Below are 69098 nucleotides of genomic sequence, written 5' to 3'. Positions count from 1 at the left end.
GGTCACTTTTGGTTTTGTACACAACTTTTGCAATTCACAATGTCCTAATCACACTACAAATGCATGGTTATTGGTTATCCACAATAGCACTTGAGGATAAATATATAAAGAAAATGTAACCAAGTCTAACACTAGAGCACGATCTATGTAATTTATAAGTCTTAGAGCTAGTAAGTAAGTCTTAAGGATTGTAATATGCTAGAGAATAGTTTGGAATGCCATCTTGCTGTTTACTTTAACATCATCGTTAGAGATATGGGAGAAGGAGGGTTCGACTGCGGAAATCGTTTCCTAAGCCTTTTCCTATATTCTTCTTTTTATAGAAGTGAATTTGGGTTTAGACTCAGTGATTTATTGGCAGTTTCGTGGGACATGTTTTCTTAGACGCGAGACGGAACCTTCGGGGATTGCAACTGAGATCGTAATCTTGTCTGGTTTCTGATCGGCACGAGAATTTGTGGGAAGCTTTGTGACGTCTAGGGATAGCTTTTCACTAGAGGGATTTGATAGTTAGCGGTTGGTTTTTATTTTAGGGTTTCTTCTTTGAGACTGTTTTTTTATGATGTTTTTGTCCAGTTTGCTTCAAGAATGTTTTTGGCTGTGTGTCTTGTTCTAAGTCGTTGTAGTGACCCTCACTAAGGGCAGAAATCTCAAAAATAAAAGTCGAAGAAACGACTCGGAATGAACTTAGAAAGGAAGGGGAAGAAAAATAAAGAAGAAGGACCGAAGGAAGTCCGAGGAAAAATTCGTGAGTCGGAAAATGGCCGAGCCAAGACCAAAGTGACCGGATGTGCGATCAAGACCTTAAGACTGATCGGGAGTTGGCAGTTTACGCGGAAACTGCGTATGCGGGTAGGACCGAGAAATGCCGAGAAGGACGGTACGGTCCAAGAGTTGCCGAGACATCCGAGGGATGTCCGAGTGTTGCCGATGATGTCCGAAGGAGTGCCGAGTGTTGCCGAAGGATGTCCGAGTGTTGCCGAGAGATGACCGACGACCGACCGAGGGACGCCGGCCGATCCGACAAAATTCCAAAAAATCAAGGAAATTTTGTTTTATCAAAATTGGCCAATGAGGATGCATGCAAGTAGTGGAAGGCAACAATATTATTCTTTTATAACAAGGCCAAAAGTGGGAAACAAAGTCATTCCACTTTCTAAAATGTGACCAATCACATTTCATGTAAAGAGGAAGTGGAGAATAAAGAATTTTTGATGGCCAAGTGTTGATTTCAATTTTCCCAAGTGTTGCTTATGTAAATTCTCACCAAACCTCACACTTCCACTATAAATAGACCCCCTTAGGAGCCTTGTGAAGCCATTTTTGTTTTTCATCTCTCTCCTTAAGAAAATAAGAAAGTTAGAGAGAGTTAGAGAGTTAGAGAGAAGTTAGAGCTAGGGAGAAAGTGTTCTTCCTTAGAAGCTTTTCTCTTCCGCGTCTCAAGCTAGGAATAGAAGCTGTTAGATCAATTCTTTCAAGCCAAGTCCAGGTGAGTTTCGATGCATGTGATGTGGCACATGATAGGTGGGGTTTTGTTGGTTTTTGCTTAGAACTTATGAGTTAAATCTTTGCATTATTGTTGGGTTTTGGGGTAGATTCGTTTCTTTTCTTCTAGATTAATTTCTAGGAAGTTAAGTCTCGTTTTCTTTGCTTCCTTGCATGTTGGTGTGAGGTTGTGTCTAGCACTTAGTCTCTAGAATTTTCATTCTAGTTTCTTCGTTGCTTGTTTGTTTGTGCATGTTGCTTTATTGCATTGCATGTTAGTTGTTGCATGTTTAGCTCTTAGTCTCTAGATATTTCTCTAGATTCTTAGACTTGCATGTTTTTGGTTGGTGTTGCATGTTGCTTGTATGCCTTGCATGTTATTGATTTGCGCTTAGTTTCTAGATGACCTCTAGATTCTCATGTTGCATGTTAGTGTTGTTGTGTGAGTTCATGCTCGTTTCACCGGACTAGATGGGGAATTAAAGACATTCGTCTAGTGCACGGTTTGCATGAGCTTATAGTTGCTTTTACTTGAATTGCTTGTTTGTGTGGCATGACTGCTTTGTGCTTTGCATGTTAGGGTTGTTTGTATGCTTAGCTTAGTCTCTAGATTTCAATCTAGTTTCTGAAGTTGCATGTAGCATAGTTGCATTTTACTTGATTTTCTTCTTTGAATTTCTTGTTTAATTGCACTTGCTAAGAGGTTAGTCTCGGTACTAGACCGTGTGCAAGGTGAAATGCCCGTACACAGGATTCTAGTGCCGGAGAGCTTGAATTTGTTAAGGATACTTGTAAATTTATGAGCTTAAAAACCATAAGAACTCAAGGTATCAAAATTGTTATAGGTATTAATGCGTTTAGTCCGCGAGAAATTCCGGCTAGCATAGTAAGACTTGGTATGTGTTAGGTTTGACCCTAACCAAAGTAACCAGAAGGTAGGATTAAGAAGAAGAGATTAGAAGAGAGAGAAAGAGAGAGGCAGGAGAGGATAATGTTGATGATTAATTTCCTTGATACCATAACCCTAAATGGGAACCAAAGTTAAATACAAGAGTACTGTTATTAAAACGACAACGCATTGAACAAACACACACAATGCTCTTCTTTTATTCTCAAACCTTCTCCTTCAACCCGAGGCCTTCTTCCCCTTAGCCACTTTTAACTTCATTCTTCTTCTCCCATTGCCTTGCTCGTCTACCCTTGGTTCTCAGTTTCTTCCTCATAAATGCCACCGGTATCCGTAGTCTATCAATACTCCCCCGCAGAAAAGTGACCTTGTCCTCAAGGTCAAAGTCCGGAAACTGCTCCATGAGATTCGTTAAGGGTTCCCAGGTCGATTCCAAGGCAGGTAACCCTTTCCATTGGACTAAGACCTCAGCTGTAGCTCCATCATTTGACCTGCGAATGTCTAGCAAGGATTCTGGCTCTGTCGCCCATTCTAGATTGTGAGTGAGGATGGGAGGCAAGGCTTGTGTAACGCATGAGCTGGGCAGTGTCAACTTGAGTTGGGAGACATGAAAGACTGGATGGATATTGCTGTGGGAAGGCAAGTCCAATTTGTACGCCACTCTACCAATCTTCTCCACGATCTGATAGGGACCAAAATACCTTTGTGCTAGTTTCTCATTCCTCCTCTGCACCAGAGAACTTTGACGATAGGGTCTCAGTTTAAGGTAAACCCAATCTCCCACACTCAGCTCAAATGTAGCTCCATCATTTGACCTGCGAATGTCTAGCAAGGATTCTGGCTCTGTCGCCCATTCTAGATTGTGAGTGAGGATGGGAGGCAAGGCTTGTGTAACGCATGAGCTGGGCAGTGTCAACTTGAGTTGGGAGACATGAAAGACTGGATGGATATTGCTGTGGGAAGGCAAGTCCAATTTGTACGCCACTCTACCAATCTTCTCCACGATCTGATAGGGACCAAAATACCTTTGTGCTAGTTTCTCATTCCTCCTCTGCACCAGAGAACTTTGACGATAGGGTCTCAGTTTAAGGTAAACCCAATCTCCCACACTCAGCTCAACGTTGCGACGATGCTTATTGGCTTCTTTCTGCATTCGCAACTGTGCCAACTCCATGTTTTCACGCAGCTCAACCAATAAACTATTTCTGTCCTTCAGCAACTCATCTACCATGGCGTTTGCGGCAGGAGTGTCCCCATATCGCAAGAGTTTTGGAGGCTCTCTTCCGTAGACAGCAAAGAAGGGAGTCATCTTGATGGTTGAGTGATACGACGTGTTATACCAATATTCGGCCCAAGGAAGCCATTGTGCCCAGGATGATGGTCGCCGACTAGCAAAACACCGCAGATATGTTTCGAGGCAACGGTTTACCACCTCCGTTTGGCCATCAGTTTGGGGGTGGTAAGCAGTGCTTCTTTTCAACTGTGTGCCCTGCAACTTGAACAATTCAGACCAGAAGTTACTTAAGAAAATACGGTCCCGGTCAGACACCATCGATTGAGGGAACCCGTGCAACTTCACCACTTCTCGAATAAAAGCTTCTGCCACTGTTTTAGCTGTATAGGGATGTTTTAATCCGATGAAATGGCTGTACTTGGTTAGCCGGTCGACCACTACTAGCACAGAGTTGAAACCCTTGGAGTTGGGTAATCCTTCCACAAAGTCAAGGCTAATATCCGACCAAGTTTGTTGAGGAATGGGTAAGGGTGCGAGCAGACCAGCAGGCGAAAGTGTGGAATACTTGTTTTCCTGACATGTCTGACAATTGGATATAAACTGCAACACGTCCTTGCGCATACCTCTCCAAGTGACTTCGGAAGCTAACCGTTTAAAAGTTTTTAGAGCTCCTTCATGCCCTCCTATCTCGCTTGCATGAAATTGCTCCAAAATTTTTGGAATGAAGGGAGATCCTCTCGGTATAACCAGGCTGCCTTGGCGTAAGAGCATCCCTTTTTCCAAGCTGTAACCCGGAACTGTCGTACCCTGCTCCAAACTGGTAACCACTGGACCCAATTCTGCATCAGCTTTAATTTGGACCATGAGTTCTGCTTTATCCAAATTCAGAGGGGCTGTGAGTGTTATCTGCATTAACTCCTCAATTACAGGGCGACGAGACAGAGCATCAGCCACCTTGTTCTCAACTCCAGGCTTGTACTCGATACGATAATTTAATCCTATCAGCTTTGATGCCCATCTCTGTTGCACCGTGGAGACGGCCTTCTGTTCTAATAAGTGCCGCAGACTACTCTGATCCGTCTTTATCACAAACTCAGCTCCCACCAAATAATGTTTCCATTTAGTCACCGCTTTCACGATAGCAAGCAACTCCCTCTCGTAGACAGACTTGGTGCGACCTGAAGAGGAGAATGCTTGACTGAGAAACGCAATGGGTCTCTTGTTCTGTGACAATACTGCTCCAATACCCAGACCCGATGCATCAGTCTCTACCGTGAACTCCCTCTTGAAATCAGGCAAGGCTAAGACCGGTAGGGTGGTGACTGCCTGCTTAAGCTCCTGGAAGGCAGCAGTAGCCATAGCTGACCATGAGAATCCCTCCTTCTTCAATAACTCGGTTAAAGGTCGTGCAATGAGGCCATAGTTTTTCACGAATCGCCTGTAGTAGCCCGTAAGTTCCAAGAAACCTCGCAACTCTGTGACATTTTTGGGTAAGGGCTAGGACAACATCGCTTGTATTTTCTCAGGATCAGCCGCTACGCCTTCAGCTGATATTATATGTCCCAAATAAGCAACCTCCGTGTTGCCAAACGAACATTTCTTGGCATTGGCAAAGAACTTGTGTTGAGCCATCAATTGTAAGACCAACTCCAAGTGCTTCAAGTGCTCCTCCAGGTTTGGACTGTATATTAGGATGTCATCAAAAAATACCAGTACAAACTTCCTGAGATAGGGGCGAAATAGGTCGTTCATAATGCACTGGAAAGTCGATGGAGCATTAGTTAGGCCGAAAGGCATAACTAAAAACTCATAGTGGCCCTGATGAGTGCGGAAAGCCGTCTTCTCGATATCAGAACTCTTCATCCTGATCTGATGATAGCCAGATTTGAGGTCCAATTTTGAGAACAATGCAGCTCCTTGCAGCTCATCGAGAAGTTCTTCTATCACCGGAATGGGATATCTATCGGGAATGGTGGCGTTATTGAGTGCCCGATAATCCACACAAAACCGCCAGCCTCCATCACGCTTCTTAACCAACAACACAGGACTCGAATATGGACTCACACTAGGCCTGATGATTTGAGCCTCAAGCATCTCCTTGACTAACTTTTCAATCTCATTTTTCTGGGCAAAGGAGTATCTGTACGGTCTCATATTGACAGGAGAGGTACCTGCTTTGAGTATGATGGCATGTTCTCAGCTCCGGGTAGGAGGTAGCTGAGCTGGCATCGCAAACACTTCTCCAAAACGACCTACCACCTTGTCAACAGCCTCTATTTGATCCGTCTTCTTCTCTGCAGGATCCTCATTTTCAAACAAGGTAGTCAACTCTAGGAGATATGCTTCTCCTTTTCTCCTAAGTATTCTCTCCATCGAGTTTATTGAGACTTGTCCTTTGCTAAGCGCAGGGTCCCCTTTTATAGTCACCCACTGAACGCCAATCTTCCAACTAAGCGTCCTATTCAACCAGTTTATCCTGGTATCTCCCAGGGTATCCAACCATGAGTACCCCAAAATAACATCCGTAGTTCCCAGATCAAACACCCTGAACTCCCCCACGATCTGAATTCCTTGGATATCCAGAAACTGTCCAGCACACTTGCCCTGTCCCTTTAATATCTGACCTCCAGCCACTCGTACGCCAAACTTCTTGTTACTCGTAACGGGTAGCTGCAACTCTTTCACCACCCTATCCGAGATAAAGTTACTAGTAGCCCCCGAGTCAATGAAAACCACCACAAGGTTATTCCCAATCTTACCCATCATTTTCATGGAGTTTTCATCAGACTGGCCGGACATTGCTCCCAATGATAATGTCACTACCTCTTGAAGTTCTTCCTGATCCTCCCCCAGATCCTCAACTTCAAAGAACTCCTCTTCCTCCACTTCCAGGCTCTTAAGCTTTTGTTGTTTACATCTATGGCCAGGAACCCACCTATCACCACAGTTTCGACAAGGGTTGGTGTTCCGCGGCTCGCTTGAACCACTCACCTTCCGTGTGTCCCTGCTGTAGTCATTCGTTCTCTTGTGTCCCGAAGATTCATGACCATATTGCCCACTAAATGAATGGCATTGAGCTAGTTTAGCTTGATAACTGGCCTTTTCATTTTCCTGTGTTTCAATCAAACGAGCACTATCCACCAGCTCCGTCATATCTAAGGGACGCATACGGACCACCTGATCCCTTATGCTACGTTTCAGCCCTTTTAAGAATGCTGATTCCAAGACATCATCTGAAACATGGGGTAGCTCGACTGCTAACTCCTTAAATCGCTCTCTGTATTCAGCTACACTCCCTTGTTGTGTTATAGACAAAAGATAGTCCAGAGTCGACTGACCTCTACCAGCACCAAATCGACTTTTGAAACGCTCACAAAAATCCTTCCATGTGCGGATGCGCGCTCTACCATGGATCAATCTCCACCAAGTTATAGCACACCCGGTCATGTGCGAAACCGCTTGGTCTATCCACTCTGTCTCCAGCGTGTTGTTCCGCTCAAAACACTTCTCCACTCGAAACAACCAGTCATCCGGGTTAAGCCCTTCGTAGTATGGTAACTCCACTGCTTTGTTGTACTCCGAATAGGCTCTAGTGTAAGACCCGCGTGGATCCGTCGGTGGTGTGTGGTACATAAGCTCTGTCGGACGCATCTGGGTATCTCGCGGTGGTAAGGGCAAGATCCCATCGCGATTGACACTCGCCGAACCAACAGCTGGTGACGGCGTGACTTGTTGTTGTACCCCCGGCGATGGACTCGAAAACCCTGGGTTCGCCGAGTCAAGAGGAACCCCATAGACCTGGTTCCGGAGGATCTTCTCTACTGACACCTTGAGAAACTCAAGAATCTTGTCATGGTGATCCACCCGTTGTTCTAGCGAGAGCGGCTGAACCGTAGTCGTTGTAGCCTCCGATTCGGGTTCAGATTCGATAGCTGGTCGTTGCGGAGCCATTCACTCACTCAAACAATGAAAGCACCAAATGTTAGGTTTGACCCTAACCAAAGTAACCAGAAGGTAGGATTAAGAAGAAGAGATTAGAAGAGAGAGAAAGAGAGAGGCAGGAGAGGATAATGTTGATGATTAATTTCCTTGATACCATAACCCTAAATGGGAACCAAAGTTAAATACAAGAGTACTGTTATTAAAACGACAACGCATTGAACAAACACACACAATGCTCTTCTTTTATTCTCAAACCTTCTCCTTCAACCCGAGGCCTTCTTCCCCGTAGCCACTTTTAACTTCATTCTTCTTCTCCCATTGCCTTGCTCGTCTACCCTTGGTTCTCAGTTTCTTCCTCATAAATGCCACCGGTATCCGTAGTCTATCAGTATGGCTGTCCTCATGATTTCGTACCACATACAGCCGCGTTCATGTAACCCATGTTCGTGAGTTGTAGGGTTGGTTACGAAGAGCTTGGAAGTTACTGAGGTAGCTACCCTGGCCGCAGCTGTCTACACGACGGTGTATCTTGAGTGATTTTCCGGTTGCGTGCCTTTGTGGCTACAGCGCGGGTGTTCACAAGGGTCTTGAGGAGAGGAAGCATACCGGGCCCATAACTAAAACTTGTTTAAAAGATTAATTTAATTTTCTCTTTTGATAGCTTAGTCTTGCATATTGATTTCTTAGACTTGTTTGTTGTTAGCTTAGTCTTGCATGTTGTAAGCTTAGGCTTTCATGTAATTCTTTAGCTTGCTTGTTGTGTGTTGCTTGCGGGGGTTGGGTTTGGGTTTTGGATTCTTGTTAGTTTCCCGAACTCACTGAGTGTTAGCAGTCAAGACTCCATATTTGTGTTGCAGGTAACCTTAGTGGGAAAAAGCCTTAGAGGGGAGCACAGGACGTTAGGCCAGCCGGTGTAGAGTTGCATTGCCTTTGCAAGTCGTTTTTGTAATAATTTAAGTTAATCGTATTTTGGGCTTAGGCCTGGCGCCATCTTCGTATTAATGTTTTATGAATTTATTTTATGAAGTAAATAAAGTTAAAAATCATTTTTATTTAAGATGTGTGGTTTTCAAATGGTTCCAGCCTTGTCCGGGCCAACACAACGCACCAGGCCGCGAGGGTTGCAAAGCCTAAGTAACCTCGGTTGCGGGAGGAATTGTGCTAGGGAGGACCGGTCGGGAAGTCTGCAGCTTCCGTCCCTCGACTTGACCACCTCGGTGCAGTTCCCATAGTGGCGTCCCGTGGCTGTCCGTTGACCTGCGTGGTCATAGGACTGTTCGGGGGCGTTATAACAGTGGTATCAGAGCATGGTTATGATGCTCATGGAACACACATTTTCAAATGTTTTATCGAGTAAATGAGTCGCAAAGGCAATTTTAAGAAACTGGTACGTCCTTGTGCATTTTAGGTAAAGGGGATTAGGACTTACCCTTGGATGCTGGTGCAGATGTCAGATCAGGGAAGTCAAGAGGGATGGTCGTGGGGTGATTCAAGAGCTGATGGAGAAGAATGTCAAGAACCGTTTGAGGATGATCAATATGATGTCAAAGACTCATTGGAGGGTGATCAATATGATGCCGAGGACCCAAGGCAAGAACCAATGGAGAAAGATCAGTTTGATGATGGAGAACAAAGGGAAGGTGACCCACATGATGTCGAGAGAAAGACAAAACCAAGACAGAATGACGATCGAGCGATAGGAAGGTTGAGTTCCAAACAAAGTAAGTCGCAAGAATCCTTATACCGATCCAGTTTCGGAGCAAGATCAAGATACATGAGAGAAAAGAAGTTTGGTTCTCTCAATGAAGGAGATTGGTGTTATCCGCGGGATAATAATCTTATTCGACAGCCATCAAGTTTTGGTTAAACACCAACTGGAGTGCGATCTATAAATCATGAACCATTTAAGTCAAGGAGTATGCCGCCAAAACAAAGGAGAGTACGTGAAGAGCCAAGACGTCAAGAGAGTGGCGCAAGAGACCCTGTGGTAGCGGTGTTCCAGGAGATACTAGTGCTTATGCGACAGCAAGTGTCACAGCCAAGAGAATCAGAAGTCCCGAGCTTCCTGAAGATTGTGGTGATTATGAAAATTTGGGAACCGAGTATTTTAGAAGAGGATCAAACACGTTTGAAGCAGATCAATGATTGCAGAACAGGGAGAAGAATTTCGATGCAACTTGATGCCCAGAAGACTAGAAGAAAGATGTTGCAGTCTACTACTTGAAGGACGATGCAAGTGATTGGTGGACCATTGTGAAGAGACATTATGGTCGAAGGAATCCAACATGGACAGATTTTCAAAGAGAGTTCAAACAGAGATATTTCTATCGGAGGCCGGAGATAAATTGGAGACTGAGTTCATGAACTTAGAAGAAGGCCAGAGGAGCGTTCGAGAGTTGGAGTCAATTTTTACTCGACTCCGAAGGTATGTGTACCAAGGAGGACAAGATTAAGTAGCTATGGTTCATCACCATATGCAACCAATGCTAGAAGACATCCGGAGGAGACTAAGGTCTGTAACTTACCAGCGAACCAACGAGTTGGTTGAAAGAGCTGTGAACGTGTAGGAAAGATTGGAAAGGGAAAAGAGAGCCATGCGAAAAAACCATGGGAAGAACAAGGCAAAGATAATGCCAAGTGTTGGCACAAATCGAAAGAGGAGTCGATCAAACCAAGAAGGGCGTAGCCCAACATCAAAGAAAAGAGGAGGAGTTGTATGTTACTCATGTGGAGAGCGAGGACATTATTTTCGTGAGTGTAAGAGAACAGGGAAGAGTCGTCTGCCAGTTCCATCTTACATCATATGTTTCAACTGTGGCAAGAGTGGCCATTGCATGGCAGCCTGCCCATTGATCAACGTCATAGAAGTAGTACAAGAAGCAAGAGATCCCCCACTGACCAGTCCTAAAGGAGAGCAACCGTTGAAGCAGCAAGTAGGAAGGGATCGTGTGTATTCTTTCTATTAGGTAGTTAACCCTTAGACATTTAGAACCGTGCGGTGATCGGCAAGGTAAGTATGGGCGCTAACTCCCTCTTTGCGTGTTTGTGTGTTTGTTTGCTTGCTGTGTTTGTTGCGTGTCTAGGCTTGTTTTAGCATTTTGTTAGTGCTAGTCCAAGTTCTAGGTGTTGTGTGCAGGAAGCCTTCTAGCTAAGCGTTTTAAAGAACCCTTAGTGTTAGGCCGTGTAGGGGAAACCTTAGTGTTCTAGGTTGAACCTTTTCCGAGCCGTATAGTGGAACCTGTGAGTGTTGAGTTTGGTGGAGCAAGTTGGAGTGGTGGCTACAAACCAGATCGTGTTCGAGAGAATTGGCCAAGTTGAAGCGTGAAGAAGAAGAAGAGAAAATGAATGGCAAAGAAAATCAAAGAAGGAAATCAAGGAGAAAACCAACTAAACATGAGCAAGAGGGTACAAGAAAATAATGGATGGCGAAGAAGGTGAAGCAAATTTTATGCTCGATGGAAAAACCAGTGCGGGTCTATCGAACCAAATTTGGAAAAACAACAAAGAAGGTAACAAAGTGTGGAGGAAAAACCAAGGAGTTTGGAGATGGAGACAAACGATGAAGATGAAGAAGTTGTTGGTAGGGAGCAAGATCATTTGATCAAGTCCAATGATCAAAATAAATCAAGTATATGGAAGTTCCAATATATGGAGATGAGACCAAGTAGGTCGGAGAAGGCATTACATCGAACCATTTGCGTGGAGACTAAAAGAACCAGAGAAGAGTTTTAATCGGACCAAGGCGTGGAGATTAAAGGAACTGGAGCAGATATTTTATCGGACCAAGGTGTGGAGACCAAGAGAACCGATGGAGTAAAGTTATATGGAGTGCGAAACCAATGAAGGTGGAGAAGTCGTTAGCTTCTATCAAGATCATTTGATCAAGTCTAATGTTTAAATCAATCAAGGACATGGAGGTTATGAGATAAGAAGACGGAAACCAAGAAAGACCGGAGGAGAAGCTATCTGAAATGCGAAGTTAAAAGAGTTAGGAGAAGTTAAAGTCTTGTGGAGTATGAAGCTAAAGGAGCCGAAGAAGTTAAAATCCTAAGGAGGGTGAAGCTAAAGGAATCGGAGAAGTAAAAAGGAGTGTGAGGTTAAAGGAGCCGGAGAAGCCGGAGAAGCAAAATTTTGTTGTCAATGTGGCCAACAGATGAGAGAATACGAAGTCGTATGATGAGCATATCAAGATGGTGGAGTGAACCAGGCTATAATTGTAACATCCGTGAACCGGAATCCCGGTTTGGGATGTGCATCGATCGATGCAGTAGGAGCATCGACCGATGCTCGCTCAATTCTGTGCGTTTTGACTTAAGTCAAACGCTGCGTTTTGGGTTAAGGAAAACCCTTAGATGCGAATTTTGTCTCATTTGTGGTTGTGTGGCCGTTTTTGAGAAAAGAGAAAAAGAGAAAAACTGTTCTTGAGTGTTCTTGAGAATTCTGGGAGATTGGAGGCGTTCCTGTAGAGATCTGTAGCTGAGATCGTTGTAGGAGCTTCTTGGGAGCGTGTTCTTGGTTGTTTGAGGTTTAGTTTCTTCTGTGGCAAAGGTAAGTGCATGACCATGGCTTATCTAAGCTATAGGACTCTTTAATCTGTTTGTTGTGTGACGTTAGACTTGTTAGATCGTGACTATGGACGTTAGGAAGCTTTCTTGTGGCTTGGGATCGAGTTTTGTGGTTGTAGGAACAAAGATCCGGCGAGAAGCTTCGGGGATATCACGGTGCTCGATGTTGCGTTGATCGATGCATATCTTGCATCGGTCGATGCAAGTGCGAGGACGGCGCATAAACTCTAGGGTTTTCGTGTTACGTCGAGCATGCGTCGGTCGATGCAGATTGGGTATCGGTCGATGCAAGTTACACTTGCATCGGTCGATGCAGCTTCTGTGTCGATCGATGCTTCCCCATTTGGCATCGGTCGATGCATGTGTGGCGTCGGTCGATGCTGAGTCCTGGTTTGTTATTTATCGTTTGTTGATTGTTGTGTGTTGGTTATTGATACTCTATTGCTTGTGTGTATAGACCAGTAGATGGGAGGATTGCCTTACTGAGTGTTTATAAAATACTCATGCATTGCAATATGTGTTTGTGGTGCAGGTAAAGGCAAAGTGTGATCGTGGAATCCAGGCAATGAAGAGGAGGATGTTCTAGGGACTCGGTTTTATGTTGTCTGGCATTGCTAGGTTGCTAGAGTTGGGTCATTAGAACATTGATAGGTTGCTGGTTCTATGATTTCTGTTATTTGGTTATTGGATGTTGTTGATGTTATGGATATTGGTTATTTATATTTATTGGATTATTATTTATTGGATGTTGGTATTGTTATTCCGCTGTTGGTTGTGATTGTGGTTAGGTGGCTAGTGGGTATGGGACCAGTAGTTGTAGTTTATATATTATGTTATATTTATTATTTATTATTTAAAAGAAAAAAAAAGGTCGGTCGTTTCAATAATTCGGAGGAAAAGAGAAGAGTCAAGAAAAAACTGAAGAAAGAGAAGCATTGAGCTAAGGAGTCTAAAGGAGTAGACATGTCGTGGTACATCAAGGAAGCAACCTTAGTACCAGAAGAAGTTAAAGTGTGGAGAACTAGACGGATGCTGGAGATGAAGAAGCTTTCCGATAGGCCGGCCGATGGCGCGAATGAAGCAAGTGTTTAAAGAAATAGACCTTGTCAACAAGAGAGCCGAGGAGCGAAGGAGGAAGGTTAAGTAATGGTGTGAAGAACGACCAAGATTGAAACAAGTCAAGAAGGACTCGTAAAGACCAAGGAAAGGAGAGGAAGTTCAATCTTCCAGAAACATTACGACGGAGGTATTAATGTAATGGTGATCACGGTGATAGTAGGATGGAGAAGTAGATGTCAAGAAGCGTCGGCATCCCAAGAAAAGGAGGAGAAGACCCTAGAATTCGAGGACGAGTTCTTATAAGGGAGGGGGGGAGAATGTAGTGACCCTCACTAAGGGCAGAAATCCCAAAAATAAAAGTCGAAGAAACGACTCGGAAAGAACTTAGAAAGGAAGGGGAAGAAAAATAAAGAAGAAGGGCCAAAGGAAGACCGAGGAAAAGTTCGTGATTCGGGAGATGGCCGAGCCAAGACCGAAGTGACCGGATGTGTGATCGAGACCTTAAGACCGATCAGGAGTTGGCAGTTTACACGGAAACTGCGTATGCTCCAGTGGCCGGTGATGCTAGGGTCCCGGGTGTGGGAGTCCTAGCGGGTGGAGTCCCTGGTACTGACTTTGCGGCTATGCTAGCAGAGGTGTTGGCGCGGTTACCACCAGTGTTACCGGCGCAGGATCAGGTAGTGCCACCAGTGGTGGCGGAGGAGCGGCAGCCAGTGGCTGCGGATGTGGGTGTCAATTCTCATTATCTCAGCATGCTGACAGAGATGGGCCGTATTCGTACTGAGCAGCTTTCAGGAGGTGTAGATCCTACTGCAGCGGATGCATGGAGGGCGAGTGTGGAACGTAACTTCCATACTCTGAGATGCCCTGTGGAGTTTTGGGTGGACATAGGGGTCCATCATTTGGTTGGTGATGCTCAGATCTGGTGGAGATTAGTAGTTGCTAGGAGGGTGCAGAGGGAGATGACTTGGGCTGACTTCGTCTTGGAGTTCAACCGCAAGTATTTTACTAGAGAGGCATTGGACCGGTTGGAGGTGCAGTTCCTTCAGTTATCTCAGGGGACGCGGTCAGTGCGGGAGCTGGACTTGGAGTTCAGTCGACTTCTTTGTTATGGGGGTCGGGCTATGGAGCCTGAGGAGGCTCAGATCAGGAGGTTCTTGAGGGGACTACATGATGACTTGAGAGTTCACTGTAGAGGGAGGAGTTATGCTACGCATGCAGAGCTGGTTGAGACTGCAGCAGAGATTGAGGAGGATATCCGGGCACAGTCAGTAGCGGTAGCTCCAGCAGTTCAGCCTGGTAAGGCTCAGCAGCAGTGTGGTTCTAGCAGGGGCGGTAGGCATGCACAGGGAACCAAGAGGAAGTGGGAGGCTACACAGAAGCCGAGTGGTGCGAGTTGCTTCTGTTTTGGGAGCAAGGATCACAGGGTTGCTAGTTTTCCCAAGATGAGTGTTCCGACGACGGGGCCTCGGGTATGTTATCATTGTAGAGATACAGGGCACATCAGGCCTTTTTGTCCCAAGTTGCAGCCGGCAGCAGTGGCAGCGTTGCAGCAGGTGCAGCCTGGAGGTCAGTAGGTGGCACGGATTGAGCAGACGCCATGTGCTTACACGACAGTAGAGACTGGTGGAACCAGTGCCGGGGCGATCACAAGTATAATTTCTGGTACTTAATCTTTGTGAATTTTAGTAGGGTCAGATTTTATGTTTTCCTGTGATAAAGTGTTAGGTTCTCAACACATGAGGTTTGTGTAGGGACCTTGTTGGTGGACGGGTTTAAGTCCCACGTTATGTTTGATTCTGGAGCTTCTCATAGCTTCATTACTCCGGAGTGTGCAGAGTGTGCAGGGATCAGCGGGGATCCTGGAGAGCGTGCAGGAGTTGTTAGGGTTGCGGGAGGTGAGTTCCTGAGAGTGATTGGACGAGCTAGAGGAATTGATATTCAGATCGCAGGGGAGTCGTGGCCAGCGGATTTGCTTATCAGTCCAGTGGAGCTTTATGATGTTATTCTCGGGATGGATTGGTTGCATCGGCATAGGGTGCATTTTGATTGCCATGGGGGTAGAGTGGAGTTTGTGCGTTCAGGAGGGAAGTGTGTTTTTTAGGGTATTAGACCAACTTCGGGGAGTCTCGTGATCTCAGCCATTCAGGCTGGGAAGATGATCGAGAAGGGCCGTGAGGCTTATCTGGTTACTATATCTATGCCAGAGTCAGTGGGAAAGGCTACGGTTAGCGGTATTCCAGTAGTGGAGGAGTTAGAGGATGTGTTTCAGTCTTTTCAGGGATTACCACCATCTCGGTCGGATCTTTTTACCATTGAACTGGAACCGGGGACGACACCGTTATCCAAGGCTCCTTACAGAATGGCTCCAGCAGAGATGGCAAAGCTGAAGAAGCAGCTAGAGGATTTTCTAAGTAAGGGATTCATCCGTCCTAGTGTATCACCGTGGGGAGCGCCGGTGTTGTTTGTGAAGAAGAAGGATGGGAGTTTCAGGTTGTGCATTGATTATCGAGGTTTGAACCGGGTCACTGTGAAGAACAAGTATCCTCTTCCTAGGATCGATGAGTTGTTGGATCAGTTGAGGGGTGCTACTTGGTTCTCTAAGATAGATCTGGCGTCGGGTTATCATCAGATACCGATAGATGAGGCAGATGTGGGGAAGACTGCTTTCAGGACGAGGTATGGGCACTATGAGTTTGTGGTGATGCCTTTCGGGTTGACTAACGCGCCAGCAGCGTTTATGAGATTGATGAACAGTGTGTTTTAGGAGTTTCTGGATGTGTCTGTCATGATTTTCATCGACGATATCCTGGTTTATTCTAAGAGTCCTGAAGAGCATGCAGTGCATTTGAGGGCAGTTATGGAGAAGCTGCGGGAGCAGAGATTGTTTGCTAAGTTGAGCAAGTGCAGTTTTTGGCAGCGTGAGATGGGCTTTCTAGGTCACATTGTTTCTGCAGATGGGGTTTCTGTGGATCCAGAGAAGATTCAGGCTATCAGAGATTGGCCTAGACCGCAGAATGCCACAGAGATCAGGAGTTTCCTTGGATTGGCAGGTTACTATAGAAGATTTGTGCAGGGGTTTGCAAGCAGAGCACGTCCTATGACTAAGTTGACAGGGAAGGATGTTCCTTTTGTCTTGTCAGAAGAGTGTGAGGAAGGCTTTGCAAGCCTGAAGGAGATGTTGACTACTGCGCCAGTATTGGCTTTGCCTGAGCAGGGAGAACCCTATGTGGTTTATACAGATGCATCTAGAGTTGGTTTGGGGTGTGTTCTGATGCAGCATGGGAAGGTGATTGCCTATGCTTCGCGGCAGTTACGGGTGCATGAAGGCAACTATCCTACTCATGATTTGGAGATGGGTGCTATGGTTTTTGCCCTGAAGATTTGGAGATCTTATCTTTATGGTGCAAAGTTACAGGTGTTTACAGATCATAAGAGCCTAAAGTATATATTCACTCAGCCTGAGCTGAATTTGAGACAGAGGCGGTGGATGGAGCTTGTGGCGGATTATGATTTGGAGATAGCCTATCATCCTGGTATGGCTAACACGGTTGCAGATGCTCTGAGTCGGAAGAGGGTAGCTTCGGCTCAGGAGCAGGAGATGGAGTCTCTGGTAGGGGAGATCAGTGCTTTGAGCTTATGTGTTGTTTCACAGGAACCGTTGGGTTTGGAAGTAGTAGATAGAGCAGATCTTCTGAGTAGGGTGCAGATGGCTCAGGAGAAGGATTTGGGGCTGGTGAATGCCTCTAAGGATGTGGATTCAGAGTATCAGGTCTCAGATAATGGTACTATCTTGGTGCATGGTCAGGTTTGTGTGCCCAAGGATGAGGAGTTGAGACAAGAGATTTTGAGAGAGGCTCATGCGAGCAAGTTGTCCATTCATCCAGGAGCGATTAAGATGTACCGTGATCTCAAAAGGTACTATCATTGGGTCGGGATGAAGAAGGATGTAGCGGGTTGGGTTTCGAGGTGTGATGTGTGTCAGCTAGTGAAGGCTGAGCATCAGGTTCCTGGCGGGTTACTGAAGAGTCTACCCATTCCTGAGTGGAAGTGGGATATGATCACTATGGATTTTGTGGTAGGATTGCCAGTGTCACGGACCTTTGATGCTATTTGGGTCACTGTGGACCGGTTGACTAAGTCAGCACATTTTCTGGCCATTAAGAAGACTGATGGAGCAGCGGTCTTGGCTAAGAAGTACGTGAGAGAGATAGTCAGATTGCATGGGGTGCCAGCGAGCATTGTGTCTGATAGAGATTCTAAGTTCACTTCGGTGTTCTGGAAGGCATTTCAGGCAGAGATGGGCACTAAGGTGCATATGAGTACAGCTTATCATCCCCAGACAGATGAACAGTCTGAGAGGACGATCCAGACGCTGGAGGATTTACTGAGGATGTGTGTGTTGGATTGGGGTGGCCACTGGGCAGATCACCTGAACCTGGTAAAGTGTGCTTACAACAACAGTTATCAGGCGAGTATTAAGATGGCTCCTTATGAGGCTTTGTATGGGAGACCATGTCGTACACCACTATGCTAGACTCAGGTGGGGGAGAGGAGCATGTTTGGTGCTAGTTTTGTTCAGGAGACCTCAGAAAAGATTCGGGTTCTCAAGCTGAACATGAAGGAGGCTCAGGATAGGCAGAGGAGTTATGCTGATAGGAGGAGGAGAGATCTTGAGTTTCAGGTAGGAGACAGAGTGTACCTCAAGATGGCCATGTTGCAAGGTCCGAACAGGTCATTGTCAGAGACTAAGTTGAGTCCGAGGTATATGGGTCCATTCAGAGTGATTGAGCGGGTTGGACCAGTGGCATATATATTGGAGTTACCTGAGGTGATGCGTGCATTCCATAAGGTTTTCCATGTGTCTGTGTTGCGGAAGTGTCTCCGTGAGGGTGAGCAGGTGTTGGCTAGGATTCCTGAGGATCTTCAGCCTAACATGACATTGGAGGCGAGACCAGTTAGGGTTCTCGAGAGGAGGATCAAGGAACTTTGGAAGAAGAAGATTTCTTTGATGAGAGTCCTGTGGGACTGTGATGGTGTTGAGGAGCAGACTTGGGAGCCTGAGGCAAAGATGAAGGCAAGGTTCAAGAAGTGGTATGAGAAGCAAGCCGCGACTTGAGCTTGTTTAGCCGGTCCCATCTGTAATCCGTGGCTGGAGCGGGAATGGAGTATTCTAGCGCATCTCTCTTGTTACTCGGTCGCTTGGGGTGGTTGGTTGTGCGACTCAGTAACAAGATGAGGTGGTGTTCGGGGTACAAAGTTTCCGTGAGGCGGGGTTTTGGAGGAAAGTTTCCCGAAATAGAAGTTTCCAAAAATAGAAAGTCCTAAATATGGAAAGTTTTACGGGAGTTAGAATTTGTCCATTTTAGCGGTGGAGAGCCTTGGAGGGGCTTGTGTGTGGCCTTAGTGGCGGACTTTTGAGTCAGTGTGCCCGTGTGTGGCAGTCTTTTTAGACATTGTGTGGTCTTTGTGACAGGCTTTTTAGCCAGAGTGTCTTTGTGACGGTCCTCTTTAGGAAATTTGTTTGGCCTTGGTGGCGGTCCTCTTTAGGACATTTGATTGGCCTTTGTGGCGGGCTGTTTAGCCAGAGTGTCTTTGTGACGGTCCTTTGGGACAGATGGTCTTTGTGACGGTCCTTCGGGACAGATGGTCTTTGTGACGGGCTTTTTAGCCAGAGTGTCTTTGTGACGGTCCTCTTTAGGACATTTGTTTGGCCTTGGTGGCGGTCCTCTTTAGGACATTTGTTTGGCATTGGTGGCGGTCCTCTTTAGGACATTATGTTTGGCCTTGGTGGCGGTCCTCTTTAGAACATTTTGTTTGGCCTTAGTGGCGGCCCTTGTGGCATGTATATGATCCTTGTGTGGTCATGAGGTATTCCAGTGAGAAGATATGTGGTTGGTAGGACATTGAGAAGCTTCGGGGAAATCACGGTGCTCGACGTTGCATCGATCGATGCATATCTTGCGTCGGTCGATGCAAGTGCGAGGACGGCGCGTAAACTCTAGGGTTTTCGTGTTACGTCGAGCATGCGTCGGTCGATGCAGATTGGGTATCGGTCGATGCAAGTTACACTTGCATCGGTCGATGCAGCTTCTGTGTCGATCGATGCTTCCCCATTTGGCATCGGTCGATGCATGTGTGGCGTCGGTCGATGCTGAGTCCTGGTTTGTTAATTGTCGTTTGTTGATTGTTGTGTGTTGGTTATTGATACTCTATTGCTTGTGTGTATAGCCCAGTAGATGGGAGGATTGCCTTACTGAGTGTTTATAAAATACTCATGCATTGCAATATGTGTTTGTGGTGTAGGTAAAGGCAAAGTGTGATCGTGGAATCCAGGCAATGAAGAGGAGGATGTTCTAGGGACTCGGTTTTATGTTGTCTGGCATTGCTAGGTTGCTAGAGTTGGGTCATTAGAACATTGCTAGGTTGCTGGTTCTATGATTTCTGTTATTTGGTTATTGGATGTTGCTGATGTTATGGATATTTGTTATTTATATTTATTGGATTATTATTTATTCGATGTTGGTATTGTTATTCCGCTGTTGGTTGTGATTGTGGTTAGGTGGCTAGTGGGTATGGGACCACTAGTTGTAGTTTATTTATTATGTTATATTTATTATTTATTATTTAAAAGAAAATAAAAAGGTCGGTCGTTTCAATAATTCGGAGGAAAAGAGAAGAGTCAAGAAAAAACTGAAGAAAGAGAAGCATTGAGCTAAGGAGTCTAAAGGAGTAGACATGTCGTGGTACATCAAGGAAGCAACCTTAGTACCAGAAGAAGTTAAAGTGTGGAGAACTAGACGGATGCTGGAGATGAAGAAACTTTCCGATAGGCCGGCCAATGGCGCGAATGTAGCAAGTGTTTAAAGAAATAGACCTTGTCAACAAGAGAGCCGAGGAGCGAAGGAGGAAGGTTAAGTAATGGTGTGAAGAACGACCAAGATTGAAACAAGTCAAGAAGGACTCGTAAAGACCAAGGAAAGGAGAGGAAGTTCAATCTTCCATAAACATTACGACGGAGGTATTAATGTAATGGTGATCACGGTGATAGCAGGATGGAGAAGTAGATGTCAAGAAGCGTTGGCATCCCAAGAAATAGAGGAGAAGACCCTAGAATTCGAGGACGAGTTCTTATAAGGAGGGGGGGAGAATGTAGTGACCCTCACTAAGGGCAGAAATCCCAAAAATAAATGTCGAAGAAACGACTCGGAAAGAACTTAGAATGGAAGGGGAAGAAAAATAAAGAAGAAGGACCGAAGGAAGTCCGAGGAAAAATTTGTGAGTCGGAAGATGGCCGAGCCAAGACCGAAGTGACCGGATGTGTGATCGAGACCTTAAGACCGATCAAGAGTTGGCAGTTTACGCGGAAACTGCGTATGCGGGAAGGACCGAGAAATGCCGAGAAGGACGGTATGGTCCGAGAGTTGCCGAGACATCCGAGGGATGTCCGAGTGTTGCCGATGATGTCCGAAGGAGTGCTGAGTGTTGCCGAAGGATGTCCGAGTGTTGCCGAGAGATGACCGATGACCGACCGAGGGACGCCGGCCCATCCGACAAAATTCCAAAAAATCAAGGAAATTTTGTTTTATCAAAATTGGCCAATGAGGATGCATGCAAGTAGTGGAAGGCAAAAATATTATTCTTTTAGAAGAAGGCCAAAAGTGGGAAACAAAGTCATTCCACTTTCTAAAATGTGACCAATCACATTTCATGCAAAGAGGAAGTGGAGAATAAAGAATTTTTGGTGGCCAAGTGTTGATTTCGATTTTGCCAAGTGTTGCTCATGTAAATTCTCACTAAACCTCACACTTCCACTATAAATATATCCCCTTAGGAGCCTTGTGAAGCCATTTTCGTTTTTCATCTCTCTCCTTAAGAAAATAAGAAAGTTAGAGAGAGTTAGAGAGTTAGAGAGAAGTTAGAGCTAGGGAGAAAGTGTTCTTCCTTAGAAGCTTTTCTCTTCCGCGTCTCAAGCTAGGACTAGAAGCTGTTAGATCAATTCTTTCAAGCCAAGTCCAGGTGAGTTTTGATGCATGTGATGTGGCACATGATAGATGGGGTTTTGTTGGTTTTGCTTAGAATTTATGAGTTAAATCTTTGCATTATTGTTGGGTTTTGGGGTAGATTCGTTTCTTTTCTTCTAGATTAATTTCTAGGAAGTTAAGTCTCGTTTTCTTTGCTTCCTTGCATGTTGGTGTGAGGTTGTGTCTAGCACTTAGTCTCTAGAATTTTCATTCTAGTTTCTTCGTTGCTTGTTTGTTTGTGCATGTTGCTTGATTGCATTGCATGTTAGTTGTTGCAGGTTTAGCTCTTAGTCTCTAGATATTTCTCTAGATTCTTAGACTTGCATGTTGTTGGTTGGTGTTGCATGTTGCTTGTATGTGTTGCATGTTATTGATTTGCGCTTAGTTTCTAGATGACCTCTAGATTCTCAGGTTGCATGTTATTGTTGTTGTGTGAGTTCATGCTCATTTCACCGGACTAGATGGGGAATTAAAGACATCTATCTAGTGCACGGTTTGCATGGGCTTATAGTTGCTTTTACTTGAATTTCTTGTTTAAATGCATGTGCTTTAAAGCCATAAGAACTTAAGTAGTCTCTAGATATTTCTCTAGATTCGTATGCTTGCATGTTGCTTGTTTGTATGCTTAGCTTAGTCTCTAGATTTCAATCTAGTTTCTGAAGTTGCATGTGGCATAGTTGCATTTTACTTGATTTTCTTGTTTGAATTTCTTGTTTAATTGCACTTGCTAAGAGGTTAGTCTCGGTACTAGACCGTGTGCGAGGTGAAATGCCCGTACACAGGATCTAGTGCCGGAGAGCTTGAATTTGGTAAGGATACTTGTAAATTTATGAGCTTAAAAACCATAAGAACTCAAGGTATCAAAATTGTTATAGGTCTCAATGCGTTTAGTCCGCGAGAAATTCCGGCTAGCGTAGTAAGACTTGGTATGGCTGTCCTCATGATTCCGTACCACATACAGCCGCGTTCATGTAACCCATGTTCGTGAGTTGTAGGGTTGGTTACGAAGAGCTTGGAGGTTACTGGGCTCGCTACCCTGGCCGCAGCTGTCTACACGACGGTGTAGCTTGAGTGATGTTCCGTTTGTGTGCCTTTGTGGCTGCAGCGCGGGTGTTCACAAGGGTCTTGAGGAGAGGAAGCATACCGGGCCCATAACTAAAACTTGTTTAAAAGATTTAGATTAGTTTGCTTAGCTCACTATCTTCCGCATTGCTATCTCTGATTGTGTGATTGCTGTTGCTTAGGCTTGCATGTTGATAGCTTTGTCTTGCATGTTGATAGCTTAGTCTTGCATATTGATTTCTTAGACTTGTTTGTTGTTAGCTTAGTCTTGCATGTTGTAAGCTTAGGCTTTCATGTAATTCTTTAGCTTGCTTGCTGTGTGTTGCTTGCTGGGGTTGGGGTTGGATTTTGGATTCTTGTTAGTTTTCCGAAGTCACTGAGTGTTAGCACTCAAGACTCCATATTTGTGTTGCAGGTAACCTTAGTGGGGAAAAGCCTTAGAGGGGAGCACACGACGTTAGGACAGCCGGTGTAGAGTTGCATTGCCTTTGCAAGTCGTTTTTGTAATAATTTAAGTTAATCGTATTTTGGGCTTAGGCCTGGCGCCATCTTCGTATTAATGTTTTATGAATTTATTTTATGAAGTAAATAAAGTTAAAAATCATTTTTATTTAAGATGTGTGGTTTTCAAATGGTTCCAGCCTTGTCCGGGCCAACACAACGCACCAGGCCGCGAGGGTTGCAAAGCCTAAGTAACCTCGGTTGCGGGAGGAATTGTGCTAGGGAAGACCAGTCGGGAAGTCTGCAGCTTCCGTCCCTCGACTGAACCACCTCGGTGCAGTTCCCATAGTGGTGTCCCGTGGCTTTCTGTTGGCCTGCGTAGTCATAGGATGGTTCGGGGGCGTTACAGTCGTGGCTAGACTGATGCAATGAGAGTCTCTCGTGGTTGTATTTGTTGTTAGAATCAGCTTTTTAAGGTGAGTGCGGGACCATGAGCTTATCTAAGCAATTGGGTTGTAAGACTTGTTTTGTGTGATGATGTGTAGGTGTGGTGAATGTATTATTGGGTGTTCTATTTAATGACTGGTTTGTTATGTTTTATTTGTGGTTCTACTCTTGATGTGCTTGTGTGTATAGCTCGTAGATGGGAGGATTGCGTCACTGGATATTTTCGGTAATACTCACGCATCTCATTGTGTTTGTGGTGCAGGTAATGCATGTATAGCGTGGAATCTTGGCGATGAGGAGGAGGATGATCTAGGGTCTCTGTTTTATGATGTTGGTTTTAGTAATATGTTAGGTTGTTGGTTATGTTTTACGTTCCGATGTGCATATTGTTGCTTTGGTATTTGTCGGTCTATGTTGTTATCTAGAATTGGTTGGTCGGATTGTATCGTTTGGTATGCTTGGGTTGTAATTAATTATTATGGGGTATTTAATATTAAAAAAACGGGTCGGATTGTTTCAGTCTTACATTCGTTCTCCTCAGCTTTGCAAAAAAAAAATAGTCTATCATCCGCAAACAACAGATGGGAAATAGTAGGGCAATCACAAGCTAACTTAATACCCATTATTTTTTCCTCTCTTCAGCCTTTTTAATGTTTGCAATCAATACCTCAGCACAAAGGATAAACAAATACGGAGACAAATGATCTCCTTGACGTAAACCCCGCTGAGGAAGAATGGAACCCCTAGGTTGACCTTTGAGAAGGACTTGGTAAGAAACCGAACGAACACACCACATAATCCATGTAATCCACTTACTGTCAAAACCCATTCGGCTTAACACTGCTTCAAGAAAATCCCATTAAACTTGGTCATAAGCTTTGCTCATATCGCTCATGTTTTTAACTGCTAAATTAGTCATTCCAAATATTGAATAACAATAAAATCCACAATTGTCTGCTTCAGCAAATTCCACAGCTGCAACTACACCCGGTGCTTTTAAACTAGGCCAGGCCCTTAAGTGGTTTTACAAGATTCTAGGCGGATCAACAAACTCTAACTTAACACCGTTCGAACAGATGTTAAAATTGACAATATTTCATATAATTCAGTGAACAAATTTCAATTTTAATACGGTTCAGATTGTTATTTGCATGATATTAAAGTCTATGTATGAAAACGCGTTTGGCAAATAGTTGGAGTTGATTTTCGCCATTTTCCCATGTCTTTTGAGTAATATTCATACTTGCAAATCCATATTGAATGCTAGACATGGCTCTGTTCACTAATGTTTTACAATTTTGTGTTAAAAGGTAATTCGAGTGACAATCAATACTATTTAGTTATTTTTATCAATCAAGTGTTAGGTACAAGTACAACCGTACATGCAAACTTTTGATAACAATCAATCATCCCGAATCCAGTAGTGAGTGACAAATTGAATCCTAACTTAAACAAGAAGTTGAAATTTTATTAGAGATAGACAAGAAAAAAACCAAAAAAAAAACAAAAAAATAAAGAGATAAAGAGAGTTGAATAATTCTAACAATAAAAATTAAAGAAGAGTGTTCAATGATTCATTTCCGCGTTAAGATACGAATACGATACGCAGCACTGGCCACGGCAACCAATTCTATACTGTTGTTTTTATCAATGTATCCAAATCGTCGAATTGAACGGAACATTTGGGATTTTCAGTTGACTAATGATTTAATTTGGGATTGTTTTCTAGCTAAAGCCACGTTCGTATCCAATTTTAAATGTCCCAAATCCGAATCAAAATTCAATTTTCTTTTTTTTAGGTAGATTAATTAACACATAACACAAGTTACACACATCCTTTCACAAAGATATGTTTTACACTTTTTTATACAAAATAATTTGTTTACCATGTTTAACGCACCATCTAACAATAAAAAGGTTAGTAAACAGAAGGTGCCTATGGTGTTTTTCACCCTTAAACTTTTTTTAATATACAACTAAATTATATTTTATGTCGAAATCTTCAGTTATTCTGAAAAAAAATTGCCTATATAATAGAACTCTGAACTCGGTCCCAGGCATTGACTTATAGGATGAGTCTTTTATCAATTTCAACAAATTAAACCTTTTGATCATACTTTCGATTTAATTATGTAATTTGGACAAATTAAAAATTGTATTTTTGTTAGGTAGGTCATTTTCAAAAAATGTCTCATTCAACTGTCTATTATCAAAAATACTTTTTTAGATTTGAAAACTATAATATTTATATAAGATGGTTATTAGTTGGAGAACTTGATCCAAGTATTTATAGAGTTTTAAGGTATTTTATCAGATATTTATAAAGTTTATAATGTACTTATAAAGTATTTCTAAGGTACTTATAATATTTTACACGCGTATAAAGATAATTTCTGGATGTTTTATATAATTATGCACATATTTAAATAAACCTCAGATTTTTATAGGCAAATTTAATAAAATTTTAGGGAATGGATATATTTATAAAAAAATATAGTGAAAATGAGCATTTTTAAAATTTTCTTTAAAATATATACAAAATGTATAATTTTCATTAGATAAAACTTTTATTTGGACATCTATAATTTTAAAAGAAAAAGTTAGAGGATCGGACGGATATAATAGTGGACCTATCCAAAATTTTACTACAAGAAGTCTGTATCACCAAGTCAACAAAAAACCATGTTCCACTCGTATATCTTCAACACGTTATTATTTTCCCCTTTCTCAAAATTGACCTTAAACTATAATCTCTCTACCTACTTAAAACCATTTCATGTTCCAAAACCGAACCCATCATCATCATTATTATTACATCAAAACAAAACACAAGAACAAAAATGGGAAAGAGTGGAAAAAAACAGAACAGGTTTTTAAGAATCGTCACCATGCCTCTAAAAGTTCTAAGCAAGGCTCGTGATCTCTACATGAGAAGCATCACAGGCTGCGCAGCTCGCACGCACTACTCCTCCGCCGTAGACGCCGCCTCGGTTCCCTTTCCGAGAAGCCGGAGCACTTCCTCCGCCTTCTCCTCCTCTGCCTCTTCTCGGAGAAGATCTTTCGATTGTAACTTCGACGATGATTATAGCGAGCTGATTAGAGCTGCGTCGGCTAGGAGTTTGGGTCATAAGAATGAGATTGACATGATCATTCACCAACAGCTTCAGCAGCAACAGCAGCAGAGGCAGAGGCAGGAGATTCGCGTTGCGGCGGTTGCGGTTTCGGGAAAAAACGGTTTGCCGAAGAGCTCGAGCGTAGGGATGACAATGGCTAGGATTGATGAAGAAGATGAAGAAGAAGGATCTATAAAGAAGGGATCTGAATTGTTATATCCTCGTAGCAGATCACATGCTGTTACTATCAGAGGATCAAAATTTTAATTCACCAATTAATTGTCATTATTATTTTTCTTTCATCATAAAAAGTATAAGTTCTTGAAATTAAAAGGTAATTAAGAAGAAGAAACAAAAAAAAAATTACGATGTTATGTAGTTTTTAGTTATTTCGGTGGTTATGGAATTATTTTGATGTAGAGTTTTTGTAAACCAAAAAAAAAGTAATTACTGTCAAATATTTTTGAGAATCTAATAAGTTTCATTTTATATTTTTGGTAAAGGAATCTAGAATTGAGAATTGAAAATTGACCAATAAAGTAAAGTAAAAAAACATGCAGTGGAAATGGAAACAACATAAATAAAATGTTGAAAATAAAAAGTATAGTTATTTTCAGTTTCAGCTAATGAACTTTTTTCTTTGTAATGTATTTCAATTTACTTTTGTCTACTTTTCTAGACAAAAAAAAAAAAAAAATAAATGCAAATGACTCGGTCTTTTTTTACCGTGATCTATAAAATAATATAGTTCAATCTGTTGACCCAAAATATGTGATTTTTCTAGGAAACGGTGGACCAGAATGGGAATTCAGGTGGTACAAAAACGGTATTTACTCGCCAAGAATATTATTAGGCTATTGGTTTTGATTGGTAATCTCTTACCGTTTTGGTATGGATATACCACTATGATATTTATTAATCATTATATTGATATTAATTTTTTTATTAAAAGCGTTACTCTTAGCTGTTTTATACATCTTCTGTTTACTATTTTTTTTTTAACAATTTTTCAATATACGGTAAAAGTTTACTTCTTCAGCTTACCATTTTTTGTGCAGTTTTATTTACACCTATGGGACTTATTATGATTTTCATTCCAAAAAGAAAGAATATGGATAGCAAACAAACTAATTAAATTATATTAGAACATGTGGTGAAGAAGAGTTCTCGTCGGTTCTCTAATGAAAACATAGCACTAGGCTATAGATGTCACGGTTCTTATAATCAATTTCATGGCTTTAATTTGTATCACCAAATTATCTGTAGTGTAGTCTCTGGCTTAAGGCCTTAAGCAATTTAATTTTAGTATATATTCTTATGTTTTTTATTAATGATATACGAGTTCTATTATTAGAACCTATGATGATTGGTAAAGTTAGAAAAGCGACGTTGTAACGCCTCAACACGGAAAAATCAATTATTTATTAAATTCGTGTTTTGTAGTTGCACTCAATTCTCAATACTGCATTGTTTACACAATCACACACATGTATACTATATACTCCTGTCGACATGTGTAGTTGTACTTGCACTTAAATAAATATAACTTATATTTTATTTTATGGTACTTAATATAGCAGACCTAATAACTTGTGTGTGCATAATAATCAATTGTTCTCTTCCCAAATATTAATTTTGCTTTCTCTTTATTGTAGCTCAAGTCATATGTTCACCAAACTTTTTTGCCGCATTAACAAAATGAAACTACCAACTTATTATCAAAACTTCATTTACTGTCCACCAGCATAGATTTGTGATGGACTTACCGACTTGGTGGGAATTGTTAAATACAACATCCTTATTGATTACGTAGAGAAGGAACAAAAACACTAGTTTAATAGTTTATCTTCATTTTTACATTCAACTATCGAATTTTAGTTTTTAATGAATTTTTCTACAAAAATTACCCCAAAAAAAAAAACCTTAGGCCAACGTTTTCCAATGTTTTTATTGATGTTTTGAGTCTGATTGGTAACGTATATAAACTGTACAGAAAAGCTATAAGTTGTTATGGAATAATGCAAAGCTGTATGAAATATTTGTATATGAAAGTTGTACAAAAAAGTTGATAATAAAGCTTTTGGTAATACTTTTAGTAAAGTTTTTGTGATTGGTAAATTTTAAAACTGTATATTTGTAAAGCTTTGTAAAGCTGTTACCACTCAGACACATCATGTTTTTAATGTCTTTTATCCTTCATTTATACAGTATTTGTTTTGAGTCATTTATCGTATTTTTGTTCATTTTTGTGTCTTTTCGGTTTATTTTTTAGTGGTGATTAGGTGTGGAGATGATGTGTTGGATTTGGAGTATTTTTAGTTGGATTCAAACTTAACTGGAGTAAAGAAGCAGAAAGTGACTTTTAGACATCTCCATAGCTGAACTAAATCATGAATTTTGGACAAGTATGTTGAATTCTTAATAAGTCGGATGAAGTATGTGCACAAGTCTGCTAAAGTCTAGAAAAGTCTGGTGAAGTCTGGTGAAGTTTGCTATCTTTCTGCCTGCGATCTAGACACTTATTTCTTTTGTCTAAATTATTCTATTTTCATTTATATTTTATTTCTTTTATTTCAATAAGTGTATAAATACTCCAAAATCTATTTAGCAGAACACATTCTATTTTTTGTGAGACACATTTTGGGATTCTAGAGATCCATGCTCTTTGTCCTAAACCCTTTCCTTGTTTATTTAATTAATCTATTATGTCTTTTTATCTCTTTGTGTTGTTCAATTCAGTATGTGTGAGTAGTCTCATTATTGGGTTTTAGGGTATTTCAGAGATCAGTGATTAATGAGAAAATGAAATAAGGAATTCAATAGCTAAGAATCGTTCTAGAACATGAACAAGAAACTTGACTAACCATCTGATACTAAGATTTTTGTGTCTCCTAGTAGGTCTCAATTAACCTTATGCGTTGTAATACTTAAGGTGTCAATCCAAATGGGATGATGCTAGTCACTCAAGATGCAATCAAGCAATCACAAGTTAAGCCAATTCAAGAGAGTGTTTTTCTAACAATCCTATAATGGTCAAAATACAAAATGGAAATGAATTACAGAAACAGAAACGAAAATGTATGACAAGAAGCAAGCAAGAATGAGAGAAACTGAAAACGATTCTAAGCATGAACAAATGAAACAGTCTTGGGAATGTGATATCAATCAAAAAGATAAAAGTCCTAAGGATGGGGTAATTGATGTCGGTGGAGTATCCTAGTCTAAGGAGTGTTCAACATGCCAAAAGCAAAGTATCCCTAAACAATGAACATCACAACTTAGCTAATCCAATCTCTTGGCAAAAGCTACTCAGACTTAACCACTCCCATACCTAGCTCTCGCTAGAGAAACGTGGTTGAGCAGGCATGACAAACAAGTTCATTCACGTCAACAAACATCCTAGACAACTAATCTCTTAGGCTAGGAACGTAAGTCTCTGGCACTAGTTGGTCAGACATTTCATCAAACACCTTTTGGGTGCGGAAATGTCTCGAACCTAGTTCCAATTGATCAGAGAGAAACTAGTAATTCTAACTCTAGTCCAGAAGGGAATCATACAATCAAAGCTTAAACACTCTACATCCTAAGATCCTCCACCTAATCTATCCCATCCTCAAGAACTAACGCATTACTCAGATCCGAAATTCATCATCAACAACATAAACTCAGAAAACATTGAAACAAGCATTCTTAGATAAGTAAAAATGAGAGGAACAACTTTGTAGAAGAAATCCAATGCAAAAACTCAATAAAATCAAAGCTATCTGGATTACAAGATCGGAATACGTTTTTGGTGGCTAGGTCAACCTTAGAAAACAAAACGAGATAAAAACTTAGATGTCCAAAACAAGACTTAACAAAATGTATATATAGTAAAAACGCGTGAATCCCTAAAACTTAAAACGACAAGATAGAGCGTCGGTTTAGGAATCTCCTGAAACATGTCAGAGGGAGCGTCTTCCTCGCATACGCGATTTTGTCCGTGTGCGTCCAGTGACTCCATTGGTGAGTAGAAGTGGCTCGAGCTGGGTGTATACGCATCCACTAGAACCATGATAACTCTTGAACCACACCTCCGATTGGCTTGAAATAAACGGCATTGGAAAGATGACTCAATTCTCTACAACTTTCAGGAAGACGTCAAAAGCTGAATCCCTAGACCGGTGGCTCGCATGATGGCTCGATTGAGGGAGTGAGGAGGGCTCGGTTGAGGAAGTGAGGAGCGCTCGATTGTGGAAGTGAGGAGCGTGGCTCGACCCTCTGCGCTTCCAACATCTCCTACACACATGAAAAACTCCAAAATGCGCAATGTATGCAAGGAAATGCAGAAACTTCCTAAACATGCAAAATATACAAAAGAGGTTCTAAAATGATGCAAATCAACTAGTTGTCCTAGCTAAATGCATGACAAATACAAGCTAAGGAAATGCAAAATACAGACATATCAACTCCTCCAAACTTATTCTTTGCTTGCCCTCAAGCAAACTATCAAGAACAAAGTATGGAAGAGAGGTGTGAAGATGGGGTCTCAGAACCTAAAACATGCTGAATAGAGTAGTTAGAATCAAGGTCCTTGTTTTTAGTTCTATGATGCATGGTGAAGGAACTTTATTTCAAATCTACACATGCAATCCTATCAATCATCCCCTTTAACATTCATTAACAGAGAACCGTGAATCAAGCTAAGCAATGTCTTTGAACTCATTTGGCTAGGGTAAAGGTTCGAGACATAGATGGTCTCCTCATCAAGCGGTTTTATCAATACAGAACAAGGTTCTCTCACGAAAAGGAGCTGAGCTTAAGAGAAGGCTAAAGGTTGAAACCAACTGATACATACAAGAGCAGCGTCCTGTCTACCCAAAAAAAACACTCCAAACCGAAGTTGGTCCTATCTCTACCCTTCATCAGAAACTTCATCTCAAATTTTCTACACTTAATCTTAGGAGGAGTTCACTTCTTTTCATTCTAGCGGATTGGGAAATCTTTATTATCACTATGGTTCGTTTTTTTTTTCTTTTTTTTTTTTCTTTGTCTAATCTTTTTATTTTATGCCCAGAACCAATAACTCTTTTTACTTTGCTCAACCCAAATCCTTTACTAGACTTGCAAACTATGTAAACACATCCCCCTCCTAAAGACTTTCTACCTCTTTACTTTTCTGCACAAATCCATACCCAATACCCAAAATCAAGTTCTCACCTAGTCCTACTAGTCCGGATAACGCGAACTAGAACTACACAGGATCCTACTCTTGTCGGCTAGAACCTAACACTTTCTAACAAGCTCAACTCGGAAAAGGCCTGACACTCAAGAATACAATTGGCTTGAAAGAATGGTTGGTTAAGGGTGCGGAGAACTGTTCCAAAGATGGGAATCAGCTACTTGAATTGACAAGGGTGGTAAAAATGTGAAAGACAATCCAAGTATGTGTATGGTATCCATGAGTTCAACTTCAATGCATCACATGATAATTGCAGGTTAGGATTAGGTTCAGGTAGAGATAGGGAATGATATCAATTCAAAACATGCTTCAATCTTAAATTTTCAAGTTCAATCAACAAGCATCAAAGAACTAATAACAAGGGCCTTGACCCTATCCTATTGAATCCAACATGCTAACAAGGTTACAATCATCATCAACCCCTATGCTAAATGCAACAACCTTACATGCACAACACTAGACTCAATCCTAAAATGCGAATGCAAACTACATGAACACTCTGTTTTTGTGGAGATTTTCGATTTTATTTTATTATTTTATTATTTTTTTTTTGTGTACAATAGATATGATGCAAACTCAAATATGATATGATGCAAAAATTAAAATAAGAATCACAGAACACAACATCAGATACATCATCTCAAACCCTCCCCCAAACTTAAATTACACAGTCTCCTGTGTAAGGAAAATTTGCAGGAGGATTTAAGAATCACAACAAAAATAATGCATGAATGAATGGTATGTACAAAGGGAGGGTCGGAGTACCTCAGTAGTAGAAAAAGGAGTCTGAGCTCGCCCAAGGAGTTGGTGCGTGGTACTGGCTCTGTCCTTCACCGTGTTCGGGATCCGCAGTAGTGGTCTCACCTGGTTGGTCGACTTGATGCTCAACCGCTTGCGTGTTCTGATAAGTGTTTGGCTGCTCGTCGCACTGCATGTCGTCGACTCTGGATTCACCATGGTCCGAGACTAATACTACCACATCCGTAGGCGGATAATCACCTTGCTGCCCAACTTGTTGCTCAACCTCTTGCTCAGCTTGAGCTGCAGAACGACGCGCTGATCGACGACTTGAGGAGGCTCTTGAACCACGCGAACCGTGTCCTCTTCTCTCCCTAGATTCATGTGATGAGTGGCGTGAAGGGACGGGAGAAGGTTGGCACTGCTGTGGCACATATGAAGATTGACGTGCTGGGGATGGAATCGGAGAAGGTGTTCGCTCTAGAGTCGCGGAATGGCGTCCTGGCATTGGTCTGGTATCCTCGGGGATAGACCTAGGGACCGCGGTTGTGGAAGTGGAACAGCTAATCTTACGCATGAAGTTCATGACAGTCTTGGTGAAATGGCTCAACGTTTTGTCTCTGGCTTTCCCCCATTGTTGAAGCAGGTTGAGTCTATGATGAGCTGCTCTGACTCCCTTGGACATTCTCGGATCCGAGTACTCCTCGAAGTGGAACTGCTTTGGGCGGTACTCTACTGGGCGGTATTCCACTGTGTCCTCTTCCATCGGCTTGGCGCATGTTTCCGCAACGTCTACATGATCCCCTTCAGCTTCAGAATTGTATAAGAGATCCGTGGGAGGGATAAACTCGATATGCTCTCCCCCTAAGATTGAAGTCAACTCGACGCAAGGGAGAAGTAATCTCGAGGGACCGACTGCAGGGTGCACAAACTTGTAGATCAGCCGTCCTTGTCTCAGACCCCGCTCTAGAGTGCGCAATTGTCGCAGGTTGTTGATGTCAATCCAACGTGGTGGGTACGATTCAGAGGTTAGGGGAACACCAGCGGCCTCAAGGAACTAAGTCACTACGCCTCCCATGCACATCACTCCGGGAGTGTGGTTGATGCTAACTCGCGAGACCCAATTCTTGTATGTCATCACGTAGTTGATAAGGTAGAGGGAGATAGAAGTGTTGGATATGTCACCTTGCAGCGCGGTGCAATCCATGGCAGTGAAAGAGAGTCCCTTAAGCGCCAGATCGATCATCTCAAGTTCGCCATTCGTCATGTATCCCTTAATCTCTTTGGCATAAAATGCATTGGCGACCGCCTTCTGGAAGTAACGTAACATTGGGCTTCGCACGTTCAGCGCTTTTGTCTTTGATGAGGTGAATGAGGGAGTGCTCCCAATCGTTGCCCAGAGTGCGGACATCTCGTCCCGATCAAACTGTGGCGTAGTCCCCGTTCCGCTGGGAAATCCAAACATTTCTTCGACGGTTCTGAAGGTGAGAGTATAGAACTGTCCGTGAACGCGAAATGTAATGTAGCCTAGACCTCCATCAGACATCATTCCCGGCTCATCCGCATACAGGTGCGTCTCCAGAGTACAGAGGAACTGAATTGTCTCCTCCCTATATCCGTTTTTGGGTGTGTTCATGATTCTCTCCAGATGGCACCGCCTGAACAGATACTGAACATCCTCCAAAATCCCGAGTTGCTGCATAGTCTCAACATGGGGATATCTTGTTCCAGCGAACTCCAACTGCTGGAACAGCTCGTAGTATTCCTTGGGAGTTAGTTTCGTCTCAGCGCTTCTCCGTCTCACAGATTTCCTGGGAGCTTGGTCGGAGCGCAACTTAGGTTCCTCCTCCTCGTAGTCACTGCCCTCCTCTCTTGAGTTAGAAGCTTGCGCCGGTCTCTTTCTGCGACTCTTGCTTTTAGTAAGCGGATTTGCTGGTCTGCTTGACCCCGCTGCTTGGCCTGAACCCCCAACAACCTCGTCAACCATGTTCTTCATTTCCATGAAACGCCTCGCCATGGATTCGGGGGATGAACGTTCTCCAGCAACACAACCGTATGCTTCTCTCATCTCGTGTATAAGCTCTGTACTTTTTCTGTTTCTCTTAAACATGTAAACTCAAAATTAAGCGTTAATAGATTAGTGAGCCAATAACAAAACCAATTACCGAGTTGAAAATGAAGAGTGCTAAGAGAGAGATAACCGATCGATTCGTGCGCGGGTCGTGGCTCGATTGAGAGTTCGTCCGTGGCTCGACTGACAGAGTATGGGGACGGCTCGATTGAGGCAATGAGGGAGAGAGGTACACCGACTCGATTGAGTTAAGCGAGCGCGGCTCGATTGTGAGTTTGAGGGACTGCTTGAATCGTGCGTGGAGGAGAGAATCGAGCGTGGCTCGATTGAGGATGTTCGACCGTGGCTCGATTGATGGTATGAGGACGGCTCGATTGATATGTGCGAACGGTTCAGGCGTGTCGATGTGCGGTAGCTCGAGCAAGGGTGTGCAGTGAGAACGACGGGTCGAGCAGGATTCCGAGAGCGTTGTGCGGTGGTTGCTCGAGCGGAGTTGAACGGTGGATGGCGGACGCGGCTCGATTGACGCTCCCTAGACACGGCTCGATTGTGATGTGCAGCTTCGCCGGAGCGGGTGAAGACAACGGCTCGATTGGTGCTTCTCGGACACGGCTCGGTTGACGCTATGAGGACGTGACGTGCTGCTTCACCGGATGGCTGATCGAGCGGTGTTGAAGCTTGCTTGGGCGGATACAACGACACGACGGCTCGAATGGTTGGCAGAGGCGGTTCTAAAGTGCGAGATGAACGTCGTGGTTGGGACGTGATGCCTTTGCTTTTAGTGAAGGGAGCGTGAAAAGTAAACAAAGGGAGGGATGGTGAGAAGTGAAGGCGAGGTGAAGGTTTGGATTGGTTGGTGAGGGGTTAAATAATGAAAGAGGTGGTGAAGATGTCTTGCAAGTGGTTAAGAAAAGGAGTGTGCAAGTGGAGAGATGTGGGAAGATAGGACACAAAGGTGATGTGTCTGGTCAGAGGGAGCAAGGATGGGAGAAGGTGAGGTGATGGGGGAGATATCACGTGGGAGTGAGGTGAAAAAGAAAAAAAAAAAAAACAATAATGAAGAATCCCTCTCCTAAACTTTCTTCTGTTCCCACATAAAACCGACACTCTTGACTCTGCTCTCCCTTTCTCGTCTTTTTTTTTTTTTTTTTTTTGTTGCTTAGACTCTCTTCTGTAGATTCCTGAACACATGAAAACCAAAAACAAAAATTAAAAACACAAGAATCCTAAAAATATTTTACAGTGATACCTTTGGGACTTCCTCCCAAGTGAGCTTGTTTAAAGTCCCTAACTTGACTTTTCAGCTTTTTATGCTTTTTGGGGTTCATGGAGGAGTACAGAAAACCCCTCTGGGCGGACTTGATCAGCTAAATATTTTTTTACTCTTTGGCCGTTTACAGTGAATTCGCTGCCATCCTTGTTCAGAAGGGTGATAGCTCCAAATGGCAGAACGTCTTTGACTGTAAATGGTCCAGACCACCTAGACTTAAGCTTTCCAGGAAATAACTTAAGTCTGGAATTGAACAGCAAAACCTGATCTCCAGCTTTGAGCTCCTTGACAATAATCTTCTTGTCATGAAAATTCTTTGTCCTCTCCTTGTAAATCTTGGAACTCTCATAAGCATCAAGTCTTATTTCTTCCAACTCATGGATGTCAAGAGTTCTCTTAGCCTGAGCTGTGTCAATATCCAAGTTCAGCAGCTTGATTGCCCAAATTGCCTTGTACTCAACCTCCACAGGGAGATGACATGCTTTACCATATACCAACTGAAATGGTGTTCTGCCTATTGGCGTCTTGAACGCTGTTCTGTACGCCCAGAGAGTCTCGTCCAACTTGACAGACCAATCTTTCTTCGAGACTCCAACAATCCTTGACAAGATGCCCTTGATCTGTTTGTTCGAAACTTCAACCTGACCGCTGGTCTGAGGGTGATACGCAGTAGACACTTTGTGCTTGACCCCATACTTTCTCAGCATGCTCTCAAAAACTTTGTTGACGAAGTGAGTTCCACCATCACTGATCACCGCTCTAGGTATCCCATACCTTGGAAAGATTATACTTTTGAACAGCTTCAGAACAACCTTGTGATCATTGGTGGGGCTGGCTATTGCTTCGACCCACTTAGAAACGTAATCAACTGCCACCAAAATATAGACATTCCCATTAGATGGGGGGTTGAATGGTCCCATGAAGTCTATCCCCCAGACGTCAAATATCTCCACTTCCAAGATCGGATTTTGGGGCATATCGTTTCTCCTTGTGATGTTGCCCATCCTCTGACAAGCATCACACTTGGTGATGAAGTTGTGAGCGTCCTTGAACAAGGTTGGCCACCAGAGACCTGCTTGAAGAACTTTTTGAGCTGTCTTGAATGTGGCGAAGTGACCTACATAGGTGGAACCGTGACAGTGCTCAAGCACTCCCTGCACTTCCCCTTCTGCTATGCATCTTCTGAACAGACCGTCAGAACCTCTCTTGTACAGATAGGGTTCATCCCAGAAGTAGTGGTTGACCTCTCTGAAAAGCTTCTTCTTCCTGTATGGATCCATGTCATCAGGAACTTCTCCACATACCTTGTAATTCACAACATCTGCATACCAGGGTGCAGTCTCAGAAGTGATTGCCATGCATCTGATTTTGAGGTTCTCAACCCCTGTGTCATGCATCTGCTCACAAACCTGGGCTACCAGAAGTTGTTCCTCTGGCATTGAATCATCTATGGGGACAACATCATCAATTCTCATTCGAGACAAATGATCTGCAACTCCGTTTTCTATGCCTTTTTTGTCAACTATCTCCATGTCAAACTCCTGAAGAAGCAGGATCCATCTCAACAGTCTCGGTTTGGTATCCTTCTTCGAGTAGATGTGTCTCAGAGCGGCATGATCGGTGTACACAATGACCTTCGAACCCACAAGATAACTCCTGAATTTTTCAAATGCAAACACAACTGCTAGGAGTTCCTTCTCTGTGGTAGCATACCTTCCCTGAGTCTCATCCAAGGTGCGACTCGCGTAGTAGATAACATGAAGCTTCTTGTCAATACGCTGTCCCAGAACTGCTCCAACTGCGAAGTCTGAAGCATCACACATGATCTCAAAAGGATGATCCCAATTTGGAGCTTGCACTATGGGTGCTGAAACCAAGGCTTCCTTGATCGTGGTGAAGGCTTCCAAACATGCTGCGTCAAATTCGAACTCAACCTCCTTGCACAGCAACCTTGTCAAAGGTCTTGCAATTTTTGAGAAGTCCTTAATGAACCTCCTGTAAAACCCAGCATGTCCCAGAAAACTCCTGATATCTTTCACTGTCTTAGGCGGTTGAAGCTGAACCATGACCTCAATCTTTGCCTTGTCAACCTCAATTCCTCTTTCAGAAATCTTGTGTCCCAGAACGATCCCTTCTTCAACCATGAAATGGCACTTCTCCCAGTTCAGCACCAGGTTCGTCTCCTCACATCGCGTCAATACCCTGCACAGATTCAACAAACAGGAGGAGAAAGTGGAACCGTATACAGAGAAGTCGTCCATAAACACTTCCACTGACTCCTCAATTAAATCCGAGAAAATTGAAGTCATGCACCTCTGAAAGGTGGCAGGAGCATTGCACAAGCCAAATGGCATGCGTCTATAGGCAAAAGTGCCATAGGGACAAGTAAAGGTTGTCTTTTCCTGATCATTTGGGTGAATAGGGATTTGGAAGAATCCACTATACCCATCAAGGAAACAATAATAGGGATGACTAGCTAGTCTTTCCAACATTTGATCAATGAAAGGCAGAGGAAAATGATCTTTCCTAGACACAGCATTCAACTTCCTATAATCTATACACATCCTATGTCCTGTGATGGTTCTAGTTGGGATTAACTCATTTTTGTCGTTTTTGATCACAGTTATGCCTCCCTTTTTAGGTACACAATGCACTGGAGATACCCAAGTACTATCAGAGATAGGATAGATAACTCCAGCGTCAAGTAGTTTCAGGATTTCTTTCTTAACTACCTCTTTCAGATTAGGATTCAATCTTCTTTGGGGTTCAATACTAGCATATGATTCATTTTCAAGATTGATCCTATGGGTGCATAGACTAGGTGAAATTCCCTTGATATCATCTAAAGAATAACCAATAGCCTTTCTATACTTTTTCAGCTCAGTTACTAGCATCCCCAATTCATCATCACTCAACCTAGCATTCACTATAACAGGATAAGTAGAATTGGTTCCCAGAAAGACGTACCTGAGCCCGGAAGGAAGAGTTTTGAGTTCTACCTTTGGAGCTTTCAGTTCCGACCAGTCGTCAGCATGGGCGTCAGAAGCGGTAATAACCGAGCGTGGTCCGAATGGTTTCTCGAGTGGTGACTCAAGTCGGGTCTTGACATTGGTCGAGTGGGAGGTTTCATGTTCTGAATTCTTTGTCTCAACTACACATACCTCTTCTGCGTCAGACAACTGCTCGAACTCTTCTGGTTCGTCCGTTTCTCTGTGGGAGTCTAGCATATTCTTGTAACAAGTCGTCTCCCCATGCAGGAACCCTTCTTCTCCATCCTTGGTTAGAGCAGTTTTGAGATGATCCTCCTCAGCTAGTTCCTCCAACAGCTCATCAGCCAACTTATCCATCTCTTCAATATAGAAGACTTGTCCTCCTATTGTTGGCTTCTTCAAAGTATCCTTGATGTCAAACTTCATGATGAAGTCATCGCCCAGATTAAGATCAATCTTGCCATTTCTGATATCAATGATGGCCCCAGCAGTCGCTAGGAACGGTCTTCCTAAAATCAAAGGATCTTTAGGTTCTTCATCCATCTCCAGAACCACGAAGTCAGTTGGTACTTCCACGTCTCTGATCCTGACAGGTAAGTCCTCTAAGATACCATGTGGAAGTCGCACTGATCTATCTGCAAGGATGAGGGAGATGTCGCATCCCTTAAACCTTGTGAAGCCCAACCTCTTAGCCACAGAGAATGGCATCAGATTCACTGAAGCGCCAAGATCACATAAGCACCTCTCAAAAGACATGGGTCCAATGGAGCAGGGAAGAGTGAATGATCCAGGATCTTTGAGCTTCTTGGGTACAACCTTCTTCTGGATGATTGCACTGCACTCAAGACTTAGTACCACCATGCCTTGAACTTCTTTTGATCTCTCCATCACCAAGTCCTTGAGGAATTTCTGGTAGTGAGGAACAAGTGCGAATGCATCCAGCAATGGCATTCTCAACTCAATCTCCTTGACTTGCTTTTCGAACAAGGCTTTGTACTTCTCAGTAAGCTGCTTCTTGAACCTCACTGGAAAGGGTAGAGGTGGCTTGTACGGTGGAGGGATGAACCTTGCAGGTCTGTCTTCAGGAACAGCGGGCTCTTTAACAGCTTCAGGCTCGGATTGCTTCACTGGCTCGATTGGATCCTTGACTGCCTCGACGGGGTTCTCCGGCTGAATGTCATCCTGACCAAAATTCTCCCCATCTAACTCCTCACTGTCCTCAGTGACGTTTGGAACTCCTTGCCTGGGAGGCAATGTTTTCCCACTTCTCAGCGTAATGGCGTTGGCGAACTCCTTGGGGTTCTGAACAGCTTTACCTGGGAATTGGCCAGGCTTTGGTGCAGAAGTAGATGCAGATTGGCCTTCCATGTACCTTATCTTCGAATTCAGTGCTTCGAATTTGACGTTCAGATCGTTGTATGAACATTCCATTCTCTGACTAAGGTCAGCAAACTTCTTAGCAGTCTCCATAGAACCGCTAGCTTGGCCCTGAAGAAGTTGTTGCATCATCTGTTTCATTTCCTGATCTGGGGCCGAGTTAGGCTGAACTGGTTGAGGGCGGAATCCTGGCGGTGGTCCTGAGGGAGCTTGGTAACCCTGCTGGAACTGTTGTTTTGGAGCGAATCCCGGATTATAAGGCACAAAAGGTTTTTGTTGACTTTGCTGTTGTTGTTGAGGCGGGTACACCTGATTTTGTGGATTAGCAACATTGTTACTGCGGTAAGACAAGTTGGGGTTCGTCTTATAGGGGTTGTAACCTTTGTTGTATCCACCCTGATTCTGAACATAGCTGATCTCTTCACTCTGCTCACCCTCCCCATCTGGAACTTGGAAAGGGTCGTCCTCAGAGACGAAGTGGACGTTCCTCTGCTGACTTAGCAAGATACGGTCAAGCTTCTCATTGACATTCTTGAGGTCTTTCTTGTACTTCTCTTCAGACCCAGCGTCGCCGCGAAATGTGCGGTCATAATCCTCATTGTAGTTGCCGTCGGACTGAGCGAGATTCTCCACCAGTTGCCAACCTTCATCGACGTCCTTGTTCAGGAAGTTACCGTTAGAAGCGGTGTCAAGCAGCATACGTATTTTGGGAAGGACACCACGGTAGAGAGTGCTCAGTAATGACTCGTTGGTGAAACCATGGTGTGGGCACTGGCTGTGGTAACCCTTGAAACGCTCCCATGCTTCACAGAATGATTCTGAGCTCTTCTGAGTGAAGCTGGAAATCTCATTCCTGAGACGTGCTGTTCTAGAGTTGGAGAAAAACTTGGCCAAGAATGCCTTCTTGCAACCATCCCAGGTGGTGATTGATCCCTTAGGAAGGTTTTTCTCCCATTGATGAGCCTTGTCTCCAAGGAAGAATGGGAAGAGGCGCAACTTGTAACCATCCTCACTCACACCGTTGATCTTCGTGAGACTGCAAAGACGGTCGAACTCGTCCAAGTGGTCGAGTGGATCCTCCATAGGCAACCCGTGAAACTTGTTTCCTTGGATCATGGTGATCAGACCACTTTTGATCTCGAAGTTGTTGTTCTGCACGGTGGGAGGGACGATGCCAGCACGCTGAGTATGAGTGTTTGGTGCGTCCCCCGCACCAATGTTTCGTGGTCCCTGATGTGGTTCATGCTGTTGTTCCATAGTGACTTGTGCGGGATGATCAGTGGGTTGACGAGCTTGTCGTGGGCGTTGCAACCGATTGATTTCGTCGATAACAGGAACGAGATTCTGATGCCCTCTTGATCTGGTGTGCATGCAAGGTTGCAATCAACAGGTACCTGAGATGCAAAACAAACAAGCAGACAACCAAAACAAGTTAGTACTCAGATTGATTGTGTAACAGTACTTAATCTTGCAAAACTTGAAATCTTAAATGTAGCAAAAAGAATCCCAAATGGCAACGGCGCCAAATTGATACTAAGATTTTTGTGTCTCCTAGTAGGTCTCAATTAACCTTATGCGTTGTAATACTTAAGGTGTCAATCCAAATGGGATGATGCTAGTCACTCAAGATGCAATCAAGCAATCACAAGTTAAGCCAATTCAAGAGAGTGTTTTTCTAACAATCCTAGAATGGTCAAAATACAAAATGGAAATGAATTACAGAAACAGAAACGAAAATGTATGACAAGAAGCAAGCAAGAATGAGAGAAACTGAAAACGATTCTAAGCATGAACAAATGAAACAGTCTTGGGAATGTGATATCAATCAAAAAGATAAAAGTCCTAAGGATGGGGTAATTGATGTCGGTGGAGTATCCTAGTCTAAGGAGTGTTCAACATGCCAAAAGCAAAGTATCCCTAAACAATGAACATCACAACTTAGCTAATCCAATCTCTTGGCAAAAGCTACTCAGACTTAACCACTCCCATACCTAGCTCTCGCTAGAGAAACGTGGTTGAGCAGGCATGACAAACAAGTTCATTCACGTCAACAAACATCCTAGACAACTAATCTCTTAGGCTAGGAACGTAAGTCTCTGGCACTAGTTGGTCAGACATTTCATCAAACACCTTTTGGGTGCGGAAATGTCTCGAACCTAGTTCCAATTGATCAGAGAGAAACTAGTAATTCTAACTCTAGTCCAGAAGGGAATCATACAATCAAAGCTTAAACACTCTACATCCTAAGATCCTCCACCTAATCTATCCCATCCTCAAGAACTAACGCACTACTCAGATCTGAAATTCATCATCAACAACATAAACTCAGAAAACATTGAAACAAGCATTCTTAGATAAGTAAAAATGAGAGGAACAACTTTGTAGAAGAAATCCAATGCAAAAACTCAATAAAATCAAAGCTATCTGGATTACAAGATCGGAATACGTTTTTGGTGGCTAGGTCAACCTTAGAAAACAAAACGAGATAAAAACTTAGATGTCCAAAACAAGACTTAACAAAATGTATATATAGTAAAAACGCGTGAATCCCTAAAACTTAAAACGACAAGATAGAGCGTCGGTTTAGGAATCTCCTGAAACATGTCAGAGGGATCGTCTTCCTCGCATACGCAATTTTGTCCGTGTGCGTCCAGTGACTCCATTGGTGAGTAGAAGTGGCTCGAGCTGGGTGTATACGCATCCACTAGAACCATGATAACTCTTGAACCACACCTCCGATTGGCTTGAAATAAACGGCATTGGAAAGATGACTCAATTCTCTACAACTTTCAGGAAGACGTCAAAAGCTGAATCCCTAGACCGGTGGCTCGCATGATGGCTCGATTGAGGGAGTGAGGAGGGCTCGGTTGAGGAAGTGAGGAGCGCTCGATTGTGGAAGTGAGGAGCGTGGCTCGACCCTCTGCGCTTCCAACATCTCCTAGACACCTGAAAAACTCCGAAATGTGCAATGTATGCAAGGAAATGCAGAAACTTCCTAAACATGCAAAATATACAAAAGAGGTTCTAAAATGATGCAAATCAACTAGTTGTCCTAGCTAAATGCATGACAAATACAAGCTAAGGAAATGCAAAATACAGACATATCACCATCTTTCAAGGCATTAATCACTAAACTTATCTATTAGTTTGCTACACTTTTATTTGCAACCTCCTAGCCAAATTCGCATTACCAAACAAGTTCATTAAGTTCACAATATGTTCTAACATCAACTTTTGCAGGCTAGACATATATTTCTCAATTCACATCTTTTAGGCATTCTATCGAACACTTTTGATACATAGAAAGACCTAGAATCTAGAACAAGGTGATCAGTCCTATTCTAGCATTAAGAAAATGTAAATCAAAGAACCGAAGGATTAAAAACTCCAAACAACAATCAAAATATCAATTCATTAAATCTCCTAAATAGAACCCTAAAACCCAATAATGAGACTACTCACACAGAATTGAACAACATAAAGAGAAGAAGAAGACCTAATAGATTAATGAAATAAACAAGAAAAGGGTTTAGAATTCTTCTCCATATTGTCAGAAAAGATGGATCTCTAGAATCCCAAAATGTGTCTCACAAAAACTCTCAAGTGCAGCCAAAAAAAAAATAGAACGTGTTCTACTAATTAGGTTCTTGGACTATTTATACTCTTATTAAAATAAAAGAAATAAAATAAAAATGAAAATAGAATAATTTAGAAGAAAAAAATAAGTGTCTGGATCGCAGGCAGAAAGACACCAGACTTCAACAGATTTGTCTACAAACTTCACTAGATTTCACCAGAATTTAGCAGACTTGTCTACAAACTTCACCAGACTTCAACAAATTTGTTCACATACTTCACCAGACTTCTCCAGAATTCAACATATTGTCCGGACTTCATGATTTAGTTCAACTATGAAGATGTCTAAAAGTCACTTTCTGCTTATTTACTCCGGTTCAGCTCGAATCCAACCAAAGGACTCCAAATCCAGCACATTGTCTCCACACCTAATCACAACTCAAAAAAAGACCGAAAAAAAACAAACAAAGATACGCCAAATGACTCAAAATAAATATTAAATGAATGACAAAAAACACTAAAAACAAAAAACACTAAAAACAAAATCTTTGCCAAGGAAAGAGGTTTGAAAACGCGAGAACTCAGATATTCTTCTAGGATCATGCTCTCAATCAATTTCATTCAAACCACTTCACAAAACTCATATCAAACCATACTAAATTGTACTTCGCCATGACTATAGAAACTTCATTAAATCCCAAGATCACAAAGACTTTCAGACTCAGATAACTTAACTTCTTAACATTTATTAGTAAATGTGTAAACTCTCACAAAGGGAATATTGAATACGTTATGGTCTAGGTAATAGACAGTTTCAAGGTGGCTCAAATGGTTAAGGTTTACAGCAATGCGAACGGATGTAAACCATTATGCAAAATCATATTGAGACACAAACCAACTGGGAGGTACACAGTTTTCTTCTAACTCGGATCAAACCAACCAATGCAAAACCCCAAACAAATCATAAGTGCTATAGATGCTTGTCGATATATAACCAAGATTAAACTGTCTTTTCCGGTTCCATTCTTGCTCCTTCTCATTTCATTCTTTATTTATTTATTTATTTTGTTTTTTTCTTTGTAAAATGGGGGAGTGGAACCGGTTCTCGTCTCACAAAAACTGCATCAAAAGAACTGAATCATGAAAGCTCAATACATGCTTATGAACATAACTATAGACACAACTCAATACCAATCACCCAAATAAACTACAACCACAATCCTAACTAGAGGAAAGCTACGTCGGTTTGTATACTCTGTAGTGTTTGCACATAAATGCACATGATGATGATGACATAAGAATGTAAGTGGTATGAAGCATAGATAGGTTAAAGGTGTGGTACTAGGCTAAAATTGAGTCTAACTATTCAGAGTTTATAAAGAGTGGAGAAAATATTGTGGGTTAAACTCTAAATGTATGATCCATTACATGATTACCAATCCCCTAAGTGAGATATAATAATTCTATATTAAGTCCAAATAAACAAGTTGAAGCTCAAATCATCCAAATTTCAAAGTGACAGGAGTTATATAAAGTGATCCAGTAATAATTTTTCTAAACTTCAAAGTCATTCTTAAACAATGCTAAATGGTCTCAAGGCAATAAATCAAGCTCATAGTTCTCAACCAAAATTTTAACTCAACAAAACACACAATTTTGACTGGATAAAACAAACTGATTGATTCACGAAAACTATCAAAAAAAAAAAAAGAGAGCAAACTGCATCGGTACATAAGTGACATTTACAACAAGTTGGGTACTTAAACAATGTGGTTTGTACAATTATCCAACAAGGAAATAAACAATATTTGTAAAAAGTGTTTGGAATCTTATTATTATAGTTTTTTCGAAGTGTCTTAATAATATTTATTCTATTTCTTAATTTTTTTCTTTTTGTTAAAAGGATTTGGGCAAACAAAAAATTTCCAAATTTGGTAAGATCTGTAATACTCTGAAACAAAGGATGCTTGAATATGACCACTTGAGTCGAAGTTTTTTGGTCTTAGGAGGTTTTTTCCTTCTTTTTTTTTTTCGGAACTTTTTCAAGATCTTAAATCATACACAAACACTTGTTCAAAGTCTTTTCTAGTTGTGCACTTGTGCTTAACATTCGTGTTGAGACATGCTAGATTTGGGAAAAACACCCAATGAACTTTACTAGTACTCTCTAGGCTTGATAAAAGTAAAACACCCAATGAATATGTTTTAAACCAATGTTCAAAATTATTACACAGAAAATCGACAAACTTTTCTTTTTAAGACTTTCCCTCTCAATTTTGTGTTCAAAAATGTTTAACATTTTGTTTTCCCAAAACGGTATTCCTTTTTGTTGTCTTGATAAGGTTTAAAAATATTAGCTTAAACCAAGTAATCGCTAGATCATAAATGGAAGTTTCCGGGTCGATTTCGTGATAATACTAATCTCCTCCATTTTTCATGCAGCTTGCATCTGCTTTCACATACAAAACTCCTTCAGTAGCGTCCTTGTTGTTGACTGACTGACAGATTTTTATAATGAAAGTCAACTTATTTTGAATTTTTCAACAAATGGAATTGTCAACTGATTTCCTTTGTGCAATACCGCTAAAATTTAAAGCACCAGTAAGAGCCAAAGTTATACTTGATTAAAAACGACAAGACCACAAATAGTCGCATTATGAAACAAAATAATTTGACCACAAATCGTGATGACTTAACCCTTAAGCCACCCACGAATCTTAGTATCAAGAACGTTGCCAATGTAACTATAGGCAGCTTCCGATGGATGTATCGAGTCAAAGAACAGAAACTCCGAGCGATTCTGACACATGGAAGAATAAGCATTACACATGAAGCTCGTCTCCATGAACCCTGTTCCACAGCATCCTCTCGTCGTCTCTTTAAACCCTATTTAATCCCACATACGAGAATGTTACAAATCTCACAAGAATAACTTGGGGAACAAGAAAGATCTTTCTATGTATACCGTATTTGCTAGGGTTTTGGATCATGTCCATCATAGGTTCATAGACATTAGAGTAAAGAATCTTGCTTCCTGTAAGTGATGCTTCGATCTGAGGTAAGAGCTTCTGAAGTTTCTGATTGTATAAAACAGAGTCTCTGTTTTCTTGTTCCAAGCAAAACCTTAGGACGTTGCGGAATTGTGCAGTCATTTGAATCGGTAAACATCCCATTGGTGGTAAACCTCCGACCAAAATTTTCCGGCCACCTAGACTATAAACCTCCTGCACACATACCGGAAAAATTATTTGAGAGATGAACAAGACAAGTTATCGAAAAATAGGTTAAAAAGCGTTTATAATCAGTTCAAAAACCCTAATTTCTTGTAGAGGAAATATCTTATGACGTTACCCGCACGAAATTGTTAAGCCTATTAAGCACAAAGTCTTGGTAATCAGAAATGCTAGGATACACGCGACGCCATGAGGGAACATCATAATAATTCAAGATGAAATCATTAGGCCCTGCACTCACAACCACGAAAGCATTGTTTATGATCTTCATAGCTTTCTTGTCTCCTACGATACTCTTAAGACGAGCAATGTAACTCTTGAACATATTGGGTTGTTCCGAGACAGGAATCGCTTGTGTGATGAGACTGGTTTGGTCATCGTAACCTGCACCTGCTGATGCAAAACAGACTCCGGTCACAATGTCTTGGTCAGTGAGATTTGGTTGTAAGAAAGGAGGCACAAACTGTTTGATGTTGAGTTTGGTTGCAATTATGTCGGAGAAAATTTTTCCGTTTGAGAATCTTCCATTTGGTGAGTGGCTTGGGAAATCAATGCCGTAAGGAACATGTTTAGCTCTGAAGATTGTTTGTGAAGGGTAATTGTTGTTGCCTGTGTCAACCGTTGAATCGCCAAAGATTAAAATCGCTGGAAAAAGTGGTTTGGCGTTTGAGGACAGTAGTAGTGTTGTTGTGATGAAGAGAGTGATGGTTATGATATGAGCAGTCGACATTTTATTTGTTTTTTTGTTTTATAGATCTAAAGAAATGTATTGTTTGGTCATGAATATATAAAGAGTTTTGGTAGGTGATTTTTTTCACCTCCTGATTAGTGTTAAATAACAACTTTAACTAAATCATATTTGTACTTTGGAGTTCACTTATTTTTCTGCCTCTTAAAATGGTTGACCAATTTTGTGCAACTTCATTTGTACTTGGTTATGAAATTTATTACAGTATGTTTTATAACTGACCAATAATACAAGGGTGGACAAGTACAAAACAGAGATAACCAAGATTTTTAGCTTCACCGAAGAAAGGGATCTGAACCAGCTGATTGACCGGAAGTAGAGACTCGAGACAGTAACATCGGCCGATGCGAGACCTACAACTTTGCGGCAAATGTTCTGGATTGGAATCATCGTCGAAAGCATTCAGAATCCAACTCCACTTTCTCTCCTTCGATCTGCTCAAATCTCTCACGACAGGATAATCAGTAATCACTATTAATTGTTCTTCGCTAACATTAATTTCACATTTTTCACCAAACCTTTATGTAGCATTAACAAAATGAAACTACCAACTTATTTTCATAACTTCGTGGTGCATTTACTATTTAACAACCTGCATATAAATGATGGACTTGTCGAGTTGTGTGGGACTTTTTTTTTTTTTTTTTGGTAACAAGTTGTGTGGGACTTGTTAAACCTACTATATATTTATGGCTCCATTTGAATTTAATCCTTGTCTGTTTTAAATCTACAATATCCTAATAAGTGATAGCAACATAGACCTATAAACGACTTCTGTGTTTTGTCATTTGTAATTTACACTGGACCACATGGTTTACATAATTCTCGACGGTTGCTTGTTTGGAAGTAGATGAGGATGTAATAGGGTGAAATTATCGGGTGATCACTCGGATCACCCGATAATTTTTTAAGCTCGAGAATGTTTGATTTGCGTTTATCTTGGCTTCTAACTAAAAACCAATTAGCAATTAGTAGATTGACCCTAACTCTTTATATATTAATGATAATCCCTATAAACTTCAGATGTGGGACTTGGATTGTATCCCAACAGAGAAGAGCCAACAAGTATTAATCACTATACAAGTTGGAAAATCTTGAAAGTGTTGTAATCTTGAAATCGTTAAATAAAGTTTTTTTTTTTTTGTTAAGTACTGAAAATTACTTTTTAAAGTGTTAAACAGATTTAAGTTCGCTGACCACTCTAGAAGTAAACAGGCTAACAGCAACCTTATTTTTTAATGCTCTTGCAGGTGTAGTAACTAGTAAGAAGACAAACACTACTAATAAAAGAAGACTAAAAGTGAAGGTCGAAATAATTAGGTTTCTATTTAAATGTAGTCAAAATCACATGTTGTGCATAATAAAATCTTTTAAAGCAACAGTTTACGTGACCAATTTTTTGCTCTTTTTGCAACCCATCTGTAGAATTATGTGTATGTTAAGCTATAGACACACGAAACAAACAAGACTCATAGTTTCAAGAATGGTTTTCACAGAAAACAATTTTTATAACGCAGAGACTCTTGTGCAAATATACCGTTAGCAATAAGATACAATACAACCATCAAAACCTATATATAAAAAAAATAAAAATAAAATAAAAACAGAGACAATCATTGCATTTTTGACATTTGTATACGTTTAAAGAACACTAACACAACAAAAACTCAACAGAAGCAATCCACAACTTTCATTTTCTTTTGGATGTGTGACAGAAATCAATCGGAACTATGAACATTTGGTTTCTCCTTTAACCGGAGGAGCTCTGTAGTATGCAGGTACAGTTGCTGGGAAAAACATCTGCCTAACTCCTTCCGCTTTTATTATCGGAAATATTATCCCCGATGCTCCCTGCGATTGTTTGCTTTATGCGTTACGATCATACCGATACAACTAAAATAATAGACTGATGAAAACTGAATAATGTTATTCGTACCAATATCAATTTGGCTCCAAGCCAGATTCGTTTTGGGGAAGGGAATGGGATTAACAACCGTATGACTCCATAAACCGCAACCGCAAAGAAATGGCACACAAGTGTTAACGGTCGAGGGTTCAAACCCGAAAGCAGAGCTACTGGTCCACTTGTGCACATACCTCCGAGGCCCAGATAATCGAAGCACGCTTCCCTCATCTCGTTTTTTGCTTCATTTTCTGATGAACAGAACACTTGGTAAAGAGCATTGGCTAGGGTGTTAATTGTGGCTGCTACTGGCTGCAAGTGAGTATTTCAAAACACTGGTTCACACTTTGACAACAACAAAAACCTAACTATCTTGATTCTTATATAGACTACAAATTAGTCTACAATTGATGTTTTACCTTTCGCAGAGTGTAAAATGATTCGAGATATTTGCAGAGACTAGCGCCGTCACTAAGGTCACGCAGCGGTCTAAGAAGATTACGCAGGACAACAATGTCAGATAATGCAACTGTCATTCCTCCACCTGTTAAAGGATGACGCATGTTAAATGCATCTCCCATTAACAAAGCCCCAGGAGTAGGGTAAGGAGAAGCTGGCATGCTTCTGTTTGGCATGGACTTAATGTTTCCTTTATCAACCGCAGCAATGAAAGATTCATAAACCTCATGAGGCATCTAGATAAGAAGAGAAAAACACTAATTTATCAACAAAGTTTAAGAAAAACGCCTTGAATAGAAATGCACAGTGTGAGAAAAAAAAAAGCTCCCATACCTGTGGAGCCACAACAGTCTTCAAATATTTTTTCATTTCACCACTTGCAATGGACGGCAATTTCTGGCCGGGAACATCAACTAGGCACCGGACCTCTGTGCTACTAATTGGATACATCAAAATTGGTGATGGATCTGCTAAGACAACATGTCCATGGTTTGCGTATGGGAGATTGCAGTTCTCTAAGACCAAACCGACAAAACAAGAAGGCACCTCGACCTGTGTGAAGATAGCAGACATATATACTAATTACTTTTGAAGCTAATACAGTTTTTTTTTTTTGCTTTTGTAAAATCAGCTGAGAGTAAACTCTGATACGAGAAAACAGTCCGTCATTAGCAGTACACAAAACTGCCTGTTACCTGAGGATTGCACAGAGAGCGACGCAGGTTTGAGAAACAACCGTCACAAACTATAGTCAAAGCTGCAAATGCTGTTTGTTCCTCCCCTGCTTTATTCTTATATCTCACACCTTTGATAGTCCCATTCTCTTCTAGAAGAGAAAGAACTGTTCCTTGCTCTAGCTGAACACTGTTGAGTATAGATATAAGTAGAAACAGTCCGTCATTAGCAGTACACAAAACTGCCTCGTATAATAAAAATAAGTGATTTAACCAAGCGAGAACCATTTAAGATAAGTGATTCAAAAACAATGTTTTATGAATCTTCATTAGGTTTTAACATAGTACTAATACTGTTTCAGAAACTGGGATTAACACCTTGGAAATTCAAGTAAGTGTAGGCAGAGCAGGTAAAAGGATAAAAGGCCTATAGGCCATAACAACACCTGGAGGAATTTATAAAAGGAAGAAACATACTTGGGAAGTGAAGCAGCTTTCTCCCGCATTCTTTGTATAAAGCGTCCATTGTGAAAGCTCCTTCCTGATACATCTTCATGAAACTTCTCCAAAGGATAAGCTAAGCGAATGCGTTTCCCATCCTTAAAAAGTCCATAACCATACACACGCTGAGCATCTATTCCCTCCACACAATCTGTAGATATCACCCTTGACGTCATTTCACTAGTAAACAACTACAGAGCAAACTAGATGTCAACCAAATTTTTACTTACCTTCAATTCCCAACTCTAGTAACTTAAGGTAACCACCAGGTTGTAACAGTTCTCCAACAATACGATCAGGCTCAGACAAATCTCTTTCAATCACGTGAACTCGACGCTTATCCTATAACATAAGATCACAAAACAGTATGCAATTTAGCACTTCTAGCACACTGTGACACACAACAGTAGACTGCATAAAAACCAATAGTAAATAAATTCTCCAAAGGAACAACCATAACAGCATTTAAAAACCTGCTCTGTAAACTAGTTTGGCTTCTAACTCAACTTAAGTTATCCCCTTAAAGTCAAAGAACAACAGCAAACTTTTAACGTTTCCTGAAATCAAATAGTATTCGTTGACCCTCCTAAATAACCTCAAGAGCTCGTGCATTCCGCAAAACAAGTTGTTTTCGTAAAAACAAATGATTCAAGTAAAAGGACAAAAAAAGGTTTCGTGCAAAGACAAAATAGGTTTCGTGCAATGTGTCCAAACTCCAAACGTTTTAATATAAATCACAAACAGTGATGAAGTTGACCAATGCAAAACTCAAGAACTCCTGCATTGTAATTGTTTTCACAATCACTACTATGTAACATTTCAAATCCAAATCCACGAAACCAGAACGAACACTACTTCAACACAAACGAATAGAATCTCAAATTCAATTTCACTAAAGCAATAATTAGCACTAGAAAAAACGCACTGTTTCATTCCTCATAACACCGAAATCAAAATCCTCTAAAACCATCCCTTCTTCCTAATTACGAATCCTTAAAAATTACGCTTATCAAAATTATATAAAACAGACCTTTCCAAGAGTATAAGCAAGAGCAGAACCAGCAACACCAGCGCCAACAACAATAACATCAGCGACGGTATCTCCGGTAATATTAACAGATCCGACGTCTGAGGTGACGGTGGAGACGGTTCGATCGTGACGACGGATACTATTCCGCTTCGGCTTCAATAAAAATCCGAATAAAACGAAGACGGAGGAGATGAAAAGAGCGGAGATCGATAAAGGCGACGAGATCCAATTCCATAAATGTGACTCCGTCATGGTTTTGGTTTTACAGAGATTTTTTTGCTTTCTGCGGAAACAACGAGAAAGAGAAGAGATGTATGTAAATGCTAAGTAAGTTAGTGTATATATATTTTAATTTATTTTAATTTATTTTAATATATTTTAATTTATTTTTTGCTATTTTTATTTTGTTTTTTTGGAAAAATCCAAGTTAGTTTACGCTGGCAAAGATGGGCAATTGTGTCATGTACATCCTAATTTTATTCGTGTTGGTGGTAATCTCAAACTAGTAACGACAAAAGGTGACAAATCGCTAGGTAATTAAAATATTTAACAACAAAAATTGACGTTATTTTGTTGTTTTTTATCACGAATTGCCACCACTGGAACAGTAGTTATTGGGCCACCTCGCAAATATAGTGGAAAAGCCCATTAAAGAAGACTTAGTTTGGACTTAGGTTTGTGTGGGCATAAAATCCAAACTCGAGAATCCGACACAAAACAAAACGGATCCGAATATTCTGAGCCGAATTTAAACGGGAAAAATGTCATTAAATCCATAAATTTTCTAATTTAGAGAAAAAAAACCTTCGTGGGAGGCCATTTAATACATCAATTTCTGTTAATTAGCCATTTAAAACACCAAATATTATTGACCAAGTCAAAATAGACATACCGTTAAATGAGATAACTGAGCAACTAACGACCGTTACTTTGCTATTTAACGGCATGTTGTTTTTGGTGTCATCAACAATATTTGATGTTTTAAACGGATACTCAATAAAATTTGACGTATTAAATGGCCTCTCACAAAGTTCATAGTTTTTTTGCCTAAATTTGAAAGTTCATGTATTAATCCAAAATTATATAATTTAATAATTTTTTTGTACTCAACAAGACGAAAAAATTTCTTAATCGAATTATGTATACACAAAAAAAGATAATGCATTTTGATTTTTTTTTGTTCACATTACTCGACAATTTTTGCTTTATACCTCTAAACTGTAAAATCAAGCTTAATTTACCTATTATACTATTTATTGTTATTTGTACAGGTGCAGCAAATATCCTTTGCAATAATATTTTTGGTTATAATTGAAAAAAATATTATTTATTTACATCAAATTGAGTTTAAGATATTTAAAACTTGAGAAATTTTCATGAATATAATTCATGACGTAGATATTATTTAACAGAAAATGTAGAATCTACTATTTATGTAATTAAAAATACATTTATATATCTTCTCCATTATTTGAGAGGTGATTTGTTAAATTTGTTGATGTATTACTCTTCTATGTTTTTCGAAAACATAAAAATGATTAAAAATAATATTTACTTTTGTAAAATACTATGAGAACCCTTGTGCTGAATTTTATTTGTCTATTAACAAACAAAAATAATATACATGTGATCAAATTACATTATTACATTTTTATTGAAATATACTCCAGTTCAATAATGTGTTTTTGAAGAGTATAGGATGACTTTTTATTTTGGAGGTTTAAATAACTCATTCAATAATTAGTCATTATTAGTTGAATAATAAAAAATTAGACTACTCAAGTTAGATAAAATGTAAGTAAATACATAAACTTTCAAATTTAGGCCAAAAAAATCATGAACTTTGTGAGAGGCCATTTAATACATCAAGTTTTGTTGAGTAGCCGTTTAAAACATCAAATATCGTTGATGACGCCAAAAACAACATGTCGTTAAATAGCAAAATAACGGTCGTTAGTTGCTCAGTTATCTCATTTAACAGTATGTCTATTTTGGCTTGGTCAACAATATTTGGTGTTTTAAATGGCTAGTCAACAGAAATTGATGTATTAAATGGCCTCCCACGAAGTTCATGGTTTTTTTGGTCTAAATTTGAAAGTTCATGTATTTAGCGACATTTTTCCCGAATTCAAACTCACAAATTTCAAATATTCAAAAAGAACCTAAACTTCAAAATTCATAAAATCCAAAGCCAAACCGGATCAGACAGATTCTCAAATATAAATACTTTAAAAAAGGGGAAAACCCCGAAAAAATACGCCATCTAAATTTTTTTTTTGCCGTTTAATTCCTCTAGTTATTAAATTTCCCAAAAATACATGATTTAAGTTCTGTTGTCTTTAAAAACCTTCATCTTATTAATATTGGTAGATCCATACATGAGTCCTAACTCTACTGAGAGAAATGTTAACCAGGATTAAAATTTAACACCCACATGTTTAATTAATGACACTGTTGTCCTTCTTCTTCTTCACAAATCGACAACCTGTTTGAGAGAGATAGAACCCTGAAATTTCAAAAAATCAGAGAATGGCTTCGCAGAGAATGACTTAGCATATAGTGTGTTTTGGCTTTGGATTTTATGAATTTGGATTAGAACCCATAAACCTTCTTCCAATTACCATAAACCTAAATCGCAAACCATAAATCTAGCAATTGAAATGAACGATCGCTTAGTTAATACCCAGAAATCGGGACCCAGTTGAATACCCAGAAATTGCGACCCAGAAATTGCGAACCCTAATTCCCGAAACCTAATCATTAAAATTGAAATTAACAACAGTTTCATACCTCATCTCTCAGTCGATTCTTGCAACGACACACCACACAATCAGACGGCAACTATCATTACAATCAATGGAATTCGGGATTTGAAGTTTCAGAAGAAAATTCGCTTTTTGAAATTTTAGGGTTCTATCTCTCTCAAACAGGTTGTCGATTTGTGAAGAAGAAGAAGGGCAACAGTGTTATTAGATCTCTTTAATTAAACACGTGAGGGTTAAATTTTAATCCTGGTTAACATTTCTCTCAGTAGAGTTAAGATTCCTGTATGGATCTACTAATATTAATAAGATGAAAGTTTTTAAAAATAACGGTAATTAAACCAGGTATTTTTTTGGGAAATTTAATAACTAGAGGAATTAAACGGCCAAAAAAAATTAGATGGCGTATTTTTTGGGTTTTTTCCCCTTTAAAAAATTAGATTTTGTGTATATTTTGAATATTTTTGAGTATCCGCCAATCAAGCTGATCGAAGTTCGAATTTACCGTACACAATAGTATATAAACTCACAAATTTCAAATATTCAAACAGATCTTAAACTTCAAAATTCATAAAAGCCAAAGCCAAACTGAATCAGACAGATTCCCATATATAAATACTTAAAAAAACTTGGATTTTGTATATATTTTGAATATTTTTGAGTATGGGACAATCAAGATGATCAAAATTTGAATTTACCGTTGTAGCAGAACTAGCTCATGTAATATCCAAGCTTATGCTGAGTTGACTTGAGCAAACTAGCTCATGTTTACAACCTGAATCATAATCCTTGAAATTATATTAAATAATAATGGTAAATTAAGGAATGATATGTAAGAATAGACACTGCAAAAATGCAATCTATTAGTCTATTGTGGTTACTCAGTTACCTTATTCGGAAGTGGAAAATATAGAAATTAAATCATTATGTTTTGACTTTCTGTTGGCAATCATATCTCTTTTTAGTATTACTTTTAAATGAGTTAATGACGTTGACTCGATACCATAAGACTCTTAATTAGAAAATTTTCAAGGTTATATATATATTATGTTGTTTGGAAAGCAGATTAGGATCAAAACAATAATCTATGGCTTTCTACTGGTTATTATGTCTTTTCATTTATCTCTTTTCTCTTCATATTTCTCCAACAGTTCAGGTAGCCAAAAAGAAAAAGAAAAAAAAATTGATACTTAATTTATACATTATTTGTTTGCATGTACATATGCTGTTGACTCATGTATATCTACTGTTTTATGGCAAGGGGGAAATAGAATACGAATGTGTTGATATCTATAAGCAACCTGCATTTCAACATCCATCGATGAAGGATCACCAAATCCAGGTATGGGGGTTCATGATCATTAGAATTTTGAATTTATCGAGATGCTTTGATCAACCATCAAAAATATTCCTCTCAATTGTTTGTTTGTCTCTATCCTAGATGAGACCAAGCGTCGAGTTTCAAGCCATGCTATCGATGGAGCCAGAAACAACAGATATGATTACTAGTTCTGAAGAACGTTGTCCTAAAGGACAAGTACCAATTCACAAACCGCAAAATAACTACACTAATAACTTTGTACATCCGGAGACAACAATTACAGCAGCTAATCTACATGTAAGTATTTTAAACCACGACATTTTAACAAAGGTTAAAAATATTTATTTTCATTATTTTTATTAATTATATAATGACATGATAAAATAATTTTTTTGGTTAGTATGCAATTATCAAAACATTCGACAAATTCCACTGAGAGATTCGGTGGAGCACAAGCGGTTTTCAGTATCTACAAACCAAGGGTATTAAAAAATCAGTTTAGCAAAGCTTGGGTTTGGCTAAATCACAGAGAAAAAGATATGATAAGCAGCATCCAATTCGGTTGGGCTGTAAGTATACTACGTACAAAATCCAGCTGTCCATAAAAATCATCATATGCCGAGTTATGAACTTATGGCACAATTGATCTGTCTTTTAGGTGCATACAGGATTGTATCCAGATGATCGTCCAAGGCTAACAACATTTTGGGGTAATAAGTAATATTTACTTTATCTTTTAATCCAATTCTCAAAGCTTAGTCACTTCAAAATATATTTGGTTTTGTTGTGTTCTTAATCAAATAAGTACACATTTAACAGTCAGACTCAGACATACACCAAAACGGATGCTACAGCGTGTTGTGTCGAGGAGGATATGTTCAAGTCCATAAAACAATCTACCCTGGTATGGTTTACGACAAAGTTAGTGTTTTAGGCAAAAAGCAGTACGATGTTCATCTTCTCGTCGGTCAGGTAAAACAAAAGTAAAGTATCTGAATTATATTTAAATATTTGAGCAAATTATACGTAAATTTAGCAAACTGTATATAATTAAAAACTATGCACCAAATACCAATAAAATCATACAGGACTCCAAAACAAAGAACTGGTTATTGATGACGAGAAAGACCTTGATAGGCTACTGGCCCTCTAAAATTTATTCGATGGAAGGAGCATCACAAATTTATTTCGGCGGGTATGCAGGAGGGCCAACTGGAGCTATCAGTCCTCCGATGGGGGCAGGGACTTTTCCGAGAGAAGTAAACCGTATAGACAACTTAGCAAATTTCATGAAACAACTTAAATCTTTCCAAGACAAAAAAGTCTGGTCGATATAAACTGTCATAGTTTTGAGGAATATGTGGATAGTCCAAAGTGTTATGATGTATGGTATCGTGAGTTTGAACTAGGCAGTGGAGAGATGCTCACGTTCGGTGGACCTGGTGGGGTGTGTGGTATGGTCTAATCAATGGTTTCATTGTTGTTGTTCTTGTTGTAGTTAATTTCATAACAATAATGCTAATAAATAAATTTCTTAAATAGAAATTTTAATCAATTTCTTCTAAAATTTCAACTACTAGTTTACTTTATTGGACAAAGTTATTTTTTCCTTGTCGAACTCGATGTCGACTTCGTAACTTCTCAATCCACCGGACCTTTCTAGAAATCAATCCTTCAAAATCCGCCATGGATTCATCGCCCGTAGCTGTAGAAGCAGCTAAAATTTCCGACGACGACGAAAAACTGGAGGAGGAAGATGGAGAAGTCATCGAATCAGCTCCTCCTCTCCAAATCGGAGAAGAAAGAGTTCTCGGTGCCTCCGGCATCAAGAAGAAGCTTCTCAAACTCGGTGATGGCTACGAAACTCCTGAACACAGTGACGAAGCCACAGGTTTCTCTTCGATTTCCTTTTGATTAGAAATCAAAAATCGCATTCATGATTTTAGATGATTGGAAACGGTAACGAGTTTTTTTTTTGCAGTTCATTACGTTGGTACTTTGCTTGATGAGAGAATCTTCTATTCAACAAGAGATAAGAGTGAACCTGTGACTCTAACTCTAAAGGATGATGAAGGTTAGGTTTTGATTCCTTTCTTGTGTTCCTATTTTTCTTAGATTGACTGATCCAATTTAGATGATTTTTGTAGTTAAGGCTCCTCGAGGCTTAGGAGATTGTATTATGACAATGAAGAGAGGAGAACTTGCATTGTTCACTTTACCTGCTGATCAAGGTTATGGAGCTGAGGGATGTGATGATAATGTGCCTCCAAATTCTGTTATTCAGTTTGAAATCGAACTTTTCTCGTGGATTTCTGTTGTTGATGTTCGTAGAGATGGAGGTATTGTCAAGAAAATTGTAGAGAAAGGCAATAAGAATGCGACGCCTAGTGATTTGGATGAAGTTCTTGGTTAGTATGTATCTCACAGCTTGTTTTCATGTATGACACATCCTTGATAATAATGACTACTGTGTTGTTTTCATTGTTATAGTGAAATACCAAGTTGAGCTTCTTGATGATACCGTTGTGGCCAAATCACCAGATGAAGGCATTGAGTTTTGTGTGAATGATGGTATTTGATTTAATTACTGTCCGTTTAGAGTTGTTAACTGGACCTTATTTTTTAATTTCATTTCTAATTAGGTATGCATTGGTTTTTAGGTCATCTATGTCCAGCATTGCCACTAGCAATTGTAACCATGCGTCCTGGAGAAAAGGCCAAATTGACTGTCCAGCCTCAATGTATGTGGTGATGTCACTTCAAAAGTCATAAGTTATTGCAAAATCCGCTGCTTAAATCTGATAAATGTACAGATGGGTTTGGAGAAGAAGGAAGAAGTTCACGTGGGAATATCAATGCTGTTCCACCAAAATCTGTGCTAAATATTGATGTAGTGCTGGTGTCCTATAAACCTGTCATTGATGTCGTGGGCGATTCAAAGGTTCTTAAGAAAATTCTGAGAGATGGCGAAGGCACAAGTGTTGCAGACGATGGTGCCACTGTCACTGGTACGTGTGTGTGTGTAAGATTTAGTCACAGCTTTTTTTTTTGACCATATCACTAGAATTTGAAATCTGGTTGTACATTAGACAGAATGGGTAAAGGGTTAGAGAACTTTAGTGATTAGGCATCTTATCTTCAATCAAACTGAAAATAAAATATAGGTTACCTCATCCTAGTTGGCATGACGTAGTTTGAAAGTTAATGCAGTCAGTTATGTTGCAAAGCTAGAGGATGGAACTATATTCGAAATGAAAGGAGTTAAGGACGGGGAGCCATTGGTTTTTGTAACAGATGAAGGTCAGTCAATGAATTCTAATTATTCTTTTGGCCTTGTTAACTGTATTTTAATTTCAGCATTGACACAAACTTGAATTGCTTACTTGGTATTTATAGAGCAAGTGATCTCTGGCTTAGACAAAGCTGCTGCAACAATGAAGCGAGGGGAAAAGGCGGTATTGACAATAAGTCCTGAGTATGGTTTTGGAAATGTGGAAGTCCAGTGTGACCTCGCTAAAGTCCCACAATGTTCAACTCTTATATATGAAGTCGAAATGTTAGACTTTGTCAAGGTAATAGCTAATACTGGGACTTGAAAGTACTTGATATTGAGCTCTGAGTTTCTTGTTCTGTTAACTCTTTATTATGTCCATAGTTCTGAACCATAGCACAAAGTTCACTGTGTTTGGTTGATTGCTTAACGAAAATCTGAAATGTTCTCCCTCATCAAAAGATCAACACAGACATTTAAGCTGAATCTTAGTTATCTTTCTGGAGATGGAGATCTTCATGTTGTTGGAACAACATTATGCATAACTTTTATTTCATATTCGCAGTATAGCTCTGAAAGTACTCATGGAAAGTGTTTACACACTAAGTTTTCCTGTTGTTCCATTGAGAACAGGAGAAAACGCCAAGGGAGATGAACAATGAAGAGAAAATAGAGGCTGCTAATAGAAAGAAAGAAGAAGGTAATCTGCTCTACAAAAATCAAAAGTACCAGCGAGCAGTGAAGAAATATAATAAGGTGATTCACTAGAAAAGCTATAATTGAAATTAACACAAGATACCTACGTATGTAGAGTTCTACCACATTTTTCCTTATTAAATCTAGAAACTAATCATATTTAATACTAAGGAGACATTGAGCAAACACCTGACATGTATACTTGGAACATGGTAATATATGTTTACAGGCTGCAGAATGTATTGCGAATGGCTTCTTTGAAGGTGATGAAGAAAAGATGGTCAAGGCTTTGAGAGTATCTTGCTTCTTGAATGGTGCAGCCTGTAGTCTAAAACTAAACAATTTTCTGGAAACTGTCAATCTATGTTCGGAGGTAAACAAGTTTAAGAAAAAAAAAGAGACTCATGTCTAATGACGTGGTTATCTTCTTTTGTTTTGGTCATACAGTTTATATAACCTTTTAGTAGTTTTAGCATCCAGTACTGCTATAAGATGACAAGATCTCTTTTCTTTTTTGGCCACAGGTGTTAGCTATTGAGTTCCAGAATGTGAAAGCTTTATATAGGCGAGCACAATCCTATATTGAGTTGGGAGATTTGATTTCAGCAGAAATGGATATAAAAAAGGCTTTAGAGGCTGATCCTGAGAACCGGTAAAAGAAGGAACTGCGTATGTTGTTTGTTCCATCCGCATATTTCTCCTGGGCCTCTTATGCAATGACACTTTAAAATTTCCAGGGAAGTGAAGTCTCTTCACAAGACGCTGAAACAGACTAAAGCTGATAGCAACAAAAGAGACGCTAAGCTTTATGCAAACATGTTTGCACCATCTAAAGTAAGTTTCCTTTGTCCTTTAGTATTTCAAGATCATTCGCCAGAAAAGTACATTCAATTTTGATTCTAACAGTTGTGATGATATCTTATTATATACTTGTGGCAGAAATTAAAACTTATGGAGACAGAGGAAGAGAAAATGGCAACAAATATAGACACTACAGAGCATTCTAGTGAACAGCTCAGTTTAAAAATGCCACAGACAGATAGGTAATTTCTGTGGCTATGCAAGAAAGAACCCTGCAAAAGTAGTTCAATGTCATGAAACATACTCAAAACAGTAAAAAGAACGGAATTTAGAGTTTTGAAGTAGTGAAATTAGCTGATTTGATTCAGGCATATATTTTGTGTTACTCATGTTGTTGCTCTAGAATATAGATTAGGAACACGGAAACCATGATATACTTCTGTCCTTGAAGCATAGGGTTCGAATCTTCTTCAATGCAAGTACAATTAATTGTCTCCGTTTAAGGATTGGTTATCAAAGTTTGGTGAAGAAAGTGCTGGTACTAGGAATTGTTTATCTATGCATAAATATAAGTTTGATATATATAATACTGTAGAAAGGACTATGTGCAAGAAAATAAATCAAAGTTGACATTGTGATATCAACTTTATAGCATTCAAATTCACCAATAACAAAAAGAAAATTTTCTATAATATTTCTACTTTTTTTTGTTTGTTATCATTTGCTATGGCCGTACTCGTTATATGTCCCTGCTTTAGCCAAAATGATGATTTGAGGGTGAATAGATGACATCGTGGTGGCACTACAAACCTCTAGATCACATATGTGCGGCAATACTAATTACAGTAGATAGGTCACATGACTTTCAGATACTTATTATCCTTAGTCAAAAAGGAAACCAAAAATGGTTCTAGTCAATTAGTCAAAGATATCTATATTCTTAATACAATGATTCAAATTGGGTTGATGATACATAAACCGCTCAAGAAAAGTGATGTACGTGTTAACATGTATTGCCAAAAGTTAGTTTCAAGCAAGAGTGAAGTCCTCGAACTTTCTAGCTATGATAAAAATAAAGTTATACTACTCCAGTGTTACAGTGTGATATTCAATGGATATAAGAATCTTTCGGACGACAAATTGGATTAAACTGAGACTGTAATTAATCTAGTATCCAATGGGATTAACCGAGTTATGTACTGTGAAAAACCAAATAATTTAATATGTAGATAGGCACCGCACCTATAATGGATGGTGCAGGGTGTAGGTGTAAAGTGAAAAGAGTATAAGATGGGATATAAATGAATAGTACGTAAACATCTATTGCCACTACCACTAACCTATTGGCCCAATGTTCATAATCAGTAAGCCAACTGTCAATTATCTACTGCATGCAAGCTAAGAGTGTCCAAAAGGAGTATTACGCTACATGACAAAAACATTTCTTAAGTTATGTTATTTCTCTGTCTTTTTGAGTTTTGGATTCGATCTGCATGTTTGGACTTGAAACGACAAAAGCAAAATAATTTTGTTTGTTCTCATACAACATGTCAAAAAAAATATCACATCATCTTCAACCTCTAATGATATGTTTTAGTTTCTTATTGGTTGGAAAACAAAAAAAGATCACATCATCTCAACCTCTAATGATATGTATTAGTTTCTTATTGGTTGGAGAACAAATAAAAGAGAGAAAGAAATGTCAAAAATAATAATATCACATCATTTCAAACTCTTATGATATTGATTTCTATTGGTGGAAAAACAAACAAAAAGAAAGAATGATCTCGGCTACAAACAAACTCTAACAAGATAAAAGCTTTTCCAATATCATGAATATATATTTCCTCTTTCCGTTTTATAATGTTGAAATATCATATATCTTATTAATATCTTGCATAGAAAGTAAAATTGTATATTTAAGGTAGTATATAATAGAATTGTATATGAAACTCTCCATCATCACGTATTAGTTTTGAGTTAAAAGTTCATATTGCCTTTAATTATTTTGAACTAGATAGTGACTAAAAAAACCACAACTTGTTTTTGCCAACAATCATACATTTATTTTTGAATTTTAAAAATATAAATAATATACTCAAGATATATGGTTATAAATATTTTTTTCCAAACCAATACCCTTTTGGCTGCACCGAAAGAGTATATCCTCTTCTTAAAGGCCTTGAAGCCTAGAGAGATAGAAAACAAATAACAAAAAAAAAGAGTGTTTTTTGGGAGAAATCAAAAGAAAATGGATATATCGGATTTAGATTTTAGCGACGCGGGAGACTCAAGTTGGACAATGTACTTAGACCATTCTCCTTCTGTTTCACTGCATCGCCTAGATGATAACAATGGAGAAACAAGACAAGAACATGATGAAGATTCTTCAATGGTGTCGGATGCATCTTCTGGGCCTCCATATTACCGCGAAGAGACCATTCCTGAAGATCCCATCCAACAAAACACACTATATTGGTGCAAAAACAAGAACAAGAAGAAGGTTCATAAAGAACAAAGATGTAGTGAGAGATTCAACTCTTCACTTGATGACACAGCTAGTTCATTGGTATTGTGAATTCTGAAGCCACATTTTATCCATACATATATATATATATATACAATTTTTATTTTATTTTGTTAATCTGTTATATGATAACTTATTATTGGATAAATGAGTTTTTACATATTTCTCTATATTTATTTGCTTCTGAAGTTATATCATTTTAATCTCAATATTTGGAAAAATTATTAAACAGCCGGTTGGAGAAGAAGTTTCAGCGTATAAGCAACATCTAGATGGGTATCAACGGCTTGATGATTTCTCTCGAAGCTACTCCACAAGAAGAATATTCAAGGTCTCTACATATTACTTTTTTTTGCTTCATGGTCACAAATTATAACTTTATCAGTGACCACAAGCTATACGTCTTCTTACCACTTTGGCTTCTCTAGAAGTTTAAAATTTCTATTTCTGTTGCAGGGAAACTTTAACTCGGGGTTCCTACAACAAGATTTCCCAGTTGAGAAAGTAGCTTTGGATAATCAAGGTATGATGTCCTCTTTATTTTTATTTTCTGTCTCGAACCATATTACATATATATAAGCCAAAAAAGACATAATGCATAAAATATCATACATGGGTCGGTTTACTTTTAATTCTTGCATAACCATAGATACATCGATATAGATATGTATATATATATATATATGTATATGTTTATATAAGTATATATAATATGTATAATGTATCAGTTATCATGCATGCATGTATATGTATGAGTAAAAAATATGCATGTAAAAGTATAAATTAATTAAATTAAGCTTTACAATATGTGTATCAGGTGGCAGTAATCTGAAGAAGAGGAGAGGGATAAAGAATGAACTTTGAATATGTATTATTTGTTTCCATTTTATTATTTTACATCTTGTGCTTTCATTTCTCGAAAGTTGAAAATTAAGAAGAAAAAAAAACAGAAGGAACACCTTCTCATCCTTTAATGTGTTTTGCTATCATGTACGTTGTCTTTAAGAGAACCATGTGGGTTTTCTTTTTTTCAATTAATATATGATAAATATTATTGAATTGTAGTTGATTTTGACGTGTACATATACTCCGTTGAATTGAAGCATTGGCATTTACATAACACTAGCACACATTATGTAAAAGTTTCTAATTCGACTCTAATGCATTAAAATTAAAACCAAAATAGAAATATGCGTTTACAGAAATAGTTAGAAGATGTGTAGAATATTCTTCCGTTCATTTCTTATTATGGGTTTTGACGGTCTTTTTTATTTAGGCCCCGATTGGTAACGACGGTTATTTGTGGTCGTAGAGACTTTGACTGTAAAAATTTGGCTGCAGAAACTTTGGCTGTAGATACTTTAACTGTTAAAATCTGATTGTTAAAAAAAAAACTTTAAAGGCAGTGACTGTAATTTTATTAATAACAAAATTGTAAGAAAATACAAAAGTGATGATAAAAATAATAAATTTGTGAAGAGAAGTGGATGTCAAAAGATAGAAAAAAAATGCTGATAATTAATGTATAAAAAAAAATTTTGTGTAAAAATATATATAAATTTATAGAGAGATTTTAACTATGATGGAGGAAGAAAAAAAAGTTTTTAAAATTTGTTTGGTTTTAAAGCGTCATTTTGAAGCTTTAAAAATTGAAGAGAAACAAAGAAGGAAAAAATTAAAGTTGCTGTTGAAACTTTAAAAAATAAAAAGGTCATAAAAGTCTGTTTGGCAAATTAAATGCTTTAAAGACTTTTAAATGTTTTTAAAGTCTTAAAAGTCTTCACCAATCAGAGCCTTACTCTCCATGCTATCTTCTATTGCCTATACTCTCAAGGCTTATCAGTTGCACGCAACCAAAAACAAAAAAACTATCAAGACTTATCAATGTTCGAAATACATTTTTTTTTTTTATAAACTCTATCGATTAATCCTGTCAGTTTTGGTAAAAAGGAATTAACTAATAAAATTATATCATCTAATGCAACAATTCTTTTCTAAGATCTAAATTCAAAATTTTCCATCAAAGAGTTTAAAAATCAAAGTGAATTTAGGTCAATTTTGAAGTTATCTTATTTTATAACAAGAGAAATATGTGTGCACCTAACAAACTTGTAATATAATAGGGGTTATATGTCCACATGTGCACCATGTCAGAACTATAAATTGCTCTAATTATATTCTATCTGTTTTATTTTTCTTTCAAAATACATGTTACATGATTATTGATTTTTAGATTAGCTGTAATGTTGATTAATTTTTAGATTAGTGTACTGAACCAAACTTCAACTTAATTATTACTAAATAAGTGCATTGTAGTTCGTGAAACTCCTAAGAAGAAGATTTGAGTCTTGAAAAATTTATGAGTAAGAAGTACATAAAGGGATAAATATAGTTACCCACGGATGAAGCATAAGTACATTGATTGAACATGTAAATATATAGAGAACATTTCTACTTATTTGCTACTTTAAGTTTTCGTACTCCCATTTCTTGTACATTCCTACACAGCTGGTCATGGACCCTTCTCATTATTGTACACTTTATGCGTATTACTAATTGGTCGCATTTATTTGCTTATACATATATCATGTTATGTTATCCATCAAGTTTTTTACTATACTTAACACTCAAAATTAATTATATATTAGCAACCAATTGACAAAGACATTCGAAACAAATTCGGAATTCTCGAACTCAAGATGGATTTCAAACTCATAATTCTTTTGGTTGTTCTGAGCAAAATAGTTTAAAAAAATGTGAATACAATTTTACATTATTCAAAAGAAAGAAAAAACACTTATATCATCAGGTCTTTTTTTTTTCACCCGCTGTGGAGCCGGACTAAGTGGTGGACACTTCTAAGCCTTAAGTTATATACAAAATAAATATATATGACATAATATTTTTATGTTTTGTTTTTAGTGTTTTTTAAGAACTAGAAAATAATCTTGTTATGATATACTCTTATGTGTAGATTGAGATGATTGAAGAGTGACATACCGATAACACTAATACAATTACTATACTAATATGGTCTAGTATTTTTCTTTCTTTAGAATTTGTTCTAAAAGATTTGTTTTGACTATTCTTAAGCACCTTTAAAGAAAATACATGATTATATAGTTTTTTAAAAAATAATTGTTTACCTATAACAAGACTTGGTTTAGTATATTATCTTTAAAGTTTCAAAATCCGAAGAGAAATCAGGTGTATTAATAAAATTGGAATGTACGTAGGAAATTAACTGATACGAAGTACGTTACCCAAAAAGAATGTATTAGAAAATAAAACGTCAATGAAAAAAGGTCATATATATCGTATGTTTCGGGTTTTTATTACATACAATCTAATATTATTTTTTGTTTATTATATAATCATGCAATCTCTATATCTCTGATTCAATTTCTATCATAGAGGAACGAGAAGATATATAGTCAGCCTTTCTTTGGAGCATTAGCGTATAGCAAGTTAAATAAGTACATCGAACCGAACATTCTTAATCAACGAACATGCACTTTACATTCAGGTTTCCTGCTATCTTGTATCCAGGTACTACGACTCAATGTGATAACCGAAACTAACACATCATAATTCCAATTCCAAATCTTGTTAGGTTCCTAACTATAACACGTTATTCTAATAATTTTTCTTATAGTACGTAGTCGTCAAACTAATTTTAGATTAGAATGAATGATACTTACTCCAAGTTGCTAGATTCTTGCATTAACTATATTTGCTAGAGTGAAACCACTTACTATATCTGTCACTAATTAGTTATCCAGTCTTGAACTAAATATAACTAGGATATATTCCGTGCTTAAAGCACGGGTCAACATTTTTTAAAAAATTTATAATATAATAAGAAAAATTATTGTTTTATTTTTTTAAAATTATTTTATTTGAGATAATATTTATTTTTAATTGTTATATAAATCTATTAGTCTATTTGAATATTAATTATTTTAGAATATTATAGTATTTTATTTTTGACGTATTATAATAATTTTATATTGTTTATTTGTTGTATTTGCATCATATTTTGTGAAATATAAAATAGTAATTTTAATATTATAATTGTGAGTAAATAAAAATTATTAATTTATCATCTATATAAATTTATTTTTACCAACCCGCCAATGTGGAAATTAAAACACACATTTTCATACATTGAGTAATATATCTTCGTTTTAAAAAATTCAAATCACAACATATGCAGAAAAAATATACATTTTATTAATTATAAGTATTATATGAAAGTTCTAAACAATTTCTAAATAAAATAAAATAAAGATGATAGGAGAATCATAATTTGAAATCTTAACAAAATCTTCGAATTTAGTTATTAAAAATAATTGTATTGTATACTTGAATATAAAATCTTAGATTTTAAAATTCTGATTAGTTTATATATTTTCTAAATAAATAATTAGTAATTTCGTCCATAATTTATTAGAGAGAGAAAATATTTTTTTAGATTTTTTTTAGATTTTTTAATATTTGATATGTGAGTGTTTTTATTTTTAATTTAATTATATTTATCCTACTATATTAATTGATAAGTACAAATATGAAAGTAACCTTTAAATGTGTAAAAAATTACATTCAATTGCCATTAGAAAAAATTAATTAAGCTTAATTAACTAATTTAAATAAATATAATTAAATTAAAAATAAAAAAACACTCATATATCAAATATTAAAAAAACTAAAAAATCTAAAAAAATATTTTCTCTCTCTAATAAATTATGGACGAAATTACTAACTATTTTTTTAAAAATATATATTAACCAATCAGAATTTTAAAAACTAAGATTTTATATCCAAGTATACAATACAATTATTTTTAATAACTAAATTTGAAGATTTTGTTAAGATTTCAAATTATGATTCTCCTATCATCTTTATTTTATTTTATTTACAAATTGTTTAGAACTTTCATATAATACTTATAATTAATAAAATGCATATTTTCTGCATATATTGTGATTTGAATTTTTTAAAACGAAGATATATTACTCAATGTATGAAAATGTGTGTTTTAATTTCAACATTGGCGGGTTGGTAAAACTAAATTTATATAGATGATATATTAATAATTTTTATTTACTCACAATTATAATATTAAAATTACTATTTTATATTTCACAAAATATGATGCAAATAAAATAATATAAAACTGTTATAATACGTCAAAAATAAAATACTATAATATTCTAAAATAATTAGTATTCAAATAGACTAATAGATTTACATAGCAATTAAAAATAAATATTATCTCAAACAAAATAATTTTAAAAAAAATAAAACAATAATTTTTATTATAACAATAATTTTTATTATTATATTATAAATTTTTTTAAAAATGTTGACCCGTGCTTTAAGCACGGGATATATCATAGTTTAAATTAGTTCATTAAGAATAGTTAAATTTTTCTAATGGCAGTTGAATGTAATTTTTTACACATTTTAAGGTTAGTTTCATATTTGTACTTCTCAATTAATAGGATGCCATTGATCCGTTAACACTTTTGATATTAAATAGTCCGCCAAAAACTATAAAGTTCGCTAAAAGATATTTTTTCCTTCGACGAATGTACGTATGCATGTGACACTCTATTAAAATGTATTTATGTATATGTTTGTTGATGAC

At 39.0% G+C, this 69098-nt stretch overlaps 5 protein-coding genes, 2 long non-coding RNA genes and 1 other non-coding gene across 8 annotated transcripts; 6 read left to right on the top strand and 2 right to left on the bottom strand.

The window, feature by feature from the left end:
• The first annotated feature begins 21041 nt into the window (after positions 1 to 21041).
• LOC104787232 (uncharacterized) lies at positions 21042 to 23691 on the top strand. Its single transcript, XR_767814.2, has 4 exons — positions 21042 to 21211; positions 22694 to 22781; positions 22920 to 23195; positions 23429 to 23691. It is a non-coding gene; the product is annotated as an uncharacterized LOC104787232 (long non-coding RNA).
• A 2163-nt stretch (positions 23692 to 25854) lies between these two features.
• On the top strand, positions 25855 to 26749 carry LOC104787231 (uncharacterized). Its single transcript, XM_010512769.3, has one exon. The coding sequence runs from the start codon at positions 26007 to 26009 to the stop codon at positions 26544 to 26546; it is 540 nt and encodes a 179-aa protein (XP_010511071.1). The 5' UTR covers positions 25855 to 26006; the 3' UTR covers positions 26547 to 26749.
• A 13951-nt stretch (positions 26750 to 40700) lies between these two features.
• Positions 40701 to 40807, top strand: LOC147944220 (small nucleolar RNA R71). The gene has a single exon (XR_015558615.1). It is a non-coding gene; the product is annotated as a small nucleolar RNA R71 (small nucleolar RNA).
• A 5317-nt stretch (positions 40808 to 46124) lies between these two features.
• Positions 46125 to 47578, bottom strand: LOC104787230 (GDSL esterase/lipase At1g58430). Its single transcript, XM_010512768.3, has 3 exons — positions 46874 to 47578; positions 46488 to 46746; positions 46125 to 46408 (listed from the first exon to the last, which is right to left on the bottom strand). The coding sequence occupies exons 1-3, from the start codon at positions 47483 to 47485 to the stop codon at positions 46215 to 46217; spliced, it is 1065 nt and encodes a 354-aa protein (XP_010511070.1). The 5' UTR covers positions 47486 to 47578; the 3' UTR covers positions 46125 to 46214.
• A 1412-nt stretch (positions 47579 to 48990) lies between these two features.
• Positions 48991 to 52393, bottom strand: LOC104787229 (squalene epoxidase 1). The gene is made up of 8 exons (XM_010512767.2): positions 52071 to 52393; positions 51271 to 51382; positions 51017 to 51191; positions 50561 to 50729; positions 50199 to 50417; positions 49826 to 50101; positions 49440 to 49718; positions 48991 to 49354 (listed from the first exon to the last, which is right to left on the bottom strand). The coding sequence occupies exons 1-8, from the start codon at positions 52320 to 52322 to the stop codon at positions 49232 to 49234; spliced, it is 1605 nt and encodes a 534-aa protein (XP_010511069.1). The 5' UTR covers positions 52323 to 52393; the 3' UTR covers positions 48991 to 49231.
• Positions 52394 to 56585: 4192 nt separating this feature from the next.
• Positions 56586 to 57605, top strand: LOC104789398 (uncharacterized). The gene is made up of 3 exons (XR_015598154.1): positions 56586 to 56722; positions 56812 to 56863; positions 56973 to 57605. It is a non-coding gene; the product is annotated as an uncharacterized LOC104789398 (long non-coding RNA).
• Positions 57606 to 57839: 234 nt separating this feature from the next.
• Positions 57840 to 61312, top strand: LOC104789397 (70 kDa peptidyl-prolyl isomerase-like). Its single transcript, XM_010515100.2, has 13 exons — positions 57840 to 58044; positions 58135 to 58227; positions 58301 to 58561; positions 58644 to 58724; positions 58814 to 58894; positions 58967 to 59161; positions 59364 to 59453; positions 59550 to 59725; positions 60058 to 60180; positions 60350 to 60493; positions 60645 to 60772; positions 60858 to 60954; positions 61060 to 61312. The coding sequence occupies exons 1-13, from the start codon at positions 57840 to 57842 to the stop codon at positions 61165 to 61167; spliced, it is 1782 nt and encodes a 593-aa protein (XP_010513402.1). The 3' UTR covers positions 61168 to 61312.
• A 1724-nt stretch (positions 61313 to 63036) lies between these two features.
• On the top strand, positions 63037 to 64507 carry LOC104787228 (protein SOB FIVE-LIKE 6-like). Its single transcript, XM_010512766.3, has 4 exons — positions 63037 to 63490; positions 63681 to 63779; positions 63905 to 63971; positions 64266 to 64507. Exons 1-4 carry the CDS (start codon positions 63173 to 63175, stop codon positions 64310 to 64312), a joined length of 531 nt encoding a protein of 176 aa, XP_010511068.1. The 5' UTR covers positions 63037 to 63172; the 3' UTR covers positions 64313 to 64507.
• Positions 64508 to 69098: the final 4591 nt, after the last annotated feature.

Source organism: Camelina sativa, chromosome 5, assembly GCF_030686135.1.
Source record: "Camelina sativa cultivar CO46 ecotype springtype chromosome 5, ASM3068613v1".
NCBI classification, from domain to species: Eukaryota; Viridiplantae; Streptophyta; class Magnoliopsida; order Brassicales; family Brassicaceae; genus Camelina; species Camelina sativa.
Note: the sequence above shows the minus strand (reverse complement) of the source record. Positions and strands in the feature narration are given on the sequence as shown.

Bases quoted from the DNA above. Each gene is read 5' to 3' on its own strand.
- LOC104787231 (XM_010512769.3), top strand. From the start codon at position 26,007: ATGGGAAAGAGTGGAAAAAAACAGAACAGGTTTTTAAGAATCGTCACC.
- LOC104787230 (XM_010512768.3), bottom strand. From the start codon at position 47,485: ATGTCGACTGCTCATATCATAACCATCACTCTCTTCATCACAACAACA. The intron at 46,747-46,873 runs GTAACGTCATAA...GTATGTGTGCAG, and splicing joins GGCTTAACAATTTCGTGCGG to GAGGTTTATAGTCTAGGTGG. The intron at 46,409-46,487 runs GTATACATAGAA...GGGATTAAATAG, and splicing joins CCAAAACCCTAGCAAATACG to GGTTTAAAGAGACGACGAGA.
- LOC104787229 (XM_010512767.2), bottom strand. From the start codon at position 52,322: ATGACGGAGTCACATTTATGGAATTGGATCTCGTCGCCTTTATCGATC. The intron at 50,730-51,016 runs GTATGTTTCTTC...TATACTCAACAG, and splicing joins AAAGCTGCTTCACTTCCCAA to TGTTCAGCTAGAGCAAGGAA. The intron at 50,102-50,198 runs GTATGGGAGCTT...CTTCTTATCTAG, and splicing joins AGACTGTTGTGGCTCCACAG to ATGCCTCATGAGGTTTATGA.
- LOC104789397 (XM_010515100.2), top strand. From the start codon at position 57,840: ATGGATTCATCGCCCGTAGCTGTAGAAGCAGCTAAAATTTCCGACGAC. The intron at 58,562-58,643 runs GTTAGTATGTAT...TCATTGTTATAG, and splicing joins TGATTTGGATGAAGTTCTTG to TGAAATACCAAGTTGAGCTT. The intron at 59,726-60,057 runs GTAATAGCTAAT...CATTGAGAACAG, and splicing joins AAATGTTAGACTTTGTCAAG to GAGAAAACGCCAAGGGAGAT.
- LOC104787228 (XM_010512766.3), top strand. From the start codon at position 63,173: ATGGATATATCGGATTTAGATTTTAGCGACGCGGGAGACTCAAGTTGG. The intron at 63,780-63,904 runs GTCTCTACATAT...TTTCTGTTGCAG, and splicing joins CCACAAGAAGAATATTCAAG to GGAAACTTTAACTCGGGGTT. The intron at 63,972-64,265 runs GTATGATGTCCT...TATGTGTATCAG, and splicing joins AGTAGCTTTGGATAATCAAG to GTGGCAGTAATCTGAAGAAG.